The sequence below is a fragment of the Stylophora pistillata genome, chromosome 9 (genome assembly GCF_964205215.1).
Source record: "Stylophora pistillata chromosome 9, jaStyPist1.2, whole genome shotgun sequence".
NCBI classification, from domain to species: Eukaryota; Metazoa; Cnidaria; class Anthozoa; order Scleractinia; family Pocilloporidae; genus Stylophora; species Stylophora pistillata.
The window spans coordinates 13276426-13337700 of record NC_142527.1 but is presented as its reverse complement, the minus strand read 5'-3'; the positions used below and the strand labels follow the sequence as shown (position 1 = coordinate 13337700).

At 39.0% G+C, this 61275-nt stretch overlaps 3 protein-coding genes and 4 pseudogenes across 3 annotated transcripts; 5 read left to right on the top strand and 2 right to left on the bottom strand.

Moving 5' to 3' along the window:
- The first annotated feature begins 11798 nt into the window (after positions 1-11798).
- On the top strand, positions 11799-13006 carry LOC148723399 (uncharacterized; annotated as a pseudogene).
- Positions 13007-17290: 4284 nt separating this feature from the next.
- On the top strand, positions 17291-20182 carry LOC148723398 (uncharacterized). The gene has a single exon (XM_088734066.1). It carries the CDS (start codon positions 17492-17494, stop codon positions 20180-20182), a length of 2691 nt encoding a protein of 896 aa, XP_088590192.1. The 5' UTR covers positions 17291-17491.
- LOC148723397 (uncharacterized) lies at positions 20155-22596 on the bottom strand. Its single transcript, XM_088734067.1, has one exon. It carries the CDS (start codon positions 22266-22268, stop codon positions 20688-20690), a length of 1581 nt encoding a protein of 526 aa, XP_088590193.1. The 5' UTR covers positions 22269-22596; the 3' UTR covers positions 20155-20687.
- Positions 22597-25556: 2960 nt separating this feature from the next.
- On the top strand, positions 25557-27489 carry LOC148723396 (uncharacterized; annotated as a pseudogene).
- Positions 27490-38694: 11205 nt separating this feature from the next.
- On the top strand, positions 38695-46815 carry LOC148723395 (uncharacterized; annotated as a pseudogene).
- A 7223-nt stretch (positions 46816-54038) lies between these two features.
- Positions 54039-56418, bottom strand: LOC148723394 (uncharacterized). The gene has a single exon (XM_088733575.1). It carries the CDS (start codon positions 55224-55226, stop codon positions 54039-54041), a length of 1188 nt encoding a protein of 395 aa, XP_088589701.1. The 5' UTR covers positions 55227-56418.
- Positions 56419-59549: 3131 nt separating this feature from the next.
- The window catches only part of LOC148723393 (uncharacterized), a 4778-nt pseudogene continuing 3052 nt past the window's right edge, over positions 59550-61275 (top strand).

Sequence of the window (61275 nt, the reverse complement as noted above, 5' to 3'; positions counted from 1 at the left end):
AAGATTTTTTTAATCTTTCACCAGGTTTCCCTGGTGGAACGACTTTTCTACCATGTGTTTTATAAGATTTATGTGAATCGTCAAACATACCCATTTGTTTTTGACTCATATTTTATTAAATAATTTTTGATAAAACGTTCATTGTGTTTCATATAGGTAAATGAAAAGGGTAGAAGAATGTCAATATATGATTTTCCTTTGCTTGATTCATTGACAAAATACAGACAATAATAACCACACAACACACTCATTAAATCTTGGTATTGTGCACTGTTGTACAAAATATTCACCTCAAAAATATCTGACAAATGAAACAATTCTTGTGGTGCATTAATTCCAAAACTATCGAAATATTCAGTGATGATTTTTCGTCTAATATTTATTGCAACCCAATGTAAACTCGGTTGTGTTGAGTCATTTAAATTGAAATTGTAATATCCACTTTTACATGCGTATATTTGGTCTCTTGATATGACACCTTTGAAATGCGATATCTTTGAAATTGGTTTAATCTCAAAACGCGGCTGTAGTGGTTTGTTTACAAAATTGCACCGATTAGTGGGATTCCGTTGAATGGGGAGTTTTTTCCAAGAAACAATCCCTCGCCTAAAATTTCTTTTTGACCCCCTTCTGATTGTTGGTACAATTGGTGGTGGATAATGAGGCTCAAATTGATTAGAATATGGTCTATTTTGCATACCTCTTCCATTCTTAGTACCATTTGGTCTATTTCGCATGCCTTGTCCAGTCAGTGCGTTCGAAGTAATGGTGCAGCAATAGAGGCGAGCAGCGTTCCGAGAAAACCACGACGCTGTTTTACTGTTGATTTGATATATAAATTTCCACCTGATTGAGGAGCATTTATTGTTTTTGCTTCACTGTCAGTAAATTTTTATGAGCAATAAGTTGTTGAATTTTAGAATTTGGAATCAAGAAACCTCCCACTTGACCAGACCCGAGACTTTTATCCATTGCCAAATTACCTAAACTTGTTAAGCACCTGTTGCTAAACCTGGAAGAGCTTTCGTAGCTAATTTCATAACCTTGGGTACAAGCTTTGCTCCAAGACTAACAAGTGATGAAAATAAACTCCCAACTCCTTGAACAACTTTTCCTCTCTGTGTTTTACTTATTTTGATGTCAACACCTTTTCTAAGCTTCTCAGCCTTTTGGATCTTATTAATCTGAGTTTTTGTCAACATCAATTGATCAGGACTGATTAACTCGGTATATGAGAGGTGAATAGTCAAAGGCGATCTCATATCGAGAGCTTTCACCAATTTTAGTTTTTGATTTTCAGATAATTTCACACCATGTGGATGTGTCAGCATTGTTTTATATGTTCATATAACAAAAAAAATTTTTGATGATGACGTTGTGATTTTTTTATTTTCTGATAATTGATTTTCCACTTTTTCTTTCAATGTGGATTTCTTGTTCGCTAAGGTCTAGTGCATACATGTAAAAATTTGCATTAACATTATTATTAAGTTGGAAATTGAGTTGTAGAGAAACCACACCATCTTTGAGACTTTCATCTTGCCGTGTCAAGTCAAAATACAAAATACCATACAGTTTTTCAAACAACTCACGATGAATGGGGCAGACAGATGATCGTTGATAGACTTGTATTGAATCAACTGTCCATATGCTCTAACTTTTTGATCAGTCATATCCAAAGCTTCTTCAGGGTAAAATGTTCCATTACCAACCTTCAGTCAAGCATTTGTTATGGTTCGAGCGTTTGCAATGTGGCAAGTGTCAAATGTAACCATATTCTGTTCTTGACTATTTAGCTTTGTAGAATCGAGAACCCAGACAAAAACATGCCTTGGTTTTCTGATAGCGTTTGTAATATCAAAATTTCCACTTTGCACCTGTAGTGCTGGACTAATAAAGATCTCTTCTTTGAGTTATTCTCATGTTTGGGGTTTTAGGTAATCTTGTAGAAATTTTTACTTACCTCTATCAGTTAGCATTATTTTCGGTACCCTCAAAACAAATTTGTCGATGATATTTCTAACTGCTGTTGCATCTGATCTAATTATAACATTATCATCACTTTCAAACTTCACTTTACTAGTGACTTTACCATTTGGGCTGATTTTATCTTCAAATGAATCAAAAACACCGAAACGATTTAGTGAAGTATGAAATTAACTGAGTTACCAGCGTTAAGAAGCTTTTTTCTTTTAGAAAACCCTTCATTCTACTGTGCACGCTTTGATGGTGTTACATTTCCACCCCTGCAGCAACTGCGACTGTCGCATACTTTGTAATATCTGCTGTGGTATTTGTATCAGGACAGTGAAACATAGAAGGCCCTACTTCACTGCTATACGTATCTCTAAATTCTGTGAGATTTTTTATATTGATAGCGTGATTTGTGTTCTGTGAGTCAAGAACTCCTGTACCATCAAATTTGACAATAATTGAATCTATAATTCCAAAACCACCATTTATAGTTGGAGCTGCACCGTAGGCTGCACCGTAGGCTGTACCGTCTGCTGTCTTCTTTATTTTCAAATCAACCTCAAAATATGCCTTGTACCAATCAAGTGGATCTGATTCATCGGTAGTGTTTACGTTAAATGTGTAACTGCCCTTTTATTGATAATTTACATTTGCAGGAGTTGTGAGTGGAGTGTCTAGATTAACATTCAAATAATCGTATTTTTTGCAATGTTGTTCTGAATATTGAAACGCCATTTATTTGTTGCAAATTTTTTTGATTTAAATTTCTCAATTTAATTTTAACAATTCGTTGAATGTATGTGAATAAATGTCTGGCTTAACCACAGTCTCTAGTTCAGGTTTTTTGAGTGTTTGCAATATTTTCATAGCTTCTTCATCTACCTTCTTGTCACTTTCTTCGTCACTTGTAGTTGATGGAGTGATGTTACTGGATGACCTGGGGTCACTGTTAAATTTACCATAAATTTTTTCTCCAATTAATTGTCCTGTCTTTTTACCAACTGTTACTTTCATACCATAATAGTTCATTTGTTTATATTTAGCTGTGATTCCTGTCTTGTTCTCGTTGATTATCTACTTCTTGCGCAACTGTACATACTTGCGTGACAAGTTTAGCGATCGAATTTCATTGTGTAGGGGACGTAGTTCTTTGAGAGCTTCATTGTTGCAACACTACTTGTTCGCTAAACACTACTTTCCTTTTCACCGCCACATATCAGCTACCTATTACCGCTAGGAGCCAGACTAAAGTAAGCCATTATATTTACTTGATCGTTATGGTTAGCTTCATTATCTTAATTGGCATGATTATCTTTAGCGCTTGTGTAGTTTCGCGATTCTATGCCACGTGCGTCTAGGTTAAGTAGTCCATCCACAGGCGTCAGCTTATTTAGGTTCCTTTCTTTGCTTTCTAGTTCGAACAACAACAAATCTCACTGCAACAAGACCTTATTGCTATGCAAAGCTCCATATCGCATCATCTATCCATCATTCTACAAGCCGCTGCCCTTTTACGCTACTTCAATTAAAGTTTATGTTGTGCGTTACATTTCTCTGGTCTCCAAATTCGTCGCTTACTACCCTCACTACACATGTGACCTTTCGGGGTTACATTTTTGTTTGAATTTATGGCTTCAAATTTGTCCATTCATAGCAAATTCGCGATCTATGCTTGTCTTTGTTGTGATGTAACAAACTGGTCACGTTGCGACGTGTGTGCTGCATTCAGAACAATAAACTATGGCCGAGGGTGGCTACGATTTGATCAAGCCGAGCTCTAGGTTAAGGCAAAGAAATCGCACTCTCGATTGGGAAGGCATTGATGCAGAAAGTCTGCGTAACCTGAAGCAAGCAAGAGGCCGTAAAAAGGGGATCATTATAAGCGCACAGGAAGAGATAAAACAATTACTGCTCGATTCGTCACATGCGCTATTAGTCAAAGAGAAACTTGACACCCTTCACAGAGCATTTCAAGATTTCGTAAGTGCTCACGCTGAGTACCATAATCAATTGAAAAAAGAAAGCGACATCGACGAGTCGAACGAATATTTTAAGTTGGTGGAACAAGCTAACGGCTGGCTTGTGTGCGAGATTTCCCGCTGGGTCGTTGCCTCTAATCCTACGACATCCAAGAACCCCATTGAAGAGAAAGTACACGGAAACGATGTTACGCCCACAGATTTGATAAGTAACGCTGGCTCAAGGCAGTCCCGTCGTTCTGGGTCCAGCTTCATTCGTTCTAAAGGATCAGCTGCGAGTTCTGTTCAATCAGCGCGAGCAAAGGCTGCTGCAAAGAAAGCGATGTTGAAAGTGGAAGCTAAGGAATTGGAAAATTGGCAGGCTTTAAAGATGGAGGAGCTCGCCCTGGAAATGAAAAAAACAAGCCTGGAGCTGCAAACGGAGATAGGTAAAGCCACAGCTGAAGAACTCGCCCATGCTCAAGTCCAATGTGATACTGGAGAGTCACTGATGGTGCACTCCGTTGACCAGAAACCTGGTGCAAAAGCCCCGCTTGAATCCACTACAGATGCTTCACAAATCATCGATGCCCAAAGAAAGGAATTTGGAGATCGAGCAACCGCTGAAGGATATATTTCAGACCAAAATGGAGTGACTGACTCTAGCAAAATTTCGAGATTACAAGTGAATGCCGTCGCCCCACCCAACTATAATCCAGTTCCTGTCAAACATTCCCCGATCTCACCAGCTATGGTTAAACCAGAGCCTAACAAGCCCGCCCAGAACACTGCCTTTAGTGAAGTAGTAGTGAAGCGATTGTTGGACGCCCAGTACTTCCAGAACCAACAACTTCAGGCACTGACTCAGCGACAATAAGAGAGCACACTGGCGTTAACCCTATCCCAGCCAAACGTCCCTGTTTTCAGTGGAAACCCCATCGAATACTGGACGTTTATCCATGCGTTCGAAAACTTGATCGACAAGAAAACTGCTAGTGAGAGTGCGACTCTACTATCTGGTACAGTACACATCCGCCGAAGTTCAAGAGCTGGTTAAGAGCTGCCTGTCGATGGGAGAAGACTCTGGCTATCGAACAGCACGCAAGCTCTTGCATAAAACATACGGATCAAGCTACAAGATAGCGAGTGCATATGAGAAGAACCTAACCAGGGGACCGGCGATTAAGGCCGAGGACGGTGAAGCACTGCAAAGTTTTGCTCTTGCACTGACCAGTTGCAAGAGCTCTCTAACTGAAATCAGTTACCTGAACAAGCTGGAGAATCTGGATACATTCACAACCATCATCCAAAGGCTACCGTTTGGGCTGAGGCAGAAATGGCCCGACACAGCCGATAACATAACAGAAACCCAGGATCGCGAGATCACCATCGCAGATCTAAGCAACTTCGTCAGCGCTAGAGCCAGAGTGACCAGTCACGCCATATTCGGCGACGTATCTAGTCAAGCACCACAGCCTCATGGAGGTCCTGGAGTGAGACACAAATCACAACCACTCATCACATCCTCTTTCGCCACAAACATGAGCACAAGCCATAATGGAAACGTCTACGAGGAACGAAATAGCCAAGTAAACCGCAAGTGTCCTTTGTGCAAGTCTAACCACTGGCTATCACAGTGTAGTAACTTCAAGGAGAAGTCTCTAGCTGCTAGGTGGCAATTAGTCACCTCGAGAGGCTTGTGCACAAACTGCCTAGTCGCTGGCCATTCAGCCAACTCTTGCCCCAAGAGAGGGTTTTGCCGTGTTACAGGATGTAACGGGAAGCATTCTAGCTACCTTCATCCTAAAGGCCAACTTTCAGTTCCCGTTGGTGGCATCAGCAACTCGTCAGTCTCCAAACCTCGAGCCCAAACACGCAATCAAGCAAATGGCTATGTTAAGGAAGAAACGACAATAGCTCATCCGCCACAATTTTGGCAATAGTTCCAGTCAAAGTGAAAGCACCAGACAGTGACCTTATAGTAGAAACGTACGCTTTCCTGGACAATGGGTCCAACGTTTCATTTAACTCAGAGGATCTAGCTAACCAACTTGGTCTTTCGGGATGCCCAACGTCGTTACACCTAACTACTATGGACAGAGAAGAGAGTAGAAGTGCCGCACAGATCATTAGCCTACACGTCACAGATCTTGAGGAGGAAAATTTAGTCGAACTGCTGTGTGTTTACAAGAACAAAGCTGCCAGTATCAGTAAAGAACGGAGCCCAGTAAGGGGGCATCGATCGATGGCCTCACCTCAGTGGAGTAAGGATCCCTAAGATCAACTCCAACGTCGGGCTGCTAATTGGAAGCGACATTCCTGAAGTGCTTGAGCCAAAAAGAGTACGACCCAGCAATGGCAGGCCGTACGCATCGATGACCATCCTTGGTTGGGTGGTTAAAGGGCCACTTGGAAGAGCCCAAGCTTCCACCCCTGCTACCGCGAATTTCATCAGAGCCGATGCTGAACTAACTGAACAGTTCCAAAGCTATTACAATATGGAATTCAACGATTTCATATACAGCAACAACTCTTCCATGTCATCAAACGGCAAGCAAGCTTTAGAGATCTTGTCAAAGACAGCAGTCTTGAGGGAAGGGCACTACCAGATCGCTTTGCCATGGAAGGAAGAAACCCCATAACTAGAAAACAAGTTAGTTGCCGAGCATCGACTAAGATCCTTAACGAAACGCCTTCTGTTAAACCCAGATCTATTGGTCAAGTACAAGAAATGCATTGAAGATCTGGTAGAAAAGGGGTATGCTATATCAACTCTGGCAACACCCACCCCAAGAAAGACATAGTACACTTGTACTAGAGAATAATTACATTCCTACAATGTGTTTTTTTCTGTGTCCCATATCCAACTCTAGGTACCTCAGAGAAGACTTAACCAAAGTAGCCAAGGAAGCCTTTCTGCAGATCCACCTGCATACAACCTCAACACTGCAGAAGATGACCAAGGCCATACCTCCAAAAAGCTTGCCCACCAGTGTGCCTATGCCTATGACTATGGATTTGACTATGACTATGACTAAGGCTTTGACTATGACTATGGCTTTCACTATGACTATGACTATGACTATGACTATAACTGTGATTAAGACTATGACTATGCCTATGACTATGACTATGACTATGACTATGACTATGACTTTGACTATGACTGACTTTGACTATGACTATGACTATGACTATTTTAGAGTGAAATTGGACATTATTTCATGCAAAAACAACAGAGTTACACTGCTTGGAAGATTGACTTGTGAAATGTGAAAAGTGGACTAAGGGGTTAGAGTGAGAGAGACTACTTTTAAGGCTTGGAAACATCCTCTAAAGCGCTAGAAACTCGTTTTGGGGATCATCGAACCAATAGCACGAGTTTTACGGAAATTTATAACTTTGACCAAAATGGCCAAACATTCCAAGATGGAGGACATGAAAAGGGGTACTCTCATGAGAACTGCTATAACTTCCGAACCTGTCAAGTTCTTGCCTTGCAATTTCAGGCAGTTATACAAACGGCAATCAACTAGTTTGGTGTGACATTTTAAGTTATTTCATGAACAAAAACCAGAGTTATAGAGGTTGGAAGATTGACTAGTGAAACATGGAGAATGGGCGAAGGGGTCAGAATGAGAAAAACTTCTTGTAAGGCTTGGAAACCACCTCTAAGGCGCTAGAGACTCGTTTTGGAGATCACTCAACCAATAACATGAGTTTAAGGCAAATTTAAAATTTTGACCAAAATGGCCATGCTACCCCTCGGCAACAAGATACAAGATGGCGGACATGAAAAGGGTGCTCTCATGAGAACTTCTATAACTTCCGCACCTGTCACGTTTTTGCTTTGCAATCTCAGGCAGTTATCCACGTGGCATTGAACTACTTTGGTGTGAAGTTTAAAGTAATTTTATGCAAAATCAGCAGAGTTATAGCAGTTGGAAGATTGACTAGTGAAACATGTAAAATAGGCTAAGGGCTTAGAATGAGAAAAACTTCTTGTAGGGTTTTGAAACCACTTGTAAGGCTCTAGAAACTCGTTTTGGGGATCATTGAACCAATAGCACGAGTTTGAGGGAAATTTAAAATTTTGACCAAAATGGCCATGCCTCCCTTGGGAAAAAGTCCAAGATGCCAGACACGAGTGAGGATTGAAACTTCTTGAAAACACATGTTGATTGCCTAACCCTTGGGAACATTGGCAGTTGTCTAGCGCCTCCGCATTAAAGGGTTTTAAATACACCACAATGTTCCTTTCATCAAGACTTTTCTATCGATATATAATAATGTTGTTGTTTGATAAAAATAACTTGATAGTCATTGCCCCTCCTCCCAAACTAGTGTATATAAATCCTTAAGTCATTATGGCCCTAAAACTACTCAATGAGATCTGAAGAAATTTCATCCACAGACTGATAATCATCCAAGCAACATCGTGTGAAAATTTCATGCAATTCCCTAGAGGCATCTAGGATCTAACGCATCTTCATGAACCCCTTGGACTCGTCATTAACATGGGAGAATCCATTAACATCAAGGGAGAAGCCATTCACTTAGGGAGTGAGCCCATTAACACGAGGGTGAGGCCATTAACCTTGAGAGTTAGGCACCTAATTAGGGGTTAATGGGTTTGGGTTAGGGTTAGGGAGTCCTAATTAACATCTTGGTGAAATCAGGGTACAAATATTCCAAACATGCCTAAGTTTGGTATGTGCATAGTATAGGGCATTCCCCATCCAGCGATATTAGTTCCACTCGATTCCCTCTAATTTGATAAATCCAGACCTAAGCCGAAAGATCTAGTATAAGTATCAAACCTACAGAAGACTTTACTCATAACTCAACCTTCAAACTAGGGCTAGATCGCAAAACTGCTAAAACCTTTATTCTTGGGAGTTGAGAGCTGAAATTTTCAGAGCGTGTTTATGGCACACTTTCTATCACGTGCACCAATTTTCATCTCATTTCAATGAATATTTTGGATTTTTAGGCCCTTTTTCGTAAAATTTGCATATTTTGACCAAAGTCAGGGTTAAGGCTTAAAGGCTTTTCCCGTTTTTTTTTTCAGCACTATTTCATTAAATGTAGACAAATTATACATTGTTGGAAAGGTTGTAACAAGAACTAGAACTTGACATATTCAAAAGTAATGAAATCATTATTGCGCTTGCGCTGGCGAGCGTAAAAGCTCGAAAGAGCGGTGTTTTGACTCTTTTTTTGCAGGGCTAAAAAAACCTTAAAAATCGAACGAAATTGACATGACATGATATACACATGATTGTCCATTTCCTTAACAATAGCTTGTTGTAATTGGCGTAGAAAAGGGTCTATGGGAGAATTTTTTACGAATTTTCTGGTAACACAGGTCTCATATGTACGTTATAGGGACCTATTCATTTTATCTCAAGAAATTCATAAAAAATAACTTTTTATCGGTTCTTCGTTAAACTTACACCAATGTAATCAAAATCTCCTGTACTTTTCACTAAAATTGAAAAAAGGATTGATTTTTCCAACCCCTTTCGTCTACTTTTACACGCCATAAATCTGATGCGTTTTGAGTAATTAACTTGATACTTACAGATACACTACAACTGTTCCAGTACTAAACGCCTGCTAAGTTTGAATACTGAAAGACTGAGGGTTATTGAGTTAATGTAGATTGAGTGAGTTCCTGTCCATCTCACAATTATGATATTTTTGCCTAACTCATAGACCTTTGAAAATTTCTAAAAAATTAAAAAATTGTTGCTTTGACCCAATTTTACCAGCCTTAAACAGAACATAGAATGATGTCTTGTCTCCTGTGGAATTCTACGAAAAATAGTAAAATTACATTTACGCTTTGATTGACAGAACTCAACCCTAATTGACAGATGTCAATCAACATCACTTTCACAATTTAGGACAATTACAAGAAAGGCAAAGGGCAGTTATGTCATGCCTGTAAGTGTCAAGTTGTTTGAATGAAAAACCACGTGTCCACACTGTCAAAGTTGAAGCAAAATGGCCACTCTACCCCTTGGACAAAAAATTCAAGACGGCGGACACCAAATGGGGTGCTCTTATGGGAACTGCTATAACTACTGAATCTCTAGCGCTCTTGACTTGCAATTTTTATGAGACATAGACATGGCATGGAACTAGTTCTCTGTGAAGTGTGAAGTAATTAGATGCCGAATCAAGAGAGATATGGTGGATGGAAGATTGACAAGTCAAAGATGAAAGTTGGGCTAGCGTGTCTAACTGAGATTAAGTGGTCTTAAGGCTTCAGAACCACTTTTCAAGCGCTAGAGACTCGTTTTGGAGATGAAGGAACCTATAGCAGGAGTTACAGGGAAATTTAAAATTTTGATCAAAAACGCCATGCTACCCCTTGGCCAAAAAATCTAAGATGGCAGACACCAAACGGGGTGCTCTAGTGGCAACTGCTGTATCTCACCAACCTGTCATTCTCTTGACCTGCAATTTTTATGACACATAGACATGACATGGAACTAGTTTGCTGTGAAGTTTGAAGTAATTAGATGCCGAATCAAGAGAGATATGGTGGTTGGAAGATTGACAAGTCAAAGGTGAAAAATGAGCTAAGGGGTCTTATAACCTAAGTAAGACATCTTCTTGGTCCTAAAAAAAAAGCACTCCTCATGAAACTTTATCCACATCAACTTCGTCACTTCGGTAGTGTCTGGTGTAAAAATCACGTGATTCCATCAAAGGGTTTGGCAGGGAGAGGCTTAAGAGTCCATATTAACACTGAGGGCGTCCGTATGGGGGTCTAAGTGGGAATAACTGGTCTTAGGGCTTCAGGACCACTTTTAAACCGCTAGAGACTCATTTCAGAGATGAATGAACCTATAGCAAGAGTTTGAGTGGAATTTGAAATTTTCACCACAATGGCCATGCTACCCGTTGGCCAAAAAATCCAAGATGGCGGACACCAAAGGGGGTGCTCTCATGGTAACTGCTGTATCTCCCCAACCTGTCATGCTCTTGACCTGCAATTTTTATGAGACATAGACATGACGTGCAACTAGTTCCCTGTGAAGTTTGAAGTAATTAGATGCCGAATCAAGAGAGATATGGTGGTTGGAATATTGACAAGTCAAGGGTAAAAGATGGGCTAAGGAGGTCTTATAACCTAAGTAGTACATCTTCTTGGTCTTTAAAAAAAACACTCCTCATGAAACTTTATCCACATCAACTACATCTCTTCGGTAGTGTCTGGTGTAAAAATCACGTGATTCCCTCAAAGGGTTTGGCAGGTAGAGTCTAAAGAGTCCGCACTAACACTGAGGGAGTCCGTATTAATTTCCGGGGAGGTGGTATTAACACTTGGGTTAATGTTAATACGGACACCCTGTAGCCCTACCCTCTAAAAAAATTCATAAAAATTTCAGGATTAAAGTTCTGAACTTGTGCTTTGGCACAGATAGAGTACTAGTATAGAGCTATGTTTTTGCAAAGTTTGACATGATTTCCTTAAAATAAATATAAAAATAAATGGGGGATATTGCACTTAGGGTTAGGGTTGCCTGGAAACAGGCTCCCGGCTTGGAGGGCGCGAAGCAGGGAAAAGGGAAGGGGAGCCTGCACGCAAGTCTCAGATCAGACCCTTTTGTAAACAAGGTGAGTCAAGTTCTTTAGTCATTCACTGATAAGCTTAAGTCTGTGCCTGTTTACTTATTTTTGGAGTCTTTCAATTTTATTACTTGATTTCCCGACCAAGACGCTGTAGTCATTCTTTCCTTTGATTATGTTTAATTTGTTCGTTTTATCTTTTTAAGGGACGCCAATACTTGCAATCACGGGGACTGCAAACGAAAAAACTCAAAATGTTATTGTTAAATAGTTGGTGTTAAAAATGCCTCGACAATTTTATGTAAGTCCAAACCGGGAAAACCTCAGGATCTCTGTCAACAAATGCAAAAAAGAGAATATGTTCAAGCAGTTGGCCTGGCTTGTCAACATAGTCAAAGAGAAAGGACCTGCTACCCCAAAATGCATTATATTTTGCAATGGCACGCTTACTAACATTGCAGGGGTTTTGAACTATCTCTTATTGGAGCTAGGGAACAAAGCATATAGCCCCTCTGACGCTCAGATATCAGATAATTGTATCATTGGAATTTATCACTCTTTAACTCTCTAAAAATATAAAGCATGGGCTGTGGAATCATTTAAAGGAGTTAGAAAGAAGAGAATTGCAATTGCAACTTCAGCTCTAAGCATGGGTGTTAAGTTCCCTGATGTACATCATACATTGGGGACCTGCAAGAAACATACTGGACTATCACCAGGAATCTGGACACGGTGGAAGGGACAATAAACTCACTCATGTGTTGACCATTTACTATGGTCAACAAATAAGCTTCTGTGAAGATACTGTCAAAGCATTTCTCAAATCAAATGGCTGTTATAGAGTTGAGGCATACAAACCTTTTGACAAAAAAATTTCTCCCCTTGAGCCTTCAAATGATTGTTGTAAACAATGTGCCGATGCATGTAAATGTTCAGGTGGAACCTGCACAGTTCCTCTGCCTGCTTTCGAGATGGAGCAAATCAGCTATGTACAACAACCAACAATGAGCAGGCCAGTTTCTTCCTCTGACAAAAGTGACTTAAAAAAGGCACTTACAGAAATGGTCCAGCTGATAAAAACAAACATTAAACCTACTAAGTGAAAACATCTCTGGTGGCTATGGTGATGACATTGTGAATTCTCTTGTTGAAAAAGCTCACTCCACATTTGCAGTTTTGGATGTTATGGTGCATATTTCCTTGTTTTCTGTTAACCATGCTATAAAAATATTGGAAGTGTTTCATGAAATATTTGAGGATATACCAAATCTTGACATTATGGTACAACTTTTCAGCAAAGAAAGACACATTAACTCTCCTGCAAGCCCACCAGTGGATGTTACTTTTGATGAAGTTGATTACAAAAGTCCAGTGGAAAATGAACATGAGTTTATTTGAACTTAAACATGTTAGAATAAAATAGTGTCAACAGTCAATTCAAAATTCACAAAATGGTATGGTGTTTTCATCATAGTTATAGTCAATTTTAACTTAACACTTATGAAAATTTCAAACAAGAATTATGATCTTTGCGTCCCGTTGGATATTATTGTACATGTATCCCTAGGATTTTGGTCATGCTACAGTTGTGAACCAGGCTTATCAAGGGTTTGATATTAATATGGATCAATGGCAGTAATATCTATTTACATCACTGAGTTACTTTACATTTCCCTCTCATATATGGTCTTCCATACGTTCTTTTTGTCCGTCATCCAGGCATGGAAATTCCTGTAGTCTAAATTTACAATGCTGCTTGGGAACTTGGGAAATGACTGGTGTCCATCCCTGCTTGGAGTGTGCTGGAAGGCTTTGATTTCAATAAAATCTGCCATCACTTGCATTACTGCACCTGAGTTATCTCCAATTGACCAGTATCCTCTGCATCGCTGTAGACTGCAATCTATATCGATTGAGTTTAGGAGCCGCTCAAGATTTTCAAGCGCTTCAGCCACACGCGATGTGCTGCTTTGATTTAGCTTTGGCCCAAGGCCCCTCCACATTGTTTTCAGAACTTTGTGCAACTGCTCTTTCTTAAGATCCAAAGATATGTTCCCACCAAGCAGCCCATACTTGTTGTAGAATCTATTCAAGAAGAGCTGGAAGGCTTCAAATTTGGAGTAGAAAGCAGAAATTTTTACCAAGTAAAGGAGAACAACATATGCATACTTAAAGTGTCCCCCAGACTTGTATAGCAACAGAGCTAACTTGTAAATGTCATGAAGCCGTTTGCCATCTTCTTCTTGTACAGCATCGCTGAAATCAAACAGGAGCAGGCTGAACTTCAGTTTTGCACAGTGGTAATTGTATAGTTGATCACTATCTTTAGGTTTCTCGGTTTCGTTTGTTGTGTCATCAGTGGGAACAAAGTGTGGATGGAACTTGTTCTCATGCCTTTAAGGTTTAAAAATAACAAACTGTCTCATTTAGTACCAAGCGAGAGAGAAAGACTTGTACATGGCCAGGGGAGGGAAGAGAACAGAAAATAGGCACAAGAACTTTTCATGAGAAGTTGAATTTGTCATCCCCTTCCTGATATCTATATTATACAAAGTTGCAGGTTCCTTTCATCTAAAATAATTTTACTATAACTACTTACACTGGGGGTTAGACCTATGGGTGCTAACAGGGTTGGTGCAGTGGGGCTTGATGTTGTCTAGCAGAGGATCAATTACACTGTCGTGTATGGCATACTGGTGTGTCCAGTTCGTAATAAATATTGTCACCTACTATCCTGATAACAATAAATTGTAAAAGAAATAGTTAAAACCAATTGCACCAAAAAATTCTGATACTATTCTCCCTACAATTTGCAGTAGCTTGAAGTTACAACCCCTCATATCAAGTTTAATATTTTATGCCTTCATGTGGTTTGTTTTAAAAGGCTTCAATAGTTTCCAAGTAGGCCTTTAAAAAAAACAAAAAACAGTACAGAAATTTCTATAGGGACTGGTGCTTTCACTGCATTTTACAGTATTTGCATAACTTGTTGACCTGACAAAGTAATTTTGGGAGCATAATGCCACTTGATTCCGTAGGTTTCTTTCAATGTATGGAGGCAATCTTGTACAACATAAAGTTAACATTAGAACAAGCGAGTTTGTCAATTCATATTTTTGTTTCATTGTTTTGCAAGAAAAAGATATTTGCATGTTGTAATCAAAGTGTTTTAATTTTTGTACAATTTGACTTCTAACAAGTCTGTGGCTAAGGCCTTACCATGGTCCATGGGCGTAAAAGTCTCTGGGGGCTCGAACGGCACACGCTGGGATATATTGACGATCTCCTGCACCTCTTCGTCTTCAAGTGAGGCCTGCCTCAAAAGGTGAATGACATCCTCCAGCTCTTCGGATAGTTTCTTAGGGCACTCCGCCATATTTGTTGGAAGACACACCTGGCAGGAGCAAGAACATAAGTAAAGAAGAAAAAGAAGATTAAGGTGTCTATTGACAACATCACAGCATGAGAAAGGCATCAATTATTATTCAAACATGGATAGGAGGTCCTCAAGTTCTAATAACAAGGGTCCTCCGACAACCTCACAGCATAATACAAGCACCAATCATCATTCAAACATGAAAAGGAGGTCCTCAAGCTCTAATAGCAAGGGTCCTCCGACAACATCAAAGCATAAAACTAGCATCAATCATCATCGAACATGAATAGGAGGTCCTCAAGTTCTAGTAACAAGGCCCCTCCGACAACATCAAAGCATAAAACAAGCATGAATCATCATCGAACATGAATAGGAGGTCCTCAAGTTCTAATAACAAGGGTCCTCCGACAGCATCAAAGGATAAAACAAGCATGAATCATCATCAAACATGAATAGGAGGTCCTCAAGTTCTAATAACAAGGGTCCTCCGACAACATCAACACATAAAACTAGCATCAATCATCATCAAACATGAATAGCAGTTCCTCAAGTTCAAGTAACAAGGGTCCTCCAACAACATCAACGCATAAAACTAGCACAACTATCATCAAACATGAATAGGAGGTCCTCAAGTTCTAGTAACAAGGGTCCTTCAACAACATCAATGCATAAAACTAGCACAATTATCATCAAACATGAATAGGAGGTCCTCAAGTTCTAGTAACAGGTGTCCTCCGTCAACATCAAAGTGTAAAACTAGCATCAATCATCATCGAATATGAATAGGAGGGCCTCAAGTTCTAGTAACAAGGGTCCTTCGACAACATCAAAGCATAACACAAGCATGAATCATCATCAAACATGAATAGGAGGTCCTCAAGTTCTAATAACAAGGGTCCTCCAACATTAAAAATGTCACCAAAGCGAGTAACTTCAACGGCTAAGTGAGTACTTACAGTTATTGTAGTGCGGTGAAAGAGAGGTCTTCACACATAGGCTTTGCCCCCCCTAACAATCCCTCGAGGTTGAGAGTGAAAAGTCAAATCCCCGAGGAGATGTAAGCCATTAAAGTTGCCCTCGCTTTGGTGGAAAATGGCAGGGGAATCATGGGTTCTACTCTTCTGGCCGCCATTTGGAACAAAATTTCAAACACTTATAACTTTGGAAGAATTTAGTCGATTGCAAGGAAATTTAGCTTGCACGTAGACTTGGCCAAGACCTCTCAAAAGCAGAATTACAATACGCAAGAAAATTAAAAAATGCAAGGTTTTAGCCGTGTGAAGTTTTGTTCAAATGACGTCATTACTAAGTAACGATGGAACCTGGGGTTAGAAAGCCAACACCAATTGGTTCCTTACTACATGCAGAAACATCATTGAACACTAAAAAGAGGTCCTCGGTACTATTAAGAGGGCCTCTAATAACATCATAGATGTCATTGCACCCTTAAAGTTTAAGCAAAGCCTGCACAGAAGGGTCCGTTTCCTATGTAAGGAAAATGTTTCAGGAAGGTGTCTGAGCACCTTAGAAACATCTTCCAATAAGTGAATGGCCTATGCGCAGTCTTTAAAGGGTTCAAAAAAGTAAAAAAACAGGAGCAGAAAAAGTGTATACTTAGAGCTTTGAAGTTTGGCTGGAGTGACGTAATGTAGGTCCGCAACGCGCATTTACACTTCACACCGGGCAAAAAGTGAGAGATAGCTTCAACTTTGACAAAGTGTGGACAAGTGGTTTTTCATTCAAACAACTCAAAACTTAGAGGCATGACAGAACAGTCCTTTGCCTCTCTTGTCATAGTCCTAAAAAGTGAAAATACACGTCACACTCCACAGGTGACAGTACAGGTCAACTCCTATTCCTGTTAGGGTTAGGGTCTGCAAAATGAAAGTGATTTTGATTGACATCTGTCAATTAGGGTTGCCTCCTGTGAATCTAAGCGTAAATGTAATTTTACTATTTTTCGTATAATTTCACAGGGAACAAGACATCATTCTATGTTCTGTTTAAGGCTGGTAAAATTAGGTCAGAGCAATAATTCTTTAAGTTTTTAGAAGTTTTCAAAGGTCTATGAGTTAGGCAAAATATCATAATTGTGAGAAGGACAGGAACTCACTCAATCTACTTTAACTCAATAACCCTCATTTTTCCAGTATTCAAACTTAGCAGGCGTTTAGTACTGGAACCGTTGTAGTGTATCTGTAAGTATCAAGTTAATTACTCAAAACGCATCAGATTTATGGCGTGTAAAAGTAGACGAAAGAGGTTGGAAAAATCAATAATTTTTTTAAATTTAGTGAAAAGTATAGGAGATTGTGATTACATCGGTGTAAGTTTAATAAAAAACCGATAAAAAGTGATTTTTTTATGAATTTGTTAAGATAAAATTAATAGGTCCGCAAGGCGTACATATGAGACCCGTGTTACCAGAAAATTCGTAAAAATTCTCCAATTGGTGACTTGCATGTGACGTCACGAAAATCATGCAAATTTGTGACCGCCATTATTGTGCCCCTCTGAGGTGTGAAATATATGCTAAGCAAGTCCAGTTCTATAGTAATTCTTTATTCGTGTGTTAAAAATAGCTTCTAAATGATCTTAAATGTCGGTACCAGTTCTATCCAAGTATGCTGTGTCTCTTAAGGATGATGTAAAGCAACGACATATCGAAAAGATAGCGAAAATAGGCATTGATCCGGTCACGATCCCCGAAGAAGAGCTCGATGCAGAGAATTTACCTCCGGTTGAACAGTCAGACTTGTTTAGTTTCTTGGTTTTAGAGACAAGTTATTACACGACCGAACAGTTTAAAAATTACAAGAGTCTAGAAGCTTACAATCAAGTGGTATCCGGGTTTGTTGCTTCAGTCAAAGGTTACCTGGTTTTGGAAAAGCATGTTGTTGTTGCAAAGGTTCGCCATTCACAACGAATGAATGACTCTCTTGTAACTATTTGGATTATACATGGGACAAATGGAAGAGTTTTTTCTGCGCATTGTTTAGGATGTAAGGCAGGTTTGGCTGAATCGTGCTCTCACATCGCCAGTGTCCTTATTTACCTAGAATGCTGGACGCGAATTAATGGGAAGCTAGCTTGTACGCAAGTTAAGTGCACGTGGCTCCTTCCAACGTACGTCGACAAAGTGGCCTATGCTAGAGCAAAGGAAATCAATTTTACTTCAGCTAAAAAGCTGAAAGAAGAACTAGACAGTAAGATCGATTCTTTTGATGGCAAAGATACACGCTTCGATCAAAACAAGACTGTTAAACCAAAGATCACTTCGAGCACAATTGTTTCAGCACAAGAGGTTTTAAATTTTTATGAAAGGCTCAATAAGTGCGAAACAAAAGCTGCAGTATTAACTTTAATTGAACCATATGCTGATCAATTTGTATCAAAGAGCCGCAATGTACCAGTTGTAACTGATCTTTACGAGCCACGTAATTTAGATCTTAAGTATACAGAGCTGTTGAACAAGTGTTTAGAGGTCGAAATTAACATTTGTGAGGAAGAAATTGAAATTGTTGAACAAGATACCAAGACCCAAGCAAAGGGTTCAGGGTTCTTCAGACATCGTGCTGGTAGAATTGGAGCCTCTGTCTGTGGTGCTGCCTACCATACTAATATTGCGCAGCCTTCACAATCACTCATACAATCAGTATGCTATCCTCACTTGTTCAAACTTAACATCAAAGCAGTTAAATATGGTTGTAAGTATGAGGAATCTGCCATTAGAGCTTATGAACAGGTCATGAAACAGCAACATATAAACTTTGAACTCAAGAGATGTGGACTGTTTATAAACAAGGAGTATCCTTACATTCATGCAACACCAGATTTTTTAGTCTCTTGTGATTGCTGTGGGTTGGGTTGTGGGGAAGTGAAATGCCCTATTTCAATCAAGGATGGCAACTTTGAGGAGTATAGTCACAAATCAACATCCTGTCTTGAGGATGTGAATGGAAAATTGAAGCTTAGAAGAACCCATAATTATTACTATCAAGTACAGCAGCAGTTATTTACCTTACCTGAGAGAAAATTTTGTGACTTTGTTGTCTTTTCAAGAGATTCACAAGGAAATTCTCAAATTGTTTGTGACCGAATAAACCCTGACACAGAACACTCAAAGAATGTGTTGTCAAAGCTTGAAGTTTTCCGGAGAATTTGTATCCTTCCAGAGATGCTTGGAAGGTGGTACACTAGAAGGTGTGATCAGCCTGACAGAGTGCCTGATGAGAATGCGATTTGCTTTTGTCGAGGGAGCCATACTGATGGAGTAATACCCTGCAGTAATGTTGATTGTCCTTATGGAAAATTCCATAAAACATGTTTGGCTTTAGATAATGTGTCGATACCTAAGAAATGGTACTGTCCTCATTGCTGTAAGCTTTCACAGTATCAGAAAGGAAAGAAAGCCTCAAACCAAAAAGTGCAATCTACAATCCATCAAGCTGCAATGAAATTTAATACTATTTGTGTTTGTAATGGCAAGGCATCCACTATAGATAGGCTGGTTGAGTGCCACAAGACTACCTGTAAAAATGGGCATTTTTTTCATTTGTGGTGCTTGGGATTGAAAAGACTGCCTAACAATTCCAAAACAACCTGGTTGTGTCCTGATTGCAGTGGAAAGAAAACCACTACTACCACTTCTGCTTCTTCATTACCTGAGTCACCTGTTCCTTCAAACTTATCAGACGATAATGATGATGATGACAGTGATATTGAGATTACGAAAGTGTCAACTGGCTCTATCAACAAATTCAGTGCTCTTAAGAGGTTAGACAGCTCAGACTATAACATTATCAAAGATCCTACTGGATGGCTTACTGGGGACATTATTCAGCATGCTCATGTCCTCATAAAACAAGAAAATCAATCAATTGGGGGTTTTCAGCGCCCAATTTTGGGTAGAGTTAGAAACCTCGATGTAGAGTCTGGTGAATTTATTCAAATCTTACACACTGGAAGTGATCACTGGGTTTGTGTAAGCTCAATAGGATGTACCCCTGGCATAGTTAACCTCTATGATAGCTTATTTCATCATGCCATTTGCCAAGAGATTGAGGAACAGACAAATGACCTACTAGGTGGGAATTTGATCAGTCTTAATTCTTTACCTGTGCAGCAACAAAATAATGGCAGTGATTGTGGTGTGTTTTCTGTTGCCTTTGCAACATGTCTAGCTTTTGCTACAAACCCCAGCCATGTTACTTTTGATGTTCCAAGAATGCGCTCCCATTTGTTAGCTTGTTTCAAAAGTGGCAGGATAAGCATGTTTCCATTTATTTAGTAACAGAGCTAATAACAATAGCTAATTTATAACATTGTGCCATTTACTGCAAAGGCAAGAATGTCTTGTGATTTTTTTCTGATGTTTGGTTGCCATACAGAATAGTAGGAAAACAATTGTCACATATTGTAATTCTACGTTGCATTTGACACAAGTGTACAAATTATTGTTAAACACATGTTCAGTCAATATAGAGTTTTGATAGTAATGTCTACATGTATATCTAGGTACAGTACTTGTACTAATTAGGTGAAAACATAAATATGCCGTAGCTTCTTTGCAATAAATGTACTTATTGTCACTTCCCCCTTTAGTTTCGGAACAATTAGTAAATCTTATATATTACAAATACATGTTTAAGACATTTGTTCAGTCAATTCATTAAAACACACACATTTATTTTTATTTGACAGTAATTTAATCATAACATTAGCATACAAGGATTTGTATTAAAAAAATGAATATATGAGTATCTTGTCCTCCAATCATTGCTTTCATTGTCAAGTCAATCTAATGGTACAATACATGGGCAACAATTGACAAGGGCTGAACAAACTCTTAATATACAGTCAATTAGAGGTTCCTGGCTCTGTGTGCTACTTAAAAATTTTGTAGGTAGTGTACCTTCCAATATGGTATACTTTCGTCGCAGCAACCCTATCACTCTCTCAACGTGAATCCTGACACTAGCTATTCCTCTTGATCTTTCTACATCAACTGGATCTAGTTGGGCCTTTCCTTTTGTAAAAGTAGGAATGACAAGCTTCCCACTTTTTAATCCCACGCTTTCAGAAATCGTGAAACCTCTATCTGCTATTACTGTGTCTCCAGGAACTAGCTTGTCTAAAATACCACAGTTCTCTGCAATGAACTTATCTGATGTTCGTCCACCCCAAGCTTGAGAAACAAATGATATTGTTCCTTGGGGTGTTATACCTATGAGTACCTTGATGGTATTGTGGTGCTTGTATGAGCTGAATGTTTGAGCTCGAGCCAGTAGATTCGATGGCTTTTCAATAAAAACTTCAAAGCAGTCTATTATCACAGTCACTTTTTGTCCGAATGTGTACTGAAAACACGTTGGCATGGTTTTCCATAACTGGTCTCTATTAAGCCAATAAATAAAACAAGAAAGTCTGGAGTCCATGGCAACTATCCACGAAGTAAATATCCTTGAAACACTTGAAAGGGACACAACAAAGCAGTATGCTAAATCTTGGAATGGCATATCCAAACGAAGCTTCATTAAAACCATAACAAATTCTTGGAAGCTACTTAAGATTGTAGAGCCATGTTTTTGTGCAACGTGGGGAGCTACATGTTCAAACACTACCATAAGTACTTCATAGGAGGGTAATCCAGTATAAAAACGGATTTTATCCGAAGAATCAAAAAATCCTTCGTCTGGAGCTCGATAAACAGAGCTTGTAAACATGTAGTTGAATTCATTAATCTGTGTGTCGGTATTTGATGAGCCTTCGCAAACTATTTCAAAGTCCTCTGTGGACGTTGAGTTTTCGACCATATGTAAGGTTGTCTCCCCGACCATCTCACATTCGCCATCATAAAAATCTTTACTGCAAGAAGGCTCAGAGCAAAGTAACTTACCAGTAGATGAATCGTCAATACAAAAATCAATTTTCTGAACAATTGATCCGCTTTTATCTAGCTCCTTTCTTTTCTTAGCCGCTTCCATTTCTTGGCGCTCCAAAGAACGTTTCCTTCGATCTTTTGCTTGTTCGGCCCTACATTCCACTGCTTCTCTTTGTAGATCTTTCTCCTTGCTTCTCTGTAAATCTTTCGGCTTGCCTAGGTTTACAGTTGGCACCCAGTCAACATTGTATTTGTCCCAAATAGCAGCGGCTTTGCCTGAAACAAAGTGTAGACTGCAAACGCGTTCGCTCTCGAGCACTCTCTTTTCCTTAGTATCGCCTCGACTAACTGCAGAAATCCAACGAGTTCTTCGCTCTCTGGTTAGCTCTTCGTTTTCTTCTCCTTGATTTGAAACAATCTTCGGTATACAATGAAATTTTCTTTGATGTTTTCCGCTTTTAGAACCGCAACCAACGACTATACAATGCACCATATCTCACACTTCTTCTCCATCTACTATCATTGTTTACCTTTGAAGGGGCACAAAGATGGCGGTTAGCAACCGTTGTCAAGTGTGGTGTCACGTGGGTGAAAGTCACCAATAGACCATTTTCTACGCCAATTACAAGAAACTAATCTTATGGTAATGGACAATCATGTGTATATCATGTCGTGTCAATTTCGTTCGATTTTTAAGGTTTTTTAGTTCAGCAAAAAGAGAGTCAAAACACCCCTTTTTTCGAGCTTTTACATTCGCCAGCGCTTGCGCAATAATGATTTCATTACTTTTGAATACGTGAAGTTCTAGTTGTTACAACCTTTCCAATGATGTATAGTTTGTCTACATTTGAAATAGTGCTGAAAAAAGGGGAAAAGGCTTTAAGCCTTTATCCTCACTTTGGTCAAAATATGGAAAGTTGACGAAAAAGGGCCTAAAAATCCAAAATATTCATTGAAATGACGTGAAACTCGGTGCACTTGATAGAAAGTATGCCATAAACATGCTCTGAAACTTTCAGCTCTCAACTCCCAAAAATAAAGGTTTTTAGCAGTTTTGCGATCTAGCTCTAGTTTGAAGGTTGAGTTATGAGTAAAGTCTTCTGTGGGTTTGATACCTATACTAGATCTTTCGGCTTAGGTCTGGATTTATCAAATTAAAGGGAATCGAGTGGAACTATTAATGCTCGATGGAGAATGCCCTATACTATGCACATACCAAATTTGGGCATATTAGGAATATTTGTAGCCTGATTCCCCCGAGATGTTAATTAGGACTCCCTAACCCTAGCCTGCGAACAGGCTCCCGGCTTGGAGGGCATGAAGCATGGAAAAGGGAAGGGGAGCCTGCACGCATCTTGCTAAATCTCGTCTACCTCCCAGAAGAACCCCGTGGAGAACTTATATTGTTAACGGTCAAATGTCAACCAATCAGCGCGCGCCGGAAGTCAAAATCCAAAACAGAAAACAAACAAAGAAACAGGCTCCCAGCTTACAAGCACCATGTTTTACGGAGAAACACCAAAAAAATTTTGTTTAGCTAAAAAGCCGAGACATGAAAGCCCGAATGATTACTGCAGATGCTGCAAGCTGTCTTTAAAACTTCAATATGGTGATTCTTGGAAATCAGTCTCAACTGAAAATTTGTTTAAACCCTCAAATAAGAAGGGAATCCAAGGTGAGATTTATCTCAAGTACTCGAACAAGGTGGAATTGAACTCATAAGAAACTCTCTGACAGACTTTGCAAACCTTGTGCAACAAAGCTCAGAAGGACATGTGAAAGAATGACATTTATTTCTTGCACCATAAATGTGGTCAATCCGAAGATTGTCGCCGTAAATGCCTGTAGTGAACTGGAGGTCAAGTCAACAGAGGCTCATCCCAGGTCAAAGAGAGTGCTACCGTGTTCTGTATCTACTCCAGAGAAGTCCCGGAGCAAAAAAAATGCAGAAAGTCTCTTCTAAATACCAAGGGCGAAGTTCCAAAGTTGAAGTTCACAGACCCAGAGTTGGTGCTGAAAAATCTCTGGAAATGCAATTCCAGGAAAATGTTGTGCTTTGTCAGCAGCCCGCCGAAGCGATCTGCCAGAATTCTCTTTTAAATATTGATGATATCATCGACCCTGAACTGCAGTTGACCCGTGTGAAAGTGCTTACCTTGTGGCCTAGTGGAAGAACAGATTTTGGAGTACCCGAAGCGAAAGAAGATATCCTCCTCTTGAAAAATGTTGCTTTGGCGAATTGGCAAGCGGTAGCTAACGCAGTTGTTAAGCATGACAAATTGAAACTGGAGATACTGAGAGCCCTCTGGCTTGTCTTAAAACGGTGAATTCAGACAGTACTGTTCCTCCAAATCAGTATTGAAAGGTTGTTCAACAGAGGAACTTATTGCTTTCTCTAGCAACTTAGTTTCAGATGAGATGATTTCAAGTTGTCCCTTTTGGAGTTCCTGCATGGGTGAAGCATGTGGAGTTGTTCTGAAGAATGGTTGTGAGCTTCAGGATTTCGTGAAGAACTCTGTTGCCCTTGCCACTTCTGTGACCGCTCGGGTACGAAATAAATGCATGTCTGCCTCAGCTTACAGAGTTTCAAGTGTTCTATTTCATAGTGGAGTCTCTCATCAAGACCTGATCCGACTCAACCGACTTGGAATTTTTGTCCCCAGATAGGATCATGGCTCTTCAATGTAGCTTGGGCAAAAACTTTGACGCCAAAGTGATGTCTTATAAAAAGGCTCTTGAGGAAAAACCAGCTGAAACCCTCGCCCTATTGATGGAAATTGAAAACATGCAGGTTCCCATTATGGATAACATGGAGGTCAAAGTGTCGCTACATCTGAGTGAAAAAAGCTTGAGAAGTTACAAGGATTTTACACCTAAAGCTTCTTTGCTGTCTCCAAAATGTTACAGGCAGAGAAGGAAAAAGGAATTGTAGTATTATCTCCAGTGCTATTCTCAAGGAAGTTATCAGTGATCACAAGAAGTTCAACTTTCCATTCTTTTAGGGAGTGATAAGTTATCTTTATCTGTGTGACGCACCTAAAGTACAGGTCACATTCCACAGGTCAGAGTCAACTGCCTAAACCAAACCTGATACTAAGCCTAAATCTGATGGGCTAACCCTAACAGGAATAAGAGTTGACCCGTACTGTCACCTGTGGAGTGTGACGTGTATTTTAGACCCATCCTTATCTGTTTTGTGAGCATGTAACATTTTAAATTTTGGCGCAAACAAAATATTGCCAGTTGACACATGTGCACTGCGTCACCTCGAGGATGCTGGGGCATGCCGAGTTGCTATACCAGTCCATCGCTGAAAAACGCTATCCGGTCCCCAATCACCTTGGGGCCAAAAAAGTAGCCCAGCATTCCAAAAAGATCTCAACAGGCGTCTGCAGCAGTGTAACAATGTGCAGGAAGGTGCAGAGGAATGAGAGTAAACGGGTGAGGCAGCTAAGGAAAGCGGCAAACATAGAGGGTGATGTAGAACACGACAGTGACCAACACCCTGATTGGTCAACAGAAGAGGTTTGTTGCCACCCCTTCTTAGTAGCTTTGTTATTACCTCCGATGTTCAACTTCAAAAAGTCCAAATACTAACCTAAACCCTTCTTAACCTACCCAGGAGATGGCCACACCCGATTCCAGTGAAAACAAGGTGACACTTCGTGAAATCATGTGGTAGTCACCATCTTCAAAGCATTTGCTACTATGGTTACTACGCAATTCTCCTTTTCATACAATATGTGAATCTCTGTTCTCTCTGTTTTCTCCTTTTATTTTATCTCACTTGTTAGTTAATGATATAAATAGTGCAAAATAAAGATGATGATGATGATGATGATGATGATTATAGTTAACTGGCTTTGCATTGCCTTGTTTGCTGTCAGAATGTTCTTAAGCAGGCAGTTATTCAACAAAAAAAGCAGACCCATAGTTCGGCTATTTCAGTGGCTCAATGTTGCTTTTGTATAGGATCTTATGAAAAGTATCCAGCATTGAAATGTAAATATTAAGTTACTGGTGGTCACTGGCTTCTTCTGACAACACTGCATGACAGATTACCTGATTTAATGTCGATGGTCTATAAATTACTGAATCACAGGGGGTCCACAAGATCATCATGCTCATTCCGGATAAAGGCATGCATAGTGGCCATAATAGGGACCTTAAGCATCGATGATTTAGGGTGTCAGGGACGTTTGACCGTTTGCAGGAGGGGGAACCATGGAACGACGCTATCGCCACTGGAGTTCGTAACATTATTGCGCTAAGCAAAACAATTACGCTAATTTATAGACGTCATCGATCGACCGTGAAAATGTAAACAATCCTGTGTGTGTTCTTGATCTTGACGATGTCCAGTTTAAAGAAAGCAAGAGAAATGCTTTCTCTAGCATAGAGTAATCATTTTATTTCCAAAGAAGAATTTTTGTTGTTGTATGACGCTAGTTTCTCCAAAAATCCATCATTTCCTCACGCTGACTACAATCACTTTGATCTCGATTCTTTAGATGAAGCAGAGTGCTTTCATGAGTTTTGAGTAAGAAAAATGGACTTTGTTGGACTTGCTCGTGCCCTTGGATTGCCTTCGAGTCTGTGCTGCCACCAATGAACTAAGGCCAACTGCATGTTGCTAAAAGATTTGCGTATCCGCATCATTTGGGTGACATGATCCACAGATTTGGACAGGCAGTGCCAGAGATAAGTAAGATCACGACACGTTTTGAGAAGTGGACTTTCGACCATCATCGCGCCAAGATCACTTAGTGGAATTACCAAATCCTCAGCAGCAACAAACTGCCAGTGTACACTGATGCCATAGCTGACAAAGGGGTAGCCCTGTCCAACTTCTTTAGATTTGTCGATGGCACAGTGCAGCCTATTTGTAGGCCAGGCATAGACCAAAAAAGTTTACACTGACCACAAGCATGTATATGCTTTAAAATTCCAGTCAGTGTCATTGCTAAATGGACTCATCGCTCACCTGTGTGAACCCATAGGTACGTGAAAAATTGTCATCATTTCTATCATACTGCTATAAGACTGCATGCCAAACTGCCAATAGTGCTTGCAATCTTGCTGGCTATTACATACAGCAAATACTAGGAGTCTTATGCACGCTTGAGTTACACTAGTGTGATTAACATTTTCTAACAGCCACTAATTAAGTATCCCTTTAACAGGGATCCAAATAAAATGTGTGTTAAATCTATCATTGGTGGAGAAGAGAGATAGATTGATTTATTGACCCATTTTGCTGTTTTAAACTCACAAAGGCAAATAACATGATGCAGCAATGCTTAAGGACTCTGGGTACTGGATGATTTGGAGAGAAATGCATTCACTCCTGTCACTGGCAAGGCCCATTGTGCATTTATGGCGACCTAGCACATCCACTGCGGCTCCACCTACAGCAACCATTTAGAGAAGCTCCACTCACTGCTCACATGGAACAATTCCACAAGTCCAGGAGCTCTGTGTGAACATCTGTGGAGTGGATTTTTAGTGACATTATGACATCATTTAAATTCCTTGATCTCAAGGAAAATCTTAAAATCCAGTTAAGTGCGGTTGGCAGACACTATGTGGTTAGTGTGTTATTATGAAATGCATTGACATGCATGTATGGAAACACCACTGGTACATTCTTTGACATTGAGCCACCCTCTCTTGAGGAATATTTTGCCTTAATTTATAACCTGATTTTTTGGTGATACACATGTAAGAACAATGGTCTGTGACACACCCTTGAGTCTGCTTTTCTCCCCAAAAAGGGCTCCAAGCCTTTTTCCTCACTTTGTTCAGGAAGGGGCTTGACACCCTCTTGAAGAGTAAAAACGGAATCTAGGGTGTGTATAGATCGTTGTTCCTATATGTGTGGGGGTTGACACTTACTCCAAGGAATGGGTGAATTAACAAATTGACCTCAATTTTACAAGCCTCTATCCTGTAATTGATCATGAATTTCATCATAAAACTGTCAAAGGAGTTCATGTGGATCCACAGCTACTTTGACGAAATCCATTGCCAATAACACGACAGACACTTAAAATACTAATATCAATTTGCTTTTTAAGTACTTGCAAATTTTAAAAATAACATGATAACTGTAGGGCCTGTGGTTGACTAATCACTTGATCTTCTGTACCAAAATAAAAATAAGGGCTTGTGTTATAAATGCTCATTAGACTGTATGGCAAAGTTCATAGAGTTTTTAATCAAAATTTTGTCTGTAAGTTATGTGCCCAGTTTTATATTATAGTAAGTCATGTAAATTTTAAAGTTCTATACCTGGCATGTAAATTCCTCATCAGTAATGTACCTTTTGAGGATACGTAATTGCAATGTGTATGCTGGTATGAATAAATTGTGTCATTTACACATTCTATAAAATTTAATACAAAAAGCATTAAGACATCACAAACAATAAAAGATAATATGTTAAACATAAAAAAATGTAAGCAGTCAATTTCATCACACTAACAGAAGTAGATGGTGATTCTTTTGATCAATGAAGTTAATATGTACCAGCCTGTCACTTTGGTTGGGGCCAATACAATCATAGTTTAAAAACATGTTTTAAGAGAGTAGCTCGAAAGATATCCAACTATAAAAGGCATGAAATATAATGTTTCATGGTATAACATTGTAAATCTTCAAATAAGTGGTGCCCAAGGTACTTATTAAAATCTCGGGTTAAAACAGTAGGGTGCTTATTCAAGAGGGACCCTTTTCAGTTTACTTTAAACATGTTCACAAGCTGAATTGAAAGCAAATATTAGTGTTCAAATCTGGGCCAGGGAAGGAGACAGGGTGCTCGTTTCAAATTTTCTTGGATAGGAGAGTGCTCATATTTGAGGATTTACACTTCCTTTTTGAGTTTTTCTTTTCTAATATTGCCATAAGCATCTTTAATAGACACAATCGGCTAACACGTCACGTGGTTTGAATTGGGTGTTTACGTCACAAAGCATCAGAAAATGGCGTCGCGAACTTGCTTCTGTTGTAAAGATCATGTTGGATGTTGCTCTTGTTTTTTCACACAAGGAAATTTTGAATGGTCAAAATCTTTGAGAAATTTTCCAAAGGTATCTCTTGATACAATTTCGAAGTGTTTAGAGAGTGGAGGAAAGAAAAATGCCGGCGAGAAGAGTTATAAGTTTTTCAGAGAAGGCTATGTGTATCATGTATACACTTCGACCTCTGCCGCAGGTGAAAGTCTCGTGAGAGCACGCTGCTATCGATCGCTTCGCAAGAGTGAAGAACCACACTACCTCCGTAAAATGCAAGCTTTACGAAGCCAGAGGGCCAAAACTCCGAGAGGTAGACATGCAGCACGTGTTGTCGAATGTAGAAATGATGCGGATCAAGGACAAGCCCCCACCATTTTCTTATCTGTTGAGCGACCAAGAGCCCACAATAAAAGTAAATACTGTCTTTGGAAATGTTCCTTTGGGTATCACCTTTGGCCTATCAGCTGCAGGACTTTGGTAGGCCAAACACAAAGTTTCATTTTAATAGATTCAGAAGTGCAACATTACCGGCCACTCCAACTCCCTGCATGTCATTTCCTGATCTTCCTTTCTTTCCCAACCCCCGAGCTGTCCAACTATTTGATACCAACGAACTTAGATCAACAACAGACCTGGATTTTGACACTTCTCTAGATTTCTTTCAATCAAATCTCAGCCTTGACCTTGCTGAAGCCCAAGCCCTTGAAAAGAGAACTGTTCTTCAAGGAGAATCTAAGGAGTGCCTTACAGCTTCCAGCTTTGGCAAGGTATTTCAACGTGCTCACAGGCCATCTGAAGCTATGGTAAAAAGCCTGTTTGCCAACAAGGACCTGTCAAAAGTCAGAGCAATTGCTCATGGAAAAGCTAAAGAGAAAGTAGCGCGCTCAATATTTGCACGTAACATGCAAAAAGTGACAAAGTACTAGGGGCAAGTCCTGATGGGAAGATCTATGACCCTCTTTCTGACCCATGCTATGGTCTTCTTGAGATGAAGTGTCCATTTTCAAAGAGGGCAGATACCTTGGAGCAGGCCTCAGCGGACACTACTTTTTATTTAGAAAACATAGGAGAGAGCTTTTACCTGAAAAAAGGACATTCTTCTGGCTATTATGAGCAAGCACAGGGACAAATGGCCATTACAGGAATGAAATGGTGTGACTTCTGTGTTTTTCTTTCTGATACAAATGAAATGTGTGTGGACAGAATCCCATTTGATGATATCTACTGGTCCACCCAATTACCACCTAAACTAAAGGAGTTTTATTTTGATTATGCCTTAAAATATCTTGTACACCATTTTATAGCAAATGATTAGAGTTGAAATGGTGGAAACTATTCTCACCTAATATTTTTCTACCAGCACTTTATAGTGTGATGTTGGCTTCTATTTCCACTTGGCAAAAACATTTATTATAATTATTTTGGTAAGCAGACGTCGCGATGGCGGTAAGACGTGTTCCGAGCCTGTCAGTAATTTTATTAAGTTTTTCGCTGTTAGCTTTGTTCTCTGTCAACTTATACTCTCTCAAGCTCTCGAAGAATGCTCAAGTGTATTACGGGGATAAATTCTTCAAGTATTTCAACTCATACCCGGTCGATTTCAATCTAATTTCGCCAAGGCATATGTCAAGGATCGGCGGCCATTTTGTCACCTCACCTCACAAGAAGTTTCAGAAGTCAAGAGTGGCGTACTATTCAAACTGTACGGCTTCCTTCAACCCGGTTGCTCTTTCTGTGGTTAGAAGTGGAGACATTCATCCTCATCCAGGACCTCACAGACAATGTAACTCAAGAAACCCTGGTCCACCATTGGGAAAGAATACTCTTAAAATATCTTCCGTTAACGCAAGAAGTATCGTCAATAAAAGACTGGAGCTTCAGAGTCATGTAGCGCTGATGAACCCCGACATAATTGCGATAACCGAAACATGGCTTCATGAGGGAATAGCCAACAACGAAATCCTTCCATCTTCATATAATGTTCTTCGAAATGACCGTGGAAGTAGGGGTGGCGGTGTACTTTTAGCCGTTAAATCTAATATATCATGCTCAAGACGTCCTGATTTGGAAGAAGATATTTGCGAACTCTTATGGGCCGAAATTCCACTGAAAAATTCTGGATCGTACTTCCTAGGAGTATTCTACCGCCCTCCTTCAAGTGACATGAACTATCTAGAAGGCCTTAAAAGGTCACTAGAAAAAGTTACAGTGGTATCCGATCACACTAATGTTGTTCTTTTGGGTGACTTTAATTTTCCGGATATTGATTGGGACTTGATATGCCCTTCTCAACCAAATGTCTTATCAGACTATTTCTGCAATAATATTGTGAACTTCTATGGTTTCTCTCAATTGATCGACGAGCCTACGCGTCAAGATGCTATCCTAGACCTTGTGATATCTAATCGTCCAGAATCACTTAAAAACATCCAAATTTTGAACGGAATTGGCTCTTCAGACCACAATGTTGTCTCTCTCAAGTTGACATGCAAAGTCACTCGTCCATATCAACGACCAAAACAAATCTTTGACTACAAAAATGCTAATTGGGATAACTTTCGTCTTGAACTATCAAATATCCCATGGGACGCTATATTGAACGACAATGACACAATGGAAGAGGTTTGGTTAAATTGGAAGTCTGCATTCTTTAAAGCCATTGAAAACAATGTTCCTTCGAAGAAAATAAAATCAAGACAAAATGTGCCCTGGATCACTTCTGATATACGCAAGCTTTTCCACAAAAAAAAACGCCTTTGGAAGAAAGCCAAATCTACCCAGCTTGAAGTTGATTAGAATAAATATAAATCGTTAAGGAATAAAGTTAAATCGGAACTTAATAAGAGTTATTACCAACATGTTCACTCATTAATTGATTCCAAAAACCCTAAACGCTTCTGGTCTTTTATAAAATCCAAAACGAAAAACAAATCAATACCTGTCACTATGAAATGGTCAGATCGTGGAGTCACGGCTTCTACTGGCAAGGACAAAGCAGAGTTATTTTGCAAATTTTTCGCGTCGGTGTTTACCCGCCCTGACCCAGCTACCGATGTCGATGAGGATGCCCATTCACATGGTTCAGGCTTCGTTATACCAGATCTCATGTGCTCTAGTGCTAATGTGGGAGAGCTTTTGCTTACCCTTGATGTGAATAAAGCCACTGGCCCGGATGGTTTGTCTGCACGTTTGCTCCGGGAGGCAGCCTCTGTAATTTCTGATCCACTGTCAAAGTTATTCAATATGTCTCTGAATAGAGGAAAACTACCTCGTGACTGGAAGTCTGCCAACATCACCCCAGTTTACAAAAATGGTGGTAAAGAATATGTTTCTAACTATCGTCCAATTTCTCTAACATCGCTTGTAGTTAAGACCCTAGAGAAGCTAGTCACAAGACATATTATGGCTCATCTAGAAGATCATGACTTGTTAAGCCCTCATCAATATGGCTTTCGAGCTGGTTTTTCCTGCACATCCCAACTTATTCGCCTATTTCACTCCTGGGCATCAGCCTTAGATAAAAACAAAACATCAGATGTCGTCTTTTTGGACTTTGAGAAAGCGTTTGACTCAGTCCCACACAAACATCTCATCTCTAAGCTTGGCCGATATGGTATCAATGGTCAGATTCTCGAGTGGCTAGGTGATTTCCTGCAAGATCGTTTCCAACGTGTTGTTCTGGAAGGTGAAAGCTCAGACTGGTCGATGGTTTACTCTGGTGTCCCTCAGGGAAGTATTGTTGGGCCAATGTTGTTCTTGTTGTATGTCAACGATATACCTGAGAACTTATCGTGTTCAAGTGAAATGTTTGCCGATGATACTCTATTGTTTAACTCAGATCATCCATCATCTGTTCATCAACCTGTGTGTGAAAGCTTGTCTCAGATCGTAGACTGGTGTAAAAAGTGGCTTTTGAAACTTAAAGCAACTAAATCCAAATGTATGAAAATCACGAGATCTAGATCTGTAACACCTTGCTCGTACAACATCAATTCAATCCCACTGGAACAGGTTAAAACACACAAACATCTTGGAGTCATTATATCATCTGACTTATCTTGGAAACCGCATGTTCTCTCTGTTGCTGCTAAAGCAAATAAGATACTTGGCCTACTAAAGCGCACATTTGGGAAAAGCTCTGAAGCAATATCAATTGGATACAAGTCTATGGTTCGGCCAATTGTTGAGTATGCCTGTCCTGTGTGGAATCCACATCAACAATATCTTTCTGATAAGCTTGAAAGAGTGCAAAGGAATGCTTCCAGGTGGATCCTTGGTAGTTCTATCGACTATAGTGAACGTTTGAAGTATCTTGGCTGGCCAACACTCAACTCACGTCGTGAATTTCTTAGTTTAGTGCAATTATTCAAATTCATTAATGGTTTTTCAAGAGTAGACTTATGTAATTACTTAACTTTCTCCAATAGTCGGAGGAGATCTACCAACAATGTCAAAATCTGGACGCCTTATGCTCGAACAAACATCCTCAAGAACTCTTTTTGGTATAAATATATAAAAATCTGGAATGACTTGCCAAGTGACATAGTTAGCTCTAGCTCTGCTAGTAAGTTTAAAAAAAAACTGAAAGAACACATTTTTAAATAATATCAATAATATTGCACCAATATCCATTTATCAATTAACTTGTTTTTTCAATAATTTTTACCTTTACATTTATTTTTATTTTTATTGCATATTGCTTTTATTCTGGGGGCTGCCGTCAATGAGAATTTAGTTCCTCTCTGGCTTGACCCTTTTTGCCTTTTTGCATCTCGATGTCATTTCTATTGTTATCTGTCTGTATTATTATTATTATTATTATTATTATCTTATTATTTAGGCAAATGAAGTTATTATAAATAAATAAATAAATAAATATCTCTATGTGGCCATATTTTTAGGCTGCCAAGTACGTTGTACACAAAATTAACCCAGGTAAGATTAATATTATTTACAGTACTCTCGGATACACAAAACCTCTCTGCTAAATCAATGTTGGACAGTCCCATCCTCAGCTTCATCAGTAACATGAGAAACTCATCCTCCACTGAAAGCTTGTGTGCAGAGGGTCGTGTCATTGTTGATTCCCTTTCAACGCAATCATTCTCTCCTTCAGTTTCACCTTCCTCGAACAGTTTTTCAATGTCTATCACGCTTGATTTTCCAGCTTCGCTATCCCAGTAAATCAAATTTTTTCGGTCAAGATTGGGCAATTGAAATCTAAGTGTATTCATGAAGTCAACATATGAATTAAAACCAGTGTAATGTGTGAAAAGCTTCTCTTCTTTGGAGAGCGTAGTGCACTTTGAGAGCAAGTGGTACACAGAAAAGCTATGTAGACATGGTATCCTGTGAGATATATCCGTTAATTCGCAGAAATCATCCTCTTGCGTTTGAGTCTTGCGTGAAGTCAAAGTTAGCCCTGACATATTTAAAGTTTCGTCACCTTCGCCCTCAGATGCTGTGTCAGTCGCTTCTTCTTCCTCTTGCCTACTGGTGTTCAGCTTTTCTACAGCAGACCTTGCCACAGTTTGTGGCCTTTCCTTACTCCAAGCGAATATAGAAGGGACTGCGTTGCGTTTTAATCTGCGTTTTTTCGCGTCAGGATTGATGAAATCCTCAGGGCTGAAGTGCTTGCTGCAAATCTTCACATGCTTATTCACATTGAAATAATTGGGATTTCTTCACATTTTCGCGATCCATGTCTTCAATAAAGCCTTGTTATCGAGCGGAAGCCCGTGGAAAGATATATCTGGACGTTTATCAGAGCTATTCTTGCATTCTCCGGCGCAGCAAAAGTGCGGCATTTTTAGGATGAACTTTTCCACGTGCGAACCAAAATGTGTTTGTTTTGATTTCGACACCCATTTCAAGTCACGTGATCGCCGCTCCTGAGTTAGCCGATTGCGTTTATTGCTGTTGTTGTTATTGAGCCACGCAGGCTTGCTTTTGCAGCAACTACTGCTGTTGTAACAGCAGTTGCATCAGGCTGTTATGCTGCTTGTCAAGCAATTGCTGCCTCTCAGCCTCTTTCTCCAAATGCACAGATCTTATTTCTATATCTCTCTCTTTTAGCCTGTTCTCTTCAATTGCCCGCTCCCTCAAATAGGCTACCATTTCAGTTCCCTTGGATCGCCTCTTTTTGGCCTTGTTTTCATTTTCACCATCCCCCTCTGAAAGAGAAATGTGAAGGAAAGTAGGGAACCAAAATAGGCACAACCTCTTCCTTTCCATGGCTTCACTTTAGCACAGAAAAATGAGCAATTGAAAACTAAATTGCCTCCTTAATTACATGGTAATTAATTAATTAATCTTGATGTTTGCCTTAGATAAATTAGGCGTACTGTTATAAGAGTCGTACTGCATGAGGTATGTTATTCGCGTACGTCATGCAATTAGGGTATAAGCGTATTGCCTTGTAATTGGACCCCCCTCCAAAAAAAAGAGGACCTGGTAAAAAAAGCGAAATAAGTTAACGTGTTTTGATGTGGAACTGAAGTGTGGAGCTTTTCCACGCTCTTTGTCAAATAAACGTTTAAATGAGCTTTAAACTGTGAGTTGTGGTCTCTTTGGAATTCCACTCCTACATACCCAAAGTACAGTATCAATACTACAAGGAAATTAATTTATATGAGAAAACAAATGTAACAATTAAATTATACTCTACTCTGTTATTTTTTCTTTTTCTCAAGAGCCATCTTGTGAAGGCATCGACAATGGTGATGACATGGAAATTGCTGCAGTTATTTCTAGAGAAGAATCACAACTGGAAAACTTACATGACTACGTACATAGTGACAAAGAACAAGGAAAGGAATGACAATCTCAATAAAACAGCAAAGGGCCTCTAGAGCAAAACCAACGTCCATAGCTTTCAGACCATGAGATTTGTTCTAGGTCAGATGAAAGTAACTAGCCCCTCACTTCAAAAACAGCAAAAGCAGCAAAGGTTGTACTAGGTAGAAAATGTTAAGTGATACAGCTTGAAAAATTGTGCAAAAACCTAAACTGCAACCCAAACTCTGGAAATTTTGCCAACAGGTATGAAAACCACCTGGCAAAAATACAAGTTCTTCTCCTGAAAGCCACTAAGCAACTACAGTCTGATATAAAAGTATGGGGAAGCAACCTTCTTAATGCAGAATAACCAACTTCTCAAAGCTAATGACTATGAGTCATCAGCTGAGGAAACAAGTATGCTTCACAAGAAAAAGGTTGCTCTGTGATTGCTACAATTCTGGAAGATTACAGTACATTTATAAAGTATTTTGGTCAAGCACTCTTAACTAATTTTATTTCCTTAAATGATTTATTAAGGCCATTTAAAAAAGGTCATAAGTTGCTTGAAAGTCATTGGTGTCCATCATCTTTGCCAACGAAAGCTTTGGATTAAGAGCAAATTTGTTACTGGTAATTAACCCTTAATTACTAATTGCTCACCTTCATAAGCAAGTCAAAGATTCCTTGACTGCAAGATAGCTGTGTTGTTGAGCTATCCTGCCGCTATGGATTGAAATAAATACAGTGTGAACATGAAATTAGAAAAGAAGTCTTATGCAACAGTTTTTACTTAATTTACATCACTTGTCTTAAAATACTAGCATGACTTAGGTGACTTTAATTTCAAAAGTTGCACAACATGCCCTGATGAATGTGGAAGTTGTATAAGAATGTAAGTAAAAATCAGAGTTAAGAAAAGGTAATGGTCAGATTCCTTTTTACCATGTTCATGTATGATTGACAGAGTGTGTTATTTGTCACAAGCAGGCAAATCAAAGTTATCATTAACTAAGGTTAAAGACGACATCCCAATTTAGTTTGTCACCTCCCTTGGGATCGATTAATTCTAAAACATATAAATAAAATTATGTACTTCAAATTTCACTGCACACGTAGAAGAACACATCTGTTGATGTATAGCTTTTTGCTCTCTCTCATTAATTTGAAATTTACATGCCATGTAGATTGAGTAAGCGACTTTATATCCTTTATGTCCAGCACCGCAATGGCCTTGCACCCAAGGATTTACTTTGTGTCTATACTGCTCTAATACGTTCTGTTTTGGAGTACCCATGCCCGATATGGCATTGTAGCCTTCCATCTTACCTTGTGGACAATTTAGAACAGATACAAAGAAGAGCTTTCAGGATAATCAAACCACTAATTTCTTACAGAACTGCATGTAATGTTTTGAATTACCCCACACCGGAAGAAAATAGGGAATGTCTTTGCCTCGAACAGTTCAAGAAAATTAAAAACTCACAGTTGTCATCATTAATTCCACAGAAAAGACTAGACGCACACGGCCACCAGCTGCGCTCCAGCAATAACTTGACTCTTTTTAAATGTAGGACAAAACGATTTCAAATAAGTTTTTTTCCCACAATGACGTCAAAGCTTAATGAATTATCGCAATAGACTTCTATCACATTTCTAATAATTTGTTAATAGAATCTTGTGAGCCGGTAACCCAGTCCCCCGGAAAAATTTTTAATTATCTAGTCTCATTTAATTTGTAAATATTTTTTGTAATTTCTTGTAAATATGAAGTATTTCATTTTAGTCCCAAATTCATATCTAATAAACCATTACCAAATTCTATTTGTTGAAGCTCATTTAAACACATTTACCCTCAAAAGTGTTGTACTGTAAATCACCGTTAAATTTCTTACTCGGAATTGAGCCAAGGCATTTCAATTTGGTAAACAAAACGAGATTTATGCTACGGTAAGTTCTCACTCTACGGCTTATCAATTTCCACCTCATCCTACCCTGACAAGAATGGGAAATTTCGAAAACATACTAAAAACATTTCTAATACATCATTTAGTAAACGAAAAAATGTGCATTCTTTGAATGAAACATTCATTATTTGAATTTAAGCCTCACAACATTATGGAAGCTGAGGCAAATTAGAGCTAATTATTCTGTCGAATTCACCACAAAACTACCTCACCTCAGTTGTAGACCCCACATCTCCACGAAAACAACATCTTCTTAAAAAAATTGCAGTGGATATCCATCTTCGTCTCCTCTGATCTAAACTTCAAACACACCATGCAGTAACAGCCGCCACTTTTTTTAGTCTTGAAACTCTGTGGGTCTCAAACCAAGAAAGGCGAAGTGAGTGCAGATTTCTTTGCAACAACCACTCAACTACAAGACAGCTCTGTTCCACAGTCAAAAACTTCAGCGGATCAAGTTTGCCCACCTGGCAACAGTCACTTGCTTGTCAAGGGTAGCAAATTTCTGAAGACTTCAGTTGACGAACACATTGAAATTATTTCAGCAACTCTTTGTTTTGGATGTTTTAAGTCTGGTCATGTGTCTTTGGGTGTCAAAATCAATCTACTTATCAAGAATGTAGAAGTCGTGGTGTGAAACAAAGGGCTACACCAAGCAAGCAGCTCAACCCCAAGGTACATAAAAATCAGCAATGCTCTAGCAAGGAAGAAATGCCAGGTGAGAAACCGCCAGTCAAGGAAACCATGAGATCGAAGCTTCTCAGACTAAAGCACAACTCAGCTGGATAATCTGCTAGTGTAACTACCGATTGCAGCATTGTCTAAGTCATTCTATTCCACAAGAACAATCCAGTAAAGAGTATTAAGGTTTATGCATTCTTAGATGATGCAAGTGACACAACCTTTCTCACCACCCAAGTACAGCATGAACTTGGTATTGAAGGCATTAAAACCAGTTTGGATTTGAACACACTGCTTGGTCCTCAAAGGTTAACAAGTACAAAGAGTCAATGGTTTTGCAGTACAAGAAAAATTTTAAGAAACCAACAATCCACACTCAAGAGCAGAGTTTCTGCAGAGAACAGTTGGACCTGAGACGTGTTACCATCGCTGGTCCCTACAAAGAAGTGGGAAGTACAGATGCAATGTTAGAGTAGATGACATGGTCATTTTGCAAGATTCCAATGTTGCTCGTAGAAAAAGGATGATGGCCAGAATAAATGTGTACCCAGTAAGGGACAGTCGAGTGAGAAATGTAAAACTAAGAATAATAATCACCGAGTATCAGAGACCAATTGATCCTTCCTTCCTATACAAAATCTAATTCTTGCACTTACATTACCAACACTTTGCTGATTCTACATTTGTACCACAACTATGACCAAGTAACTTAACTTAACCTGAGTGCCAAAAAGCTTCAAGATCTACAACAATTTCAGAGTGTCCGGTTCCAGTTGGATCCCAAGAAACCAATCTGGCAGAAAGCCACAGTAGTACAGCAGCCAAGTGGAAATTTGCCCAGGCGATATGAGGTACAGACTGAATTCGGTGCCCGGTACTTCAGGAATCATCGCCATATTCGTCCAGCGATTGAAAGCACCCCAGAGGAATTAAACCAGGCCCTAGTAATTCCCGGAACAGAACAAAAGTCACCAAGACCTGGACATGTCAAACATCCCAGCTCAGCAGCAGCTGATGTTGCTGACCAGCCATCAACAAAACCATTGCCTAAACAGTGTGTCTGAAAAGACCCCTGTCGGAATTGCGCTGTCTCGTCCATGAAGAACTATTAAACCACCTACGAGACTAATTGAACAAATCTAGGGACACTATAACAGTTTAAGAGAAATGTATTTGTAGTGTGTTGTATGGGTAATGGTAGCTGTCATAGCTTTTCATCACGAATATCATTAGTTCTCTTTCTTTGTTCGTAAGTGTGTGACAAGTTTTCGGATCAGCACCTCAACTTTTACGCATACAAGGATGCGAATTATGTTTCAATTTCAGAGTACACGGGTACAAGAATCCTATACAAAAGTCTTCTGATGTCATCATCTCTAAAAGAAGGGGGGATGTTGCAATATGCCATTGCATATTGCAATTAGTCCATAACTGTTTTATCATTATTCCCAGTACACACCACTCTTTTATTCATATGCAATTAGCTATAAATTGCGCTAAAAATTATTATTCATAGCGAGTGTGAATATTTTGTATTAAGCATCAAGAAAGCGGTTAGGACGCAGAAAATAAAATTCAATTCTCATCTCTAGGAAAGGTTGTCTTGTGCGGATATATTTCTTCATGCCGGAGACAAAAAAACCCAATGAGGAAACACCAAGTAAGCCAAGTGTGTGGATGTATGAGTGATGAAGGGGAAAGCGATGACGGGGAGAGCAAGTCAACTGGCACCCGTTATTTGTTATGGGACATCAAAGCGCCCGAACCAGCCATTCCTTTGAAAGTGAATGGGAAAGACATTCACCTCGAGCTCAACACTGGGGCATCTTTGTGATGTTGCTTGACAAGTTCAGATCACTTCCTGATGTCAAATTAATGCCCTCAAACATCAAACTAGACTTACACAGGCAAGGAATTAAAGATCGCGGGCCAAGTTGTGGTCAAGGTGATGTATGGAGAAAGCACATACGAACTCCCACTTCAGATTATTAAAGGAAGTGGTCCAAGTTTGTTTGGGCACAATTGGCTCAAGCATGTCAAGTTAAATTGGTCGTCCATCAAGAGGGTAAGTAATCACCTGGACAGTGTTTTAGATAAACATAGCCAAGTTTTTTGGTGATAATCTAGGTGCGCTAAAAGGAGTTAAAGCTCAATTGTTTGTTAAGCAAGGCGCAGTGCCAAAGTTTCTTAAGCCTAGATCAGTGCTGCATGCACTTAAAGACGCAATTGAAAAAGAGTCAGATCACATGATAGATATCCGAGTACTAGAGAAAGTTCATTTTTAACCCGTGAATTGCGCGCATGAGCAAGAGCAAGTTGAAGGTATGATGTGATGAATGGCGTTCACTCGCTCGATTCCTGTAAACCTTTTTCTATTTTAGGCTTTTGAACGCATTTGATAGTTTTTGGCGAGTGATAAACGAAATTGCGACCTTTGTTGCTAAGAATAGTGTTGGGGTGAAAAAGAAGCCAATGATAATCTTGAAAGAGTAAAAAAGTATTTTTTTCATTTGTGAATTAAAGTTTGCCCAATCTCTGAATACACTTTTATCCCTTGCAGTGTATATTTCATCTATGGCGTCAATACTTCTATTTTTAAAAGTATATCCAGGAAAATGATTGTCTCCAAAAAAGAAGAGAAATAAAACAAAGAAAGGAAGTTAGCAAAATGCAAAATTTACTCAAGTACGGCAGATTTGAACCACCCACGTCCCTGTGATCGTCATCTACCGCCTCCTTTTTACCGCAAGGCCACCGAAGTTCCTTGAAAAATTACCCTGAAACTTTATTTAATTATAAATTTTAAATTTAGAATGCTGATCTTTTGGTAATTTCAACCGTGGGCTCAAACGACTCGAGTCCCTGCTCGCCGATAGTCCGATATTTAAGTATCGCTCAAGGCCAACTGCTCGTAAAGTGCCTTGTTTGATGCTTGTTTGGTATTCCTGGAGCTGTATCGACATTGGAAAGTGGTTCACAAGTGGGAACTGCATTGAAAGAAGCTCAAGCATAAGTTAATTAGGCGATATGCTGTTTCTTTAATGGTGTAACTCGCACTGTGTATATGTATGTTATTAGTGCACTGTTAAGTTTGCATGTTTCCAGATACCTTGAATTAAGGATTTTTTTCTTAAAAACGCATCCTGGAGTGAGGAACAGGAAGTTCTAAAGATGAGGATTGATATCACTCAAGATGAATGTAATTATCAGTTCTAAAAACAAGGAATGTGCAGTGACAGTGGGTGACAAATACTGCCTAAAACTGATAGCAGAGTCCTTACTTTAAGGTGACTGAAGTTTCTCATAGTAAGACCTATTTTTTTCAAAATGAGTAAGTAAAGATCTCAAAAGAGAGCACATTCCTCAAAGACTGTTAGATAATACATCATCTTTAGGTCCTTGAGACAAGGATCCTGACTCCATGAAGTGGTTCTTTCCATCAACATTTTGTGCATGTAACACAGGTTAGCCAGGCCATGCCACAAACTCAACAACAACTTTTAATCTGACATAACACCTCACTTCCTTTGATGTAGATGTAGATCAAATGTACAGCAAATGAGCTAAGCAGAGACATTAACAACAATTATTAGTAGTGCTGATGATAGCATTACTCCATTCATGAATCTGTCTTGGCAAGAACAAAAACAATTCTAGCCAGTAACTCCAATGGTGTAAGATGTCACCCAATGATTATTCATTACTGCTTATTTCTAGCTAAAAAGTCACTTGCATGCTATAAGGAGCTGCGGAAGAGTAAAATCCTAAAGTTACTAAGCCAAAGAACTCCAAGGGATTACAAGAACTGCATGCGACCTAATACTGGATTTCAAGATGTCATAAAAGAGCTGATACAACAATGAGATCGTTACTTTGATGTTCAGAGATATGTAGTTCAGCTCTTTCATGAAATGAAAATTTCATCAAATCTGGTGTTTGACAAGTTTACTGGAGAATTGATTGGTTACATTGATCTTGGTGACCCAGACATAAATTTTGGAACACTTGAGAAAGCAGATGGCCTTGCAAGCCATGCTTTGGTTTTCATAGTTAGAGGCTTATGCACTGAGCTTAAGTTCAGTCTTGCATATTTTGCGACAGATGGTGTTTTCTCATACCAACTCATGCCTTTATTGCATCATGTGCAAAAAAAGAGATCATGGAAAAATTAATATGCACTGAGCTTAAGTTCAGTCTTGCATATTTTGCGACAGTTGGTGTTTGCTCATACCAACTCATGCCCCTCTTCTGGCAGGGCCATAGGTGTACTGGAACTGTCATGCAACCTTTGGGTTATTGCAGCCACCTCAGATGGGGCATCACCTAACAGGTGTTTCTTCCGCATGCACAAGGGCTTGGATGGAAAGGCTAGTAAACAGGTTTGCTACCGCACCATCAATCTGTTTACACTAAATCAGTACATCTATTTCTTCTCTGTTCCTCACCTTGTCAAGACTGTACGAAACTGTCTACACACAATGGTCGGTTGCTAGGGAATTTTCCTCCAGGACACTACTTTGATCGCATGATCACGCGGTCCTTTTGGCAATGGCTTCTCCAGACTTAATAACATGTAAATTATGTACATAAATTGCTGCATGTATTTGGGCTCGTTTCATACATTCATACGCATAAATTATAATAGCTTAATTTTCTAAAAACTGCAAGGGAGGTGTGTTCTGGCTTTTTGTACTCGAAATGTTGGCTGGTATATCCCACTCACTAAAAAGCTAAAAAAACCTTTAGGGGTGGTTTTACACAGCACATACAGTCATGAATCTATATTATAACTACCTCTGAAGTATTGTCATGACAAAAATAAAGATTTGAGTTTAAACTTTGTGTATATTCTCTCTATTCCATTCACAAACACGAAAAAGCCTTTGGGACCCCTGTCAGAGAGAGATTTTGCTCATTATTATGCAATATATCCCACAAACCCTTGGCATCGTAAAGAATGTAAATTGATGTAATGGCATCGAAATGCGGCAAAGAGGAGGAAAGCAGGTGTGTAGAACGCATTTAAAGCACCATTTTGAAATACAGTTTTGACCATCCCCCATTTTGAAATTCTTCACATAATCCTTCTTATACCAAAACTGTTTCTATTCCTTCTAGAGTTGATAAACTGTGCTCAAAGAGCAGAAAGTGCAGTAAAAGCAATTATCACTCTTAGTTAACAGATGCGATTTGAAGAGAGCGGTTGTGAACCCATTTTGGAACCATTCTCCGTGGTGGGAAATGCGATCAAGAGGGAAGCTGGAGATGCTGCTGAAGCATCACAAATGATTGTGATCGGAAGAAAATTCGCGTAGAGGAAAGGGAGGCGAGTGTTAATGCGAGAGAATCAGAACTAGTAGAGGAGAGAAAGATACATGAAGTACAAGAGCGAGCTAATGCAGCAGAATCAGGTTGAATTTGACTTTGTGTTCTAAATTTAGATACAGCAGTACATACATCCTGAAACAACTGTTTGTGCCTTCACTCACTAAACATGTGTATCAGCATCATTTTCGCTTGGTGGCTTAAAATATTGTGTAATGTAATCTAAGGAAGCTCATTATCACATGCAACAAACAATATACTTACATGGTTTTATTTTCTATGTTCTAGAGGAAGTAGAAAGGCTGATGCACGCAATTGAGGAGGAGTTTAGAGTGCTGGAGGGGAGGTTAGACAGTATTGTGAAAGAGTATGAGAAAGTTGCGACACTTTTGGAACAAAGGCCTCATGCCAAGGCACATAGAATAGTGCAACTACATTTGAAATGGTTAACAACCCGAAATCAAGCACACAATATAGACGGCGACAGGAAACTAGGAATATCCTAGAATTTATTCATGGTGGGGAGCAGGTTGCCATTTATGGTGCTTGGGATTTTATTGTATCGTGTGCAAAAAAAGAGATCATGGAAAAATTAATAACTTGTCATAAAAGGGGTCGGTTTTTACAGGGTGTGTTTGGAAACGCAATGAAAGAGTATGGAACCAGTGAAAAAGCCTTAAAGCAGTCTGTTACTATAAAGTAGCAAGCATTTTTGTCTAGGAGAAAGTTTCAACTAATCTGTAAAACCCAAAGTTCTGTGTTTAAAGCTGAAGAAGATGTTTGGTTACCCAGGAATGTTAAGTGTGCAAGTGTGAATGTTACTATTCCTCCTATAGCATCAGATGAGAAAGTAGACAAGTTTGTAAAGAGTTTAGATATAGGGCATGTGAAATTCGTAATTACTCTGGTGTATCTAGAACTGTCACTGGCTTAGATTTCATAATATAATAATAATATAGATCAATTTCTATAGCGCATTTCCATGTAAATGCTCTAATGCGCTTTACAACACTGTGCGGGGGACTTTTCCAGACTGCCGGCGGCAGTTTACAATTAATAAAGGAGAAATTTTTACAGATGCCCCCTCCCCCCCTTCCCAGTAAACAGGCCAGACCACATCACAGTAATCTCGTGATGTGGGTTCTTTAACGTCCCTTGCCGAAATTAACTAATTGATAGGTGCAGGAGACGGGACCTCCAGCTTTACGTCCTATCCGAGAAGACGAAGCAATGTGAATGAAGCGTCTTGCTTAAGGACACAACGTCAAGCCCCAGCCAGGACTTGAACCCGGGCCATCTGACCTAGAGTCCAGCGCACTGACCACTAGACTACTCACGCCTCACATGATACTTGATTTACATTTGCGTTTACCTTATTTGAGGAACCAGCTCATCTGGTTTAACAAAAACACCAATCATTTTATTGTACAGTTTTCTGATGATGGTGCCCCATAAACTAGTGATCTAAGTATGTCTATTGGGTCACTAACTGTTTGGAGTTTTGGGGATCATGTTGGGAGTAGGGATTTTCAATATCTTTTGCATTGCCTAAGTGTAAATGAAAAAGACAGGGTAGTGGAAGACCTTTGGAAACAACACACAGAGGAGATTTTAATGCTAGAGGGTAATGTGTTAACTACTTGTGGTCGGCAGTGTACCTTAGAGTTTCAACCTAGTGCTGATCAGTCTTGGCAAAGTTGGGCTAAAGGCGAGTTAAATCCGGTTGCTACTTCCCCTTCCCCTTATACATTTGTTCACAAAGGTAGTTTGGGTACTATGGGGGCCTGTATAGGACATTCATTCTCAGATACCTGAAAACCACCCTCCATGGAGAAGAGGAAAGCAGATCTCCTAAAACTAAACCAGTATCGAGATTCACTAAGCAAGACTCTTAGTCAAGCCAAGAAGCATGAAAAAGAATTATCTTTCATGGCAGAGAATGGAATTAGACAAGTTGTTTATCCCAGGATTGGTGAGTTTGCAGATCATCAAAGACCAGAGCCAGTGCATAATGAGATTAATGCTTGGCAGCATCTGCTAAATGTTATCTACGTGAAGCTTTATAGAGAGATTTGATTGAGGATTTTTTAAAGGTTCTGAGTTCACTTTTACAAGTTCAGGATAGTCCTCGGGAGAGAAAAACAGCTTCATCTATATTGTCAAGTTACCCCGAGGGTGCTGGAGAGAGAGTTAGGAAGTCAGTACTAGTTAGAGAGCAACACAAGGTAATTCAGCAAGCAATAGGTAGTGCTGCAACAAGTGGCAGTGTCAGTGGTAATTCAGATAGGAAAGGCTGTCAGTTAGCATTTCTTGCTAGGAAGATTAGGGAACACTACAATGACAAAGACAAAAAGAGCAACAACATCGCTACAAGGTTGATAGGTGAACAAGCTGTTCCATTAGCCAGGTATTCATTTAGATTAATTGATGCCCTCCGCATGAATGATGAGTCTAGTCCTCAGAGGATTAAGCACCTGGCCCTTGGTAAAGCAGCTCAGTTTCTCCAAGACTTTGTGATGCTCTTCAGCAAGGTTGAGCCAAATTTAGTTGGAATGAATCAACTAAAGCACTCTTGCAGCATGTACTTCAACCTTATCTCTCTATTCTTCCCGGATGCTGTTAACTTAACAGTTTGGACAATCGGCTATGCTGTACCCTACCATGCAGAATTGCTCTACAGAGAGTACAAGGTTGGTTATGGTATTATTTCTTTGCAGGTAAAGGAATCAAAGCATTCAGGTGTTAAGCAGGACCCAAGAGGTCTCGCTCAACAAGCAATGTAGGTAAGTGGTGGCAGCTAATGCACACTAATTATGTCAGGGCATTTTATTTGCCTCAACATCAGCCTGTGCCGTCTACCTACACATCCCACTTCAAGTCTCAACTTCCACCTCCCTGCAAGGATACCCTTAACTTCTGCGAGTGTGGACGATCACGAGATGAAGCTTCTCTTTGTACATTTTGTGAGGAGTCTAAAGACATTGTAAGGTGCGCCCAAGAAATGAAATTAGATGAAAACCTTATAGCTATCTTTAAGCCAGTAAGGTGTGAAACATGTGAAACGAGATTCCCAGATGTAGTTCTCCTTGAGTCTCATCAAAAGGTTGCACACTCATCAAGAGAACAACTGGCTAGGCCATCTGGTAAGATCAACCCTCAAATGATGAATGTCAAGGAACTGAAAGAAGAACTACGTGCAAGAGGAGCATCGTTAACTGGGTATAAAGCTCATCTTATTAGAAGATTGGAAGAGCTTCTTGCAGCAGAAGTTAGTTAGACATTCATCATTCCATAAATGTCCCTTTTTATTACAAAAAAAATGGGACTTCAAGGACAAAATCACAAAGCCTAGTTCTAAATCATTCATATTAGTTTTCATTATTAGGATGAATATTATGTCATTGATCCAAATTTTATAAAAGTAGTGTATGCATATATTATGTAATAATTCAACATAGGAACTTAAGTGAACTGATGAGTTCCGGGAAAAATTAAAGCTGGATCTGTCCATCTCAACACAACCGCTGTAATTAAGTATCAAATTTGGAAAAAATATGTTTCATAAGATCGTGATTTTGAAGCTGTAGTCTTCATATGATATTCATGTGTGTACTTTCTTGAAAGTGTCAAGAGTGACATGAGTCACAGGGCTCCAAATGTTACCTTTGTGAACAATTAAAGTAATATTATTGATTCAAGGCACTTAAAAAAGTTATTTCCTGGTGTTGTCGATAATAAGTGTAATAACAAATAATCCAATACAAAATATTGAAAAGATACTGAACATTACCCACCCCTCAACACAATACAAAAGTAGTAAGAAAAGGGGGTTTCTGGCACATTTTTTCAAAATTGCCTGAAAAACAGGGCAGTTTTGAAAAAAATTCGGTTGCGTCAAAAACAAGGCAATTTATGTGTCAAAACAACCGTGTTTTGAAGGACATTTTGAGAAATGATTTTAATTTTTTATCTCGTTTAAAAATGAACAATGACGATTTCAAGGCAAAATGATTGGCGCATTTTTTTTCAAAAATCAAAACAAAATTGATGAATTTCGAGATTACATTGATTCTCGAGACAATCTCAAAATTTGTTTGAACCATCAGAAAAAATTAATGACAATATCTCAGAAATAATCCCAAAAAAAAAACACCTAGAGGCTTATGAAGCATTCTCTTCATCAAATTCCTTCAGGAGGTAGCACAGTTTCAGGTGGAACAATCTGAAGCTCTTCTCTGACAAATCCTCGCTTTGGCCCATCTTTCAGATAGTAAAGAACAGGTTCTTTTTCATTCACAAGTACTTTTTCGATATTGAAAACTTTTAGAGACCAGATTGGATCTGTTGCTCATCTTTGTCCACCTTCTAACTCGCCCGAAGCATAGAGATATCTCACGTTTTTTGAATACTCAAGTTTCTTTTCTTTCAACCCAACAGGTCTTGAATAAGAAGTTGAACTCTTTGCGTCAACCACCTTTTCTTTGATTGCATCAATTGGTTTCTTTCCAGTCAATCTTGTCTCCACGATTTAATGCTGAAACAACTTCTGGAAGCCTCTTCACCCATTCTGTTGATCTTGTTCTGTCTTTGAAGTTCATCTCTTGCCTGTATTAAACTAGAAAGGTGCTCACCCAAAGTTCGATTAAATCGCTCAACTATCCCTTGATCTCTATGAACGTTTATGTTTCCCCTTCTAATTCTCACATCATGCTTTGTCATCTCTTTAGTTTCACCCCTGAATTCATGTCCAGGATCAACCTGAAGAATTTTTGGCCATCTCAATGGTCCTCTTTTGTAGATTGTCTGGAAAGCCTTTGAGACCTCAGAAGATTCTTTTGAGGTGAGAGGTTCAGCAGCCTTGAATCTGCTTGCAACATCGACCACTGCCAATGCATATTTATAGACCTTTCTAAAAAGTTTACCATAAGGAAGGAAAAGAAGATCGCCCTGATGAACTGCATTTGGAAAATCAACATCAAACGTTGGCCGTGGGATATGCTTCGCAGGCAAATAAATTTGCCAGATGGCTTGTCTCATAAGCCAAAAGCTTTCTAACATCTTCAGGAACCCAACCTTCTTCCACCAACTTTTTCACTGCACCCAATCCCTTCCAAAATCCTTTCAGGTTATGGTAAACTCTTGAAAGTTCTCTCCATTTTCTTTTGCTTTCACAAAAATCGACTTGCAGTCAATCCCAAAGCCAAAGCCATTCCTCCCGCATAAACCGTTTCACCTTGTTTCTGTTGTGTGCTCGGTTTGAAGAAGTTAGAAAAATGTGGTTCTTTCATATCAAGCTCTTCACTATGTGCCTTTTTGTAAAGCTTTAAAGCATAATCTGTACCAATCAAATTTTGATTTGCCTCTTTTTTGATTCGGTCATTTGCTGCAATCCAATCGAGAAGCTTTGCTCGATTCTCTTGATATTTCTCATAAGCTGCCTGGTATTTTTCTACAGCAAGATCATGTCTCTTCTCTTCTTCAACACTATTTTTATCTCCACTCAAATATTTTGCGACATAGCTCCCACCAACAAATGCAGTTGCATTGATGAGTGCTCCTCCAATCATTATTGCATGCTTGTCATTTTATTAATCGCTGGCAAGTTTTCATCATGAAATTAATCTCATAGAATATTGAGTTAGTCTGCATTGTCGCCACAAACTTAAATGCATTTCTTAAGATGGCAAAATCTTCTGTTCTTCAAGATATTTTTTTGCTGCGATTGATCCAGCAAACACGACAGTGAACTTTACATAGTTCATGAGATTTGAACTCAGATCAGAAGTCATCGGTTCTTTGATAACTCTCTTTGCCACCCATCTAATTCCAGCAGCCAATCCAGTCAATGTAGCTGAATCAGTCAAAGTTTTCACAAGTGCATTATCAGACATTTTTATTTGGAAGACAAAAAAAATCAATCCATTGGTTTTCCTCCTTTTGGAATTTGAGGCAACTCAGCTGATTCCTCCGCAGAGATGCGCTGAATTTGCCTTGGTTCTGGTCTAGTTCTGGGTTTGGTCATGATTTTACGAGCTCCATCAACTCTTTCCTTTTATAGTACAGTCCAGCCAGTGAAAGAACAATACTTGCTACTGAAAGAATTTGAGTGAGTGAGAATGATGATGATGATTTATTTCTCTGGTTTTGGTTCTGGTTCTGGCTCTAGGTTTGGCTGCTTCAAAGCATTCACCTTTTTTTGCTCTCTAACTCTTCTGTTATGTTCAGCAAGTTTTTTTCCCAGCAACGACATGCCCTGGATCTTTTTTCGGTTTCGTCTTATTTTTATCAGTTGAAGTGACTTGTTGTGCTGGTAGCGACTGCGACGGTTCCGGCTGTTGCTCTCACTCTCCCAGATCTTGAGATTCTTTTTCTTCCATTTTATTTTTGTCATATTTTTAGGTTCTAATTCAAGTTCTTATTCAAGTTCTTCACAATTACTTTCTACTTCAACATTAACCACATTTGGTTTTAACACCTAAGGGACGAACGACGGCCACAGATGTCGAAAATTACGTCACCTCTTTTTTGTTGTTATTTTCAGTCTGACCGTGGGGAATTGGGACAAATCTGTTGTTAAACCGCTGGTTGATGTAATAAGGCTCATTTCTGTGAAAACAAATCTGCGAAACTCAAAATAGGCGATTTTTAGCGAATATTTCACTTTGTTACTTGAATATTTCGCGTCAGCCTTTTAAATATGGCGTCCCCATATGTTCAGCTTGTACTTTGCTAGCGAAATAATTCGAAATGGCGGCTGCAGAGCTGACTGGATTGACTTTTGTGGATGAAGACGATCTTCCTGTAGCATTCCTTCGTATTGCCCACGTGCATTCTGACAACGAAGCGCCCTCTGATATCGATAGCAGCGAAGGAGAATCTGCAGATGAAAGTGGGGAAGAAAGCGATGAGTGCGAGGATACTGAGGAGCGTGACTACTCAAATTTAATGTGGTCATCCGTGATAAGACCTCCACAAGACAGAAACTTCAATGAAGAGGTTGGTATGAGAGTAGAAATGGAAAACAACAGCAGTTGTCTTAACTATTTTGAACTGCTCTTCACTGATAATGTTTACCAGCTGATTTTGAATGAGACCGCGAGATTTGAACGCCAAAAAAGTCATCTTGATCCAAATTCAAGAGGTCATCTCCACAATTTGACTGTTCCAGAACTGAAGGCATGGCTTGGTCTCACCTTAGCAATGGGCTTAGTGAAAAAACCCAACTTTAAGTCTTACTGGTGTAATAAATCAGTTATCAAGACTCCATTGTTTCCCAACAAAATGTCGAGAGATCGCTACCTTCATATTCTGCGGTTTATGCACTTTGTTGACAACAACAATGCTCCAGACCCTGCTGACCCTAAAAGAGATAAACTGTGGAAAATCAGGCCATTTTTGAATGCTTTGCTTCCAAGATTTACCACAGTTTATTCACCATCACAGAATTTGTCTGTGGATGAGACCTTTATCAAGTTCAAGGGACGTTACAATTTAGGCAGTTTTTGCCTTTGAAAAGAAGCCGATTTGGGCTAAAAGGTTTTGTCATAGCAGATTCTGCAACTGGCTATGTCCTTGACACTATGATTTACACTCGCAAGGAAGGTCCTGCAGTCAGCAGAGACTTGGCCATGCGTGTTGTCCTCAAGCTAGTGGAGCCTTACGTTGATAAAGGATACCTGTTGTTTGTCGACAACTGGTACACCAGTGTACCGCTCTTTTTGGAGTTGGAAAGAAGAGGGATATTAGCTTGTGGGACTGTGAGGGGGAACAGAAAATTCCTGCCAAAGGACATTGTTGACCAGACCAAAGAACAGGTCAAAAGACTAAAGAAAGGAGAATCCCTCTTTCGACAAAATAACAACTTAGTTTGTGTCACCTGGAAAGACAAGAAGCTTGTCCACCTGCTGTCAACTATTCCTGAGGGTTTAGAAATTGGTCAGGTGGAAAGGAAAGTCAGATCCAAAGGTCGGTGGCAAAAACAGAACTTTGCACAACCAAAGGTAATCAAAATGTACAATTCCCATATGGGGGGAGTTGATTTGGGTGATAAACGGATAGCAACCAGCTCCAGGCTTATGAAGGGAAATATTTGGTATTACAAAATTTTCTTTCATATGCTTGAAGTATCTGCACTAAATGCACACATTATGCACAAGAGAGCTGGGCATGGAAAAGTCACCCTAGCTGCATTCAAAGAGAAACTTGTGGAGCAACTTATTGCAGGAAATTCTTTTAGAAGAGACACTACCAATAACCTGTCAGCGATTGCTGCCCAGCTACCAGATATCCACTTCAACCGTGTGCAGTTCCACCATCCTGTGAAAACTGACACTCACAAAAAGTGTAAGGTACACATACAACGGGTGGAAACAGTCTATGAGTGTGCAGTTTGCCAAGTGCGTACGTGTCCAGCACCTTGCTTTGAAAGATACCACACTTTGCAAGAATATCTATTTGACGATCCCAAAAGAAATAATAATGCTAATAGGCTCAAAGATGTGACTGGTAGACCAAGGGCTGGACCAGGCAGACCTCCACAGAGGAGGTCAAGATAAATTATGGCTCCTTGCAGACCTTGATGCAAGTACAGCAAAATTATGTTTCTAAAGTCAGAATAATGGTAAACTGAACTGAACTGTGAACTGGCTTTAAAACTTTTTTTTATGAAATTTAAGTTTACCATCCACATCTACTCAAGAGATTTGCATTATTTGTTTTTGTTCAGTGCTTAAGACATGCTTTTGCAGATATAGCAGTTGATATTAAGAAAGAATCATGTTCCAAAAAAAATGTTATTGTCCAAAACTCAACCAGTTTAAAAAAAAAACTGTTTTATTTGCCTTTCTGGATTTTTCAGATTTTTTCTTGAAGAAATATTAAGCAAATTTTTGCACTAGAAGAAAGTGCAGGATCTCTTCTCTTTAAAAATGCATGGGTTCATGGGGTTTAATCATATTAAAAAAAATTACAGTGGAAAAACTGGTGTCGTGTTTAAAATTGCGGGAAAAATACCCCTCCCCCAGTCCCCGGGGGGTTAAGGGAACTTCAACATTTTTGGCAGTGAGAAGAGCAGCACTTGCGATAGCCATGTACTTTCCATACTTCAAACTCAAGCTTCCCGCAATCATTCTGAGTTCTCTCTTCACAATGAAGTCATCATTCAAGTCTTTCCTGAGCTTTCCTTCATCAACAGGGAGAAAATACGCCAACGCTTTACATGACAGCTGAAGAAATGTGTAGACTATCGCATTGCAAGTCTTTGATGAGATTGAGGCCTCATATCTTTTGAAGTACTTTTCAACATCTTTTTCAGAAAGTCTTTTGACTTGATCCTGCGTGAGAGAGACACCAATCATTTCCTTTGCACTTCCACTCACAACGAGAACAGCAAGTTGCTCTCGGTGATCTGAATCGCTTGTGGGTTCTGCTTCAAGAATGTTCATAGCAATAATATCTGTGATTGCTTCTTGTTCTTTGCTCACTTCGCTCATCTCTATTTTATTTCTTTTTCAAATTTTATATCGAGGGGATGGAAAAGTGATAAAATCAGATGAGAATATTTCTCATTCTTCAGCTTTGCTATTAATTCAATTTGTTCTTCTTTCGTCAAATCACCTGCATAATCATCAAATGTCGCCTTCATATACTTGGCAGAAGGTGCGTAGAATAAAACCAGTGCAGCAATGTTTTCTCTGAATGGTTTTGCGATACTTGTCATCTGCTGTGTGAGCACCCAAACACTGATTCCCTCATGTCTTGTGCTAAATGCTAAATTCACGAGTTCATTTGTACTCTGCTTCACATCCTTTGAAGCCACACAGTCATCAAGGATAAGTGTGTTAGTTCCCTCATAAACAAAACTAATGAGCTTTAGACAAAAATCAATCTGGTTTTGAAGTGGAGTCAAGATAAAGAGGTCTTTGTTTAAATCTCCAAAATTATTATAAGTTTTGTTGTGGATGAATGTTGGACAAATCAAAAAAATGTAATTGAATTTCTGATTGAATTTATTGCTCAAAAGATTGACGACATATTCTGTCTTTCCTGAAATTGTTGGTCCAACTATTAATGCATTGAAAGGAATATTCTGAGGATTCATATTTTATAGTGGCCATGTGAAAAAGTTGAGATCTTGTCTTCTCTTATGATTCTCTTATCATCATTTGCGCTCAAAGCAATCTTGTTGATGGTCTCACTGAATATCTCATGTCTGTGTGATCTGATTACATTCATCTTTCTCATCTGTATCTTTCCGCTAAATAAGCACTTTTCTTAGTCTCCGTGCGTTATATTCTTCTTTATCACAGTCTCCTTGATTCCCTTGCACTTCTTCTCTTCTTTGCCCTCAAGAATCTTGTAGCTGTAAAGTTTTGCTCTTAATCCAACAGACTCCTCAATAATCTTTCCACCAGCCTCATCTTTCATCATGCCCACAACTTTTTTGTTGCAACCAGTTGGGATCTTTGAAATGTGGTCTTTTGGAGAGTTGCTGGTGTCAAACTATTCTTCAACATCTGCTGCTGTGTCCTTGTAAAGGTCTTCAGTTTCAATCTCATACATGAGACTGTCAGTGTTTGTGAAAAGAAGCTTGGCTTTATCTCCGTATTTCTTTTTTATGTAGTTGTAGTGGAAATCATACATCAAAGTCTTGCTGAGATCAAGAATAGCCATTCCACAGAAAACTGGCTTGTCAAACTTTATTGATGTTCTCCCCATATGTATTGCAATGAGATTTTCGTCAAATATTGTGCAATGCTTGAAGTTTGGTTTTGCTGAAAGCTTTTGTGCTTTCTTTCGATTGTTGAGAAGCCTCACATCAACTTGTTTCCTGATGTTTTCCATTGTTTTTCCAAACACAGAGTTGTTCATCAACTTGAAGAAATCCTTTTCAAATTCATTCTTTGCATTCGTGCGCAAATTTGTGTTGAGCTCTATATAACTTTTCCGCCAAGGGTCTTCTTTAAATTTGATTCCTCTGTAAATCTTTTTCAGTCTCAAGCCGAGTTCAAGGCACTGTTTGAGATTCTGGTGATGAATGATATATTTCTTCTTATCATCCAGATTTGGCACAAGTTTCTCAACTTTGTGTGAGCTGATCATGATTCTCTCTGGAGCAAGAGGATAATCGTTGTCAAGATCATGAAGCTCTTTTGGATATTCAAGATCCACCTCAAGAATGCAGGGAATATCTCTCCAGTGTCCAATCTCTTCTTGACTCATCCATTTGAAACCTCTGACAGGAAGAGGTTTGCACATTGCCCATCCATAAAGATTATTTGCATCAAGATAAGTCAGATATTTTGATGGTTTTTCTCTGTCAAACTTTAAATTCATGTCTTTGTTGTTTCCTTTTCCATAGCGATTTGGGATCATGGAGATTCCTCCACAAATTCCTTTCTCAAACATCAGAAGCATGTCTGGATCACTCAAAAGCTCAAGCTCAACTTTTGTCACCTTCAATGCTGCAGTCCAAGTCAATCCAGGAGCAGTGTAATACCAAGCAGGATTGAGATTGTAATTCTCAAGGCAGACGTTTCTAAATTCTTCAAACACATCTGCAAGCAAGAGAACATCTGATTTGAGATAAAGATCATGATAATCACCCATGTTCTTCATCTTGAACTCATTCCAGATTTTCTTTGCGTGCTCATAATCTTCTTCACTACGCATACGGATGGCGGACAGCATAAGGTGCTTCAAGCACAATATGTGGACTAATATTTTTTCGCAGCTACAATTTTTAAGTCATTTTTGTGTATAGTTTCCTTTTTTTTCATTCTTACTAGTTATATTGAATATATTCATACATTTTATTAGTTTCTTTACTTATCTTGTAATTATATTATATTATATTAGTTTCTATTTTCATATTGTATTATACTAGTTTTTATATTGTAATTATTTCTGAGTGAGGGCCACAAGTTTATTAGCTATGCTATTATGTGTTACCCTCGTAAAATAAAGTCTTTATTTATTTATTATTATTTATTCACTTATATCACAGTCATTCAGCTTTGAGTAAAACTCTGTTTTTCGTGGAAGTTCTGTTTCTCTGAACTTTTCAATGCTGCTCATGTAATCATATAGATAAAAACCCTTTCTTGAGATCAATTCGATGTCGTGACAGCTCAAGCTGTCACTCTCGTCTCTAAACACCTCCCCACTTTTCTTCAGCTTATCGTGGCTCAGATTACTGACCAGTTTATCCAGAGAAGAAAGAACTTTAAACTACCGATAAAGCGAAGCTCAGTCTTGGTGGCAACTTCTTCTTCTTCTTTGTTGGTGTAAGAGCCAATAGCAACAGATTTGCTGAAGCTGATGTACTTCTCTTCATTATTGGGAATGCATTTTATGTCTCCCTCGGTCTTTCCAAGATTCTTGACAAAAAGATGAGAGTCATAACCAGCCAAGTTGTGAAATATGACAGCAGTGAACTTTGGCTTTGCTAATTGAAAATTGCAATTTCTGTGTGCAGCTCCTCTATACTTGCCAGTGGAATGACAGTGATCTCTAACTTTGTCGCGCGAGTTGCCAATCAAAGCGAGCACAACAGGATCAATGGGGAAAGGCTCACCACATATCCAACAGCACTTCGCTGCATTGAACATTTTCTTGTCTTTATCAGTGAAGATCATCTTTTTAAAGTCAAATTTTTTGTGAATCTTCTTTGATGTTCTCTTCTAGCATTTCAACAAAGACCTGAGCAACATCCTCATCTTCAGACTTTGCTCTGTACATGACTGGCTCTTGAGAATAAAGCTGGTCATCAAAGCAGATCACCTTATAGCAAAAGCCGGACGCTTTATGTTTTTAATATTTAACGGTAAAGCTCTTATCGCTTCTTGGCTCACAAGAGTGAATAGGTTTAGTGAAAGATTCAAAGTCAGCATAAACAACAAAGGTAATTGTGAAGAAGAGCTCCCCAAAAAACCTGTCGGCCGACAGTCGGCCGACTGTTGACCGACAGGCGGCCGACAGTCTACCGACAGGTTAAGAAAAAAGAAAAATTGTGTAAAAAACGAACAGTTAACGTGACATAACAATCCGTAATGGTGATGTATGACTCGACAGACTTCACCTACTTACCGATCGACGGCAAAGTTGGTAGTATGTAAAGAAACGTTTCTTCCAAAATGTTATCAGATGCGTATAGGATATATCACTTGCGTAATTTACAACACACCAGACAATCTAAGAATCGCATAGGAAGATAATTTAATCGAAAACTCGGCCAAAAACTCTGAAAACCATAAGCTACGTATCAATACAAACACTTTCGTTCCAATCGCCCAACAATGCAACGCGGCCTCTTATGGTATGTTAAGTATGTATGTATGTATTTGTTGCTAGCATCGTAATCTATCTTGCAGGTTTGGGATGAATTGCTATTTCCAATTTCAAGTTTAATAAATGATACAACTGTGAATCTTTTTACTCGTTATGTTAAGTAATAAAATACTATACGTAACAATTCGATAATTAGACTTGGATGCGTGATGCGATAATTGATTTAGGAGCGCGCCGCTAATCTAATGTTGAACAATACACATGTTGGTTCTGTCTCTGTCGGTTCAAGACTTTTTTTTATTTGGTGGCTCCTAAAGGAGCCGTTTGTTTGTAAAACTAAGTAAACTTAGTTTGGTGGGCAGAACTCTGCGATGTATATTTCACCACGCACAAAACGGCTCCTTTAGGAGCCACCAAATCTTGAAAGTCAATTGTCAACGTATTAAACATGTTGGATGTTGGAGGCACGATTCTACGAGTGAAATATCGGATCACTCAACGTTTCTGGTAAACCAGACCAAAAACTCTTGATCTAAAACTTAGAATCCCTAACATTGTGTGATCGTTTCACGGACAAGCTACCGACAAGGTACCGACAGGTTACCGACACATTACCAACAGTCGGCCGACTGGCGGCCGACAGGTAGCCTATATTTCAGGCAAAACCTGTCGGCCGACAGACGACCAACTGTCGGCCGACAGACGACCAACTGTCGGCCGACAGACGACCAACTGTCGGCCGACAGTCGGCCGACAGTCGGCCGACAGTTGGTCGTCTGTCGGCCGACTGTCGGCCGACAGGTTTTTTGGGGAGCTCTTCTTCACAATTACCAACAACAAAGGGCACTCTTACTGATTGGTTATGTTTCTTGAATTTGATAAAAGTTCCTTTTATTGGCATTTGAATCTTGACACCCTCATTGCTTGTGCAGAGCACCTCGTGCTCCCCAAGCTTTTCTTTGCTTGAAAAGTGATTGAAGCATAAGGAACCAAAATTCTTTTGGTTCCTTATGCTTTGAAACTTGACTCGATAGAAGCCTGCTGATGTTGTTTATCAAGCAGTAGTGCTTATTAGCAACTGCGTCTCCGTCTTTCTCGATAAGAAGATTGATCACCTGATTCCTTTCTTCGGCTGGTGACTTGCTTATTCTGAGAGGATAGACTCTGGCCTTACTTTCATAACCAAACACGTTTACCACGATATTTTCGTTCTGTTTTTTAAAATTTTTTATCTTGTCAAGCTCAACCAGGAAGTTGATTCCTCTCCAGTCGAGTCGATCAGATTGTTCTTTAAGAATCTTTGTTATTCCTTAAGTGTTTTTCTCAGCTGGATAAAGCACTCTTGTAATGCACCATTTAAAACATTCTTTCTTGAATAGTTTGAATGAATCTTTCATATGCTTCGCTTTCATCAGTTGCATAAAAATTTTCAATTATGTTGGCGTGGAAATAAGCGTCAAGATACTGAACTTCTCCATCAATAGCTCGCCTCTTCATCTCGCAAGAAAGAATCATCCCTTGTCTTGTCTGGTGGTTCTCTCTCATGATATTTAAAACTGCTGGTTTTGCCTCCTGCATGAATTGATTTGGCCCAAAACCCTCAACTCCATCTATTCCGAATTGTCTTGCAAAACCTCTTGATGCAGGTGCTGACTCTCGAACTGTAAATGGACTATTTTCGTAGTTTTCAACAAACTCGTTCCATTCATCTGAGAAATCTGAAGTTGTTGAAGGCAAGCGACTGTGTCTCAATCCAAGCATCTCTTCAATTTCTCTTATTTCTCTTCTCCTTTGTTCTTGCGGATCAAGCGTTAGCGACTACGTCAGCAACTGCATTCTCTGCTGCCCGGAATTTCTTCTTGGTCTGAGAACTGGAGCATTGAAATCTGCTGGAATTGGGTGGTCAATAATGTTTGATATCAACTCAATTAACTCCTGCTTTCTGAGGCTAGAATAATTTTTTAGTCCGAGTCGTTTTGCCTCAGCTTTTAATTCTTTAACATTTCAGTTCTCCATTTTTTTATAAAAATATAAATTTTTTATATTTTTATAAAATTTTATCTCAGTTTTTTTCAGCTTTAGAAAATTATTTTTGGAAATTTGCTGGAACAAGATCAGTGTAGTAATTATAAAAATCTGCTTTTCTTTTCAAAGTAAATTGTGAAATGTTTCTAAGCTCCCCTCACTCGCCTTCGCAGTGATCTTTTATTTCTTCATCTGTCAAAAGCAGAAAGAGGTCTTCATCAATATCTTTTGGAAAGCGATAAGTTTTCTTCAGTCTTAATCTATCTTCTTCTATTCTATTTTTCCAAAATTTATTTTTTATCCTGTAAATGAGATCAAAATCTATGTATAACATTGTGAATTGATGGCCTGTTATCTTTTCACACTCGTCTCTCAACCATTTTTTATATTCCTTTCTCGGTTTAAGATATGTAGCTTCAAGGCACCTTTGAACGAGAAAAGTTTTGCTTTTTCTGAATCTTATGTCAACTTCTCTCTTTTCTTCATCACTAAGAAGATCATAATCATCACGAGTCCATTTGAATGGTTTTAATTATCTTCTCACTGTTTGTGTTTTTATTTTTCTTGTTTGATCTCAAAATTTACAGAAAAAGCGGAACTCTCTGTTTGCTTCATCCATTCCTAATTCTTCTCGCTTTGCTTCTCAACTTCCCGACATTTTTATATATTATAAAAAATATTTTAAAAAAAATATAAAAAATGGAAGAGAAGAAAAACCTGATTCCAATAAGCACAAAAGATTTCAGAGAAATTGCTAAAGGCTGCGGGATAAAATACAGAAACAAGATTCCAAGCAAAGAATTGAAAGAAATGCTCGGCTATTGTCCTTTGAAAAACAAACGGAAGGTTGAAGTGAGAGATGAAACCGGTTTTCGCAAAGAATATCAATCACTAGGAGAAGCCGCCAAAGATTGTGGTACATCGAGTTCTTCTGCTATTAAATATGCACTGGATAATCAAAGAGATTTCATCAAAAGAAGATCAGACCAGAAAATATTATTTGTGAGAGAAATTTGGCATGATGTCAATAAAAACTGAAACAGAAGATTTTTTTTAATGATGAATCATCACAGCTGATGTTGAGAGGAAGAAGATTCTTTTCACAGAAAGCAAATGTTTTTCAGCGCGGGAGATTACATCAGTTTCAAACAAATGAAAAAGCACGCGCTTTTTTGTGTGGCGTGAGCGATTACATAAGAGTTTTAAATAAATGACAAATAGGGTTTAAGAACGTACTTTACCAGCTAGTCATTTATTTAAAATATTCGTGTGTGCAAAGAACTACGCTCTCAATTTGCATTCGTGGACAAAATACATTGAATTCAGCTTCAAACAACATCAAGAATTGAAAATGGCCAGAAACTGTCAAGAACTTCAGCTTCAGAGGAAGAATGAAATCAAACAGAAACTGGAAAGAAGCTTCATGAATTGGCCAAGAGAACATCTCACCGATGAAAAAATCTTTCAAGAACAAGCGTTTGAAAGTGTGGATGCCTTGATCAACTTTCTGAGAAGATTGAAGCGAGATATCGATGTTTCAAAAAAGCGGATTGTCATTCTATCAGAAAGGTTTGGTGCCTGCTTAAGCAATGCTAAAGATCTCTTAGACGACACTGAATACAACAGGATAGAAGAAGCTTGTGGCTATTCAAAGCACTATTGCACTTTTTTGATTTTGTTCCACAAACTTTGTCAATCTTATCCAAGATCAAACTTTCGTCTGAGCCAATACGTACATTTTTGTCAAACAAGAAGATTGTACAAGAGATATGTGAAGAAAATCATGATTTCTGGAGTACTGCTTAAAGACGTTTTTTTTTAAGTGATTGCTTTATGAAACTGACATTTTAGAGTTTTCTGTTGTATTGGGAGGCTTGAATAAACTCCCGTACAGACTTAAGTGTTTTTAATTTATGAATATTGATTATTGGGAAACGCATTTCCGAATATAAGTCAAATAATATATTGGGAAATGCATTTCCAAATATAAGTCAAATAATATATTGGGAAACGCATTTCCTAATATAAGTCAAATAATGTATTGGGAAACACATTTCCTCCAAATGTTAATTCATGATTTTGGTCTTGAAATAAACAAAGAAAACCCACTCAGTCTCTACCCACTTCACTTCTCGAATTCAATCCTCAATTCTTTGTGAGTGTAAGCAGAGAGCCCAATTTTTTTGATATTCTTTTTTTATTTCCTCTCTGAGACTTGCAGTCTCTTCCTCAACTTTCTCTGGAGAATTTCGTGAATTATTTTTTTTGAGTTCTTTTTTCAGACAATAATATTGATCAATTTCATTCAGTATCGAAGGGAATTCGGCATCTGTTATCCAAGAGTCTTTCGAGACCTTTGACACGAGTCAGCTGATTGTTCGTTGCTTTGCTTCAGCAAGAGAGATGGTTTTTTCATGTTTTTCAG

Bases quoted from the DNA above. Each gene is read 5' to 3' on its own strand.
- LOC148723398 (XM_088734066.1), top strand. From the start codon at position 17,492: ATGTCGGTACCAGTTCTATCCAAGTATGCTGTGTCTCTTAAGGATGAT.
- LOC148723397 (XM_088734067.1), bottom strand. From the start codon at position 22,268: ATGGTGCATTGTATAGTCGTTGGTTGCGGTTCTAAAAGCGGAAAACAT.
- LOC148723394 (XM_088733575.1), bottom strand. From the start codon at position 55,226: ATGCTGTCCGCCATCCGTATGCGTAGTGAAGAAGATTATGAGCACGCA.